This window comes from Protomyctophum parallelum, assembly GCF_964188405.1.
Source record: "Protomyctophum parallelum genome assembly, chromosome: 2".
Lineage (NCBI taxonomy): Eukaryota > Metazoa > Chordata > Actinopteri > Myctophiformes > Myctophidae > Protomyctophum > Protomyctophum parallelum.
Window position 1 is genome coordinate 18,601,331 of NC_139699.1, and position 62,294 is coordinate 18,663,624.

The 62,294-nt window shown below is 41.3% G+C and overlaps 4 protein-coding genes across 5 annotated transcripts in view; 2 read left to right on the plus strand and 2 right to left on the minus strand.

The window, feature by feature from the left end:
- The window catches only part of LOC310876759 (voltage-gated potassium channel regulatory subunit KCNG4-like), a gene marked incomplete at its 3' end in the record, with an annotated part of 12,468 nt that extends 1,836 nt beyond the window's left edge, over positions 1 to 10,632 (minus strand). The window contains exons 1-2 of the mRNA XM_083790403.1: positions 10,593 to 10,632; positions 4,503 to 5,377 (exon numbers count right to left, since the gene is read on the minus strand). Coding sequence (XP_083646529.1) covers positions 4,503 to 5,276 — 774 coding nt within the window. The 5' untranslated portion in view covers positions 5,277 to 5,377; positions 10,593 to 10,632. The remainder of the gene's footprint in view (positions 1 to 4,502; positions 5,378 to 10,592) is intronic.
- A 15,163-nt stretch (positions 10,633 to 25,795) lies between these two features.
- On the plus strand, positions 25,796 to 31,959 carry rpl12 (ribosomal protein L12). Its single transcript, XM_083760037.1, has 6 exons — positions 25,796 to 25,948; positions 29,661 to 29,734; positions 30,175 to 30,273; positions 30,461 to 30,542; positions 30,851 to 30,937; positions 31,806 to 31,959. The coding sequence occupies exons 1-6, from the start codon at positions 25,912 to 25,914 to the stop codon at positions 31,922 to 31,924; spliced, it is 498 nt and encodes a 165-aa protein (XP_083616163.1). The 5' UTR covers positions 25,796 to 25,911; the 3' UTR covers positions 31,925 to 31,959.
- Positions 31,960 to 33,464: 1,505 nt separating this feature from the next.
- On the minus strand, positions 33,465 to 38,680 carry pole3 (polymerase (DNA directed), epsilon 3 (p17 subunit)). Its single transcript, XM_083760038.1, has 5 exons — positions 38,629 to 38,680; positions 37,216 to 37,308; positions 35,961 to 36,046; positions 34,880 to 34,998; positions 33,465 to 34,503 (listed from the first exon to the last, which is right to left on the minus strand). Exons 2-5 carry the CDS (start codon positions 37,279 to 37,281, stop codon positions 34,331 to 34,333), a joined length of 444 nt encoding a protein of 147 aa, XP_083616164.1. The 5' UTR covers positions 37,282 to 37,308; positions 38,629 to 38,680; the 3' UTR covers positions 33,465 to 34,330.
- A 4,878-nt stretch (positions 38,681 to 43,558) lies between these two features.
- On the plus strand, positions 43,559 to 60,687 carry kmt5b (lysine methyltransferase 5B). Of its 2 annotated transcripts, XM_083760018.1 has the most exons (11): positions 43,559 to 44,007; positions 48,438 to 48,704; positions 49,224 to 49,274; positions 51,571 to 51,667; positions 52,418 to 52,583; positions 52,686 to 52,795; positions 53,490 to 53,656; positions 54,026 to 54,045; positions 54,136 to 54,272; positions 55,362 to 55,561; positions 55,763 to 60,687. In XM_083760018.1, exons 2-11 carry the CDS (start codon positions 48,536 to 48,538, stop codon positions 57,277 to 57,279), a joined length of 2,634 nt encoding a protein of 877 aa, XP_083616144.1. In that variant the 5' UTR covers positions 43,559 to 44,007; positions 48,438 to 48,535; the 3' UTR covers positions 57,280 to 60,687. The 2 variants fall into 2 exon arrangements, with proteins under 2 accessions (XP_083616144.1, XP_083616145.1); XM_083760019.1 differs by lacking the exon at positions 49,224 to 49,274.
- Positions 60,688 to 62,294: the final 1,607 nt, after the last annotated feature.

Here is a 62,294-nt window from a genome sequence, read left to right on the forward strand (position 1 = left end):
TAACACAACACTGCAATATGTATGTGTGTGTGTGACCCTTCCAGCTCCAATGTCCCTGTCTCCAATTGTGAACAGCTTCAATGTTCTGTGGAATCTGCAGACTACTGAAGGGACTTCCTGTCCATGACAGATGTGCTAATGCAGAATGTGCATGCAGTCCATATCTGCAACTGGGAATAGTCCACACTTTGCACCCTACAGTCAACCATGGCTGCCTCTGATGAGCCCATTGCGGACTTTATATCAGCCCATTCTGCAGGAGAGGACAAGTTGAACATCTTCTTGCGGGACCGCGTGTTCAGTAAGAATACATCTCTCCATGCACCTGTCAGTTTGAGAAAACATTTTACATTTTACATTTTCCAAGCATGCATGCATAGAGAAGCCCGGTGAGGAACTCAAGGCAAGAGCTGCTGAAATGGAAAGAAGCGCTCTCAAAGCAGTGATCAACCTGGTTGAAGACAGTCAACTTGTCAAGATCCCAGAGTTGTTGGAACATCGTGTTGTTGAGGATTGTGTGGCCTTATTCAACCCCAATGGTACTTAGGCTACAGGAAGACACAGAAGAGCAAGCTCATCCTGAAGTTCTCTCTCCAAACTATAGATATCAAAGAACCCTACAGTATGTCGCTCTCATTGACATAGGCATGATCTGGAGGATGGCAACTCCATCAGCGGAAGATCGGCAGACACAAGAAGGCAGCCTATGTCCAACCACACATGTCATCCATCCTGCCATTGTGATGCTCACTGTTTCATCTGTGTGAATGACTCATATGATGCAGCATACTCAACTAAAGATGATGAGTGACACCTGCATTTACAGGGTGAGACACATGTACCCGGAGCGGTTGCAGCTACCTCACAGACCTGGCACAGAATGTGAATGCAGAGATTACTCTGTTGGCCCACATTGCACCAATACACAACACAACAACAACCAATGGAGGACAACAGCATTGATTGATTGAATTGATTGATTGAAATATTTATTAACAGTTTGTAGAATTTACAGTACATTTTAAGCACAAACTCAATACAAAGACTGTCAACTGTGAGTGGACGACCCAATTAAGCATTACACTTGTTTACAACAGGGTCCACATTGTTCAATTCATCAAAAGCATTGAGCAGTCTGAAGCTGACACCATCTTCTTCACTGTTTATGCAGGCTGTGATGACAACTCGGGTTTCTATGGCAAAAGAAAATCATCAGTGTATGACAAGGTGGCACGGCAGCAGCTCTCACAGTGTAGAGATAGCCTTGACCTGGCTTGAGAAGGAGGTAGAACAAGGGTTCTTTGCATATACGAGACAGGTGATCTATGGAGACAAGAAGCCTGTGCTGCCAAGTCTCCCTCCAGATACAGATGCCTACGCCAATACTGCCTCCGCGCCAACTACTTGGCGTACATCTAGTGTGCCACCCCACACTGAGAGCTGTATTTTGCGTGTCTTAAGTACCAGGTCTTATTACTTAACTTAAGACCTGGAGGCGTGGTCAATGGTCTTTGGACACTCAGAATAGCCAAATGGCATTGATCATGCCTCCAGGTCTTAAGTTAAGTAATAAGACCTGGTATTTAAGACACGCAAAATACAGCCCTGAAGCACCACCCCTCGCCACTCGGACGTGGTTGGGAACTGTAGCTTTGTTATACTATGCTCTGATGAAGGCACCTGCCAAAAGTTACAGACCCATAAGGGTCCATTTGGCTTCAAACTATATAATTTAGCCGGGGACCCCTTGGAACTCCCTCAAGGACTGTCACTACTACCGTAGTTTCATGCAAGGGATCCTAACTTTGATCAGAGGTGAGCAAACTAAGCTGGAGGTCTGATGGTGGAGTGTGGACGCCCCAGGCTGTGGAATGTGGATCAAGGGTTTCCACAGATTATGATCGTGGAGTGTTATTATAGTTATATGTCGTTATATTTGGACACTTTGAAACACTTTCTCTCAACAGTGAAAATCGTTTTCAACCAGCTTTACTTGGCCAGTTCTGCCCTCCTTTTGATGTTGTAGCAAATAGATCCAAGTTATAGTGCCACCATGAGGCTGAGTTGAAAATGTTCAAGTGGCATTTCTTCCTCGGCCTAGTGGGAATGTGCGTGTATAATTTCACAGAAATCACACAATGTGTTCATGATTCGCAGCATTTTGTTTGAAACCGAGCACTCCTGCGAACTTTGGAAGCCAATCTTAGCCAATCAGGATGGAGTCTGAAAAATCTGAGACCCGTTTCATTGAATGGCTCTAGAGCAGGGGTTTTCAACAGGTGGTCCGTGAAGGTATTGCGTGTGGTCCCTGACCATGCATTTAGTAATGTAGCAAAGTGAAGATTTTGTATTTTCTTCCACGGAACAGTGCACTAAACCTTTTGTGCACTGTTCCGTGGAAGTGTGTCAATGTTTTTTTTTTTTTTTTTTTTCTTTTGCGGCTTACGCCTTTTATTGATTTTTGAAGGGACAGACAGTAGGCTGACAGGAAACGGGAGAGAGATGGGGGGATGACATGCAGTAAAGGCCGTGTCGGGTCCGGGAGTCGAACCCGCGGCACACTGCGACTGGATTACCAGTCCGGTGCCCAGACCGTTACGCTACGGCCTGGGCCGAAGTGTGTCAATGTTGTCAGAATTACTGGGAAGTCTGAGGTTAAGAAATTCCACAGAAAAGGGTAAGTGTACCAGTTACCTCATTGAGTCATCATTATTAGGAAACAGTATTCCATAGCAAGTGTTACGAAAGCACTAATCTTAGCCCACATCCCATTGCAACACAACAGTGGTCCCCAGGTTGATTCTTAGTCAAGGTGGTGGTCCCTGGTTCACAATCAGTTGAAAACCCCTGCTCTAGAGAGACTGTGTACCAATTTGCGTGATGTTTAAACAAAATCTGTAGGTGTACTGTCAAATCGGCCTCCTGGTGGCGCTATAAGAGGCCAATGTGAAAACCGTGGGGCAGAGGTTTAACTGTGGCAGGGAGTGTGTGTGCAGAGTATGGCTGCGATCAAGCCAACGGTGCCAGAGATTAGTTATCCACAGACGGACGGACACACACGGACGGACAGACGGAGTGCAAAACATACTCTCTCCCCATGCCTTCGGCCTGGTGGAGACAATAAAGCGCCTTGATATGAAAATGGTTGAAAACCACTGCACTGCACTGCACTGCACCCGACGACCTTACAGGCGTATGCAAAGGCTCAACTTATGTAACTTCGATAGCATTTTGTGTAGACATAGCACTATAGTATGCATAGTTTCATTATATAGATATTTCACTGTTACGTACTGTACTGTACTGTACTGTACTGTACCCATTGACAATAAATGGAGACATGTTATGTCATGATGATGTACGATGATAAGAGCGCCCCTCGCCCCCTCATGTTGTAGTAGAATCAAGTAGACAGTCTAATGTCCACATAGGGAAAATGATAATGTATTGCTTATTTCACTGCACAAAATATGTGGTAGGTCCTCCTGGACCAAACATACTGTACATCCACAGGTGGCTGTGAACCTGTTCTAAGGTAGGATATCCTCTCATCTGCCTCAGGGGAGTTGACTTTGTCGGTGTCTAATGTTACTGAAAGAAGATATCATAATTAGTGTGCAACCACAGTATTGTGTTGCCCCCATTTATATCCACAAAGGTACTCCTCCCACAGTTTTTGCAGAACACACACATTGTCTAGATTCACCGGGGAATCATGGGCTTGTATTTTGCTAAGCAATGTGCTTTTTCTTTCCTTTCTTTTTTTTTGTATTGAATTAAAGTGAATGAATACAATTTTACAATGCATGTCTATTGAATATTCAGGTATTTGTCTCTCAGAGGTTTACAGTCCAATGCCCATGTAGGGGTCAAATAAACACACCAATTCACCTCATGGTGGTGCCATAACAGCCCAATTTACATACTCCTATAAGTCCTACAAATTATTTTGTACTCACGCACGTATAGGCAAATTTTGGCTCTCCTAGCAGGATATATATATATTTTTGTCTTAGGGGTACCAAGACATGCAAGACAAGTACGTATTTTTCTAGACACTGTATGATTTATTTACTCATGTCGCATTGCGGCGCATTGCGAGCTTGTAGATCTGCTATTTTCAAATGGCCGAAATGTATAGGACTGAAGTGTTTAATGCATGTTTCGTAATAATAATAATCAAAGTAACTAACGTTTTGAAATAATTGTAGTGGAGTAAAAGTACACACTTTTGACCTGAAATGTAGTGGAGTAGAAGTAAAAGTATTGGAAATTGGATATACTCAAGTAGTACAAATACCTCAAAATTGTACTTAAGTACAGTACATAAGTAAATATACTTAGTTACTTTCCACCACTGTACTTGTGCAGTGAGGGGTCTTATCATCATACATCATTTGGCTAATCACTTTTGGCGACTTTTTTTATCCTCAATACATACATTGTTCAGCCAATCAAATCATCGGTATGGGGTCGCTCAGCCAACCATGCTTCATACACACCTTCCGTTCTTCTTCTCTGAGGTCTGGCATGCTGCTGATGCACAGGCTGACCACGGTGACCACCACCATGACCACGGAGAGGCAGGCGAACGCCTTGCCCGCCAGGCCCGACTCGGGGTTCTCCATCACCTCCCGGAGCGTGGCGAGCAGACTGCGGCGTCCCACCTCGGCCTTCTCGACGGAGGCTCTCTTCAGGGCCATCCTCCTCTGCCTCCACTCCTCCTCCTGGCGCTCGCGCTCGCCCACCTCCTCCACGCGGGTGATCATGCGGCGCCGGCAGCATCGCTCCATGTGACCCGGGTCCACGCCCCAGTAGTCCAGCTCGTCGTGCAGCGACACGGCGCACAGCTCCCGCAGCAGGCGGAGTTTGCCCGCCGCCAGGAAGTTGAGGATCACCCGGAAGGCCCGAGGGTTGCGGTCGAAGAAGAACTCCTGGCAGACTTCGTCGTAGTCGTCGCACAGCCGCGCCTTCTCCTCGGCGGTGGTGCAAAGGCGCAGGCGTCCCAGCCGGCTCTGGGGGAACTGCTCCAGCGTGCTCCAGGGGAACGCGTAGCGGTTGCCCCCCACGTTGACGAGAGCCTGCAGGGTGTGGTCGATGGCCACGCGTGAGGAGGAGGCCTCGACGTCAGGCGGGAGCAGCCGAGCGCGCAGGAAGTACACGCCCTTGATGGTCTCGGTCTCCGGGATCTCCGTGAAGAAGCGGTCGAGGCTGCTGTCTTCGCTCGCCGAGTAGTTGCCGAAGTCGTGGGTGTTGGCATTGCTGATGATGGGCATGGCTGCTGCTGGCAGTCCCACGGGGGTTGAGTACTGGTCTCTCTATGTCAACTTGAAAAGGACATCAGGATGAGAAGAATCCATAGGAAAGACAGAGAAGTCTGCTGAATCAAAAATGGACAGTTGATTCTGTTTAACACGTAAATAAAGTAAATAAACATGACACAATATTACAAATGTAATTACAAATGTTGGGTTAGTATTAGATACGCACATATTGATATTATACATAACTATAGGTATGTTTCTCACATGAATATATAACTATGCCTAACTATATAACTATCGTTTTTGTACCATAAGGTTCATGAATCCTGATTCAGGATCCGGTTGGCCTTTTTTACATTTACAATTCAATTCAAAGGGTTTTATTGGCATGAGAAAACATACGCTTATTGCCAAAGCAAAAATCATAATACAACAATACAATCAAAACAAAAATGATGAAATGATTGAAAGTCAGAATCTTCAATAAACCAATTTCTACTGTATGTACCAAGATCACTCGATGCAGATAGTGAAGGAATACACACAATGATTAGTCTTTAGGGTGGTTCCATTTGATATCCTTCTCCTATCACAGCAGTGCACTCTTGCTGCTGTGTTTTTGCGCATTGTTGTACTTCGCCCAGCAGATATGGGAGTTTTTTGTCATTAGTCATGTTTTCAAAATCTCTGTGGGTGATTATAATAAGTGGGAAGTATGTGTCTCTGATGTCTTGGTACAATGGGCAGATGCAGGGGCGGAGCTACCGGGGGTGTAGGGGGGGTGGTCACACCCCGGCCCGGACCTCCTGAGGGCCCGGGCTGTCAGATGATCGATGGACGATTTTTTTAAATAAAAATAAAAATGTAAAATAAAACCAGCGGGCCCCCGGCCCCTGCCAATCCCGCATAGGCTCCCGCAATTAACTAACTAACTCCTCTTGATTCTGAAGAAGTCGCCGGTCGCTTTCTTCTTTTTCTTTTTTTCTCTGATGTAAAGAGAAGTTTGTGGCAGCGCGAGCTGCGCGCGACCCATGCTGCTGCGGCCCGTGCACTCAGCACATCGCAATTTCGTTTTTTTCTGCTGCTGCGCAGTTGGAATTAAATAATGACAAATAAAGCAATCTTGAATTAACCAGATACAGAGCCTATATAGCCTATAATAGCCTACACTTTAACAAAATATCATGTCTGTCTGATGAGAATGTACTGCGCTGCCGAGAGAGAGTCGCTGTAAGCGGTCCAGCCAGGGCTACAAAAGTGGCAAGACCTGTCACTCATTAGTAGGCTAATCACTCTGTGTGATTCCACAACGGACTGTTTCGATTCTAAACCCCTTCTTGTTGCTTTTCCCTGTGTGCGATCACTCAGCAAAGGGGAAACAGAACACAAAGATGAGTAGTAGTACTAGTAGCCTATTTTTTTTTTAAACACGCAGCACCTCTCTCTCTCTACGTCTCTCTCCCTCTCTCTCTCTCTCTCTCTCTCTACGTCTCTCTCTACGTCTCTCTCTCTCTCTCTCTCTCTCTCTCTCTCTACGTCTCTCTCTACGTCTCTCTCTCTCTCGTGTGTGTGCACTGCTGCGCAATGTCACAGACACAGACGCGATCAATAATATATAGCATAAATAACAGGCAAAATATAACACTTTCCCTCTATCTGTGACTGTGATCATCTCCTCACACACACAACTCCTCTCTCGTTCATGCACGCCTGCTCAAATTAGCAGCGACTGTTAGCGTAAAAAAAAAAATCCCCGATCGGGGGGAGGGGGGGGGGGGATGTGCTGTTGCGAGTCATGTTCGGTGAGGCCAGGTCGTGCTGTCTCACACCCCGGCCCAGCCCAATGTTGTTCCGCCAGTGGGCAGATGGTTAGGAAGTGTAGCTCGGTTTCCACTTCATTTAGTGTGCAGTGGGTGCATAGTCTGTCTTCTCTCGGGATACAGGTCTGCCTATGATGGCCTTTCTCCATCGCAAGACTGTGCTCAGTGAGTCTGTACCTAGTTAATATTTGTCTTTGTTTTGGGTCGGTTACGGTGCTCAGGTATTCTGCCACTGTGTATTATCTGTTTAGGGCCATTATTTGGTGTTTTTCGCTGGGTCCGGAGAATGGATTTGCAGAATGCTGTGTGTAGGGTCTCGGTTTGGTGTTTATCACATTTTTCAAGGTCATGGTCCTCACTAAAAATCATGAAAATATGGCACGATCTTTTTCTACTCAGTCTGTGTCTCATAGGACGGCTATGGGCAGTTTAGAAACCGTCTTCCAGTGACATCATCATTAGGCAGTTTTTTTTAAACAATATTTTTTTTACAAAAATGTTTAGATTTTCATTATCGTTAGAACGATGGCTTCGATTTTCGCATAGCAACATTTCAGGACTAGAAAGCCTGCAGTTTTTATTAGCTTGTATTCCCCATCGATGATGTCACTGGAAGACGGTTTCTGAAGTGCCCACAGCCCTCCTATGAGACACAGACCGAGTAGAAAACAATTGCGCCATTTTTTCATGATTATTAGTGAGGACCTATTATATGAAGATAGGTTGAAAAGTGGTGAAGTGGTCCTTTAAGACAAAGAAATTGAATTATCCTAGATCTGCATTTAGTATGGATGTAACAATACATTTTAACAGCGATATGATACTATCACGATACATGCTTGACGATACGATACATGGACGATATTCATGGCGATACGATTCAATGATCTAAAATCGATAAGGTAACTATTTATTCAATAAATTAAATCAGTGCAAAACGTGTGGATAGTGCAGTTTGTTGTTTTTTTTAAACAGTGGTAGGTAAATACATTAACATTCTTGAACACCTATGGACAAACCTGCACCTTGTCCTTGACATGAACACAGACAATACATACGCACATTTATCGATACACACCGTCGCCTCAGAGTGCAGATCCATTCACAGCCAAACCAATAATAAATGTTGGCCATGGGCGCTATACAGGCCTATACTGCCCATTTTATGTTCATTAAAAATAGTTTAATCCATTCATGAGTTGTCCTGACTCCTGACTGAAGTGGTTGTGTAAGAGCCATTTCTTCATACACTTCTTTTCTATACATTTCATTTCTATAACGTCACGGTCAAGGTCAAGGTGTTGGCCTTGTCTATATGAGGAAGTGGGCAACACGGCACAGACTGTGTTGCTGAGGTAAAGGAGGAGGCAAACAGTTTGTTGACTGAATTGTGAGAGCAAAGACTGTCGATTTACGCTAAATGTTGTACGTTTAACCTGCTGAAGTGATGGTAAATAAATACCCTTTCATTTAAAACGAAGTCAACGTTTCGACATCAGTTTTAGTTTTGTATTATACATGTCTAAACTAGATCTCGGGTTCAGCAACCAGCCAGTGGTGTCAAGTTCAGGGCTGACACTATGTGAGTTTCAGGTCACAAGGTTGTGGCCTAGAATTAGATTGTTTTCACAATATCCAGGCACAGTATCACTAATATAATATAATGGTGTAGTCTATACTTTGTCAATATTTGCAACCCATGTTGTATTTGTTGCAGGATAACTGTATAACTGTAAAACGTTTTTATTTATTTAACCAGTAAAAACACATTGAGACTGAGTCTCTTTTTCAGGTGGGAACTGGCCAAGAGGCAGAAACATAATGACACTTCAATACTACATTGTCACATTGCACAACAGCCAATAATAAATACCTCAAGAAACATATACAATATATACAACAATTCTCCAAAATGGTACACTAACAGTAGCCGGGCGCAAGAAATTGTGCACAGAGCAAATACTACTACTAGGACTACATTATAAACAGCAAAAATATATGGGCCAGTACAAAGGCTAGTACACATCCGAACATGTGCAAGTGTTGGACTGTACATTTAAGATGATCCTTTTGAAACTTCTCAAAGGAACTTGTCAAGACCAATGGTCTAGACTCTAGCTGGACTGCAGGTCATTCCACTACTCGTGGCCAAAGAAAGTGAGACACCAGATCAGATTTGAAGGCTGGTACTACACACTGTAGCCAGACATTTGATCTGAGGTTTAGACCATTTTTTACCAAATTAAATTTGGAGGAAATGAAAGGAGGTGTAACTACTTTACTGTTACTGGCTATCAACATTAACATGCCTATTTATGCTCACCTTCTACTCTAAGCGCCTACTGGGCACAGTATGCACAACTATACCACCCCCTGCTGGTTGAAGATAGTAGGCCAGTCAATGAAATCTAATAAGGTTTGACCCAAAAGAAAATGCAATAGTAATCGTTCAAGGATTTGTATGATCCTTATAGGGTCATCCAAAATAACATCATGATCACACTCGTGTGAACTGAGGCATCTCTTATCTTATCATCATACATCATGATGTATGATGTAGGTACACACACATAATGGTAAATTCAGGGGTTGAAAGTTGGGGTACCATTTATCTATAGCCTATAAGGCAAAACATGTCAAAATGTCATTATTATGCTTTAAGTAGCATTGACATGTGACATGTCAAACTAGGGGTTTTTCATGATTCTGATTACATTGCAAGCATTAGTTTTGCACACAGAACACTCCTTGGGCTAAAAACGGCCATAGCCATCACTATGGAAAGCCTGGTGACAGTTTGGGCAAGTGGCTATAATCGACCGACCTCACGCCCCTTTTTTTTAGCTTAGATTGACTGGCCTATAGAGATTGATTGATTGATTGATTGATTGATTGATTGATTGAAGTGTTTATATCAGTTTGCAGAATTACAGTACATTTCAAGCACAACTCATCAATACAAAGACTGTTAACTGTGAGTGGACGACACCATAAAGAATTACACTTAATAACATTTAGAGACGTAGGCCTATAGGCTATCTTTAGACCATATCGGTGGTGGGGGATTATTAACCACATCCCCGATGTCCGCATTTTTTGCATATGTTGTCATTATATGAATATTTTATAAATGATGACAAATATATTTTTGAAAGTATATACGATAATAATAATATTTTCGCTATTTTTGAAATAGTCTAATAATAAATAATTGTTGCATGTATAAACTCTTATGATTATAGACTCATAAACTAGGCCAAATAACGTCCTTTTCGTTCAAATTCAAAACTTCAGAGGCTTTGAGTCACTAAAGGTAAAGGAGGATTGATTTCACACGGAAGTATCACTTGTTTTAATTAAGGGTAGCTGGCCTACTGAATATTAAGTGTTTTGTATCAAATTCCCTATCGGAGATGTAAGTTAAAATAGGTCTGCTAGCTGCTTGTTGTAATTACAATATTTTATTTGAACACAACCTCGAATTATTCTCGCAGGGTTTTTGACTCACCTTAATTTGACCAGGCGGTTATTATGTGTTTGTTGTTTTGTCATCTTTCTAGCCGCTTAATTGTCATTTCTTGCTCTGCAATAGGCTGGATAGATAGGCTATACAATATATCCCCTTGATTCATTGGTTCAAAAGGACTGAGTTATCCCTAAAATTATTTTGTAAAAAGGAAAAAACTTCGCAGAAAAAGATGCCAAGTTTCCGTGTTGTCAATCAGGTATGTTCGCATATTGTCCGTTTGCAGAGTTGTGCATCCATCAAGTTAATGTCCAGTTAGTTTCCATTGGTTCGCGTCAGGCGGCGCCGTGCCCGTGCCGTGCGGGCGCGCCCCTCACATGAAGGCAATACATTGGATTATCTAACGGTGTTGTCTTGCTCTTGTCTGAGTTTTCTCCCTCCATGCAGTAGTCATTCTCTCTCTCTCCCTCTCTCTCTCTCTCTCTCTCTCTCTCTCTCTCTCTCTCTCTCTCTCTCTCTCTCTCTCTCTCTCAGATGAGATGAAAGTCCTTCACTGCTCAACCGCGTCGTCCAAAGGCTGCTAACAATAAAGTCCTGGGTCTCTCTGTCTGTCTGTCTGTCTAGATTGTCTGTCTGATGAATTGAAAATGGAGGACCCTGATGTAAACAAGTCTTAGTACTTTATTTTGAACTGTATAGGCTACCTATTCTACAAACTGAATACAAATTTGAATCAATCAATCAATCAATCAATCAATCAATCAATCAATCAATCAATCAATCAATCAATCAATCAATCAGTCAATCACACCCGTGTGAAGTGAGGAGCACTCTTATCATTGTACATTATCATGACGTAACATGTCGATTTGCTCGTCCACATATGGCGTAAATTCTTCATTCATTGTTATTGGGAATATTGACGAAAATTGACACTAATAGCGAATTAGCGAACGAATATAAGAGGGGCTAGCGCGCTTAAAAAATCAAACCTGTGTGAAGTGATCATACATCATCTCATTCCGGCCAATCACAATTTGCGTCCTCAGACTGAATCCTCACCTTCGTCTTCAATGTTTGTGTTTACACAAACATTCAAATCTGGCCATTCATTACAAACCCTCAAAGCTGGACATAGATGGGGCTAGCGCCCCTCATAAATGTAATGTTGGAGTTATGGAGTAGTTGGAGTAGTTAAGGAGTAGTTTACAGAATGCGACAGGGAGTTCAAACTAAGGACAGCAACTGTTTCACACCATCTTAACCGTGCCGTCGGCATGGAACAAGCTCCCACTGTACCTTCGTCAGGCAGCCTCTGTAGACATTTTTAAAGCTCAGCTCAAGACCCACTTCTACAACATTGCTTTTAATTGATCATTTATTTTTTATTTTTTTGTTATTCATGCCCTCACTGTATTGCATTACTGCTTGTTTTTTAATGTCGTTGCCTTGCTTTTCTTTTATTCTCCATTGTTCTGTAAAGCACTTTGAGCTGCATTTCATGTCATGAAAGGTGCTATACAAATAAAGTTTTATTATTATTATTATTATTATTATTATTATTAAATGACAATTAGATCAAAACATGACAGGTTTGTCAACCTGTAGATATTTAGAACGAAATAATATATTTCTAATATTCAAAAACAATAAGTGGCCTGTTCTTCCATCTAATACAACTCTGCCGACGTTATCTATACCTGGAAATATTTTTTTGTCTGTCGTGATGTCATGCTGATTCGGGCCTATACTGTAGTGTAAACCAGGGGTCTGCAACCCTTTTTACATGAAGTGCCATGTTTTCATTTGTGTGATAGTCAGTGTGCCATATATAATTATGACTGTCCATATAGGATACATATAACAGGTTTAGGAATATTTTCAGGATGTAATGATCATTAAACTCAGAGCAATAACCCACCTAATCCCTCCCCAGTCATGAGTTAGAAGTTTGAATGAATGTACAATTATGTGCAGGATGTAAATTATCATGTCGTTTGTAGATGTGAATGGACTTAATTTAACTGACTACACTTTTTTGGAATATTTAATTTTAAAATAAAAACTTTCTCTCTCTCACCCTTATGCCAGTGTGCCAGTGATCACCCTCCCCTGTGCCAATGTTGGCACCCGTGCCTAAGGTTGCCTACCCCTGGTGTAAACCACAGACATTTTGTACTCGACACCATCTCTGCACTGAACTCCTTGTTGCATGACGTTGTTAACACCATATCTCACCTGCATGTATAAAGTGTGGGGTAACACCTATAAAAGCAACCTTCAGCCAATAAACTTACTGCATAAAAACGCAATAAGAATAGTCAATAAGGTAGGATATTATATGAACACACAAATGCACTGTTTCTGGATTCGCACACATTAATTTTTTTTGATTTAGTAGATTTTAAAACAGCACAAATATTATATAAAGCAAGACATAAACTGCTTCCTGGCAATATTAAAAAAAAAGTTTAGGGATAGGGATGGTGGGTATGAGTTGAGAGGGGAATTATTACTTTAAACAATTGGAACTACCTTGAAGAGCATTTGTGCTTCTTCTGTTCATGGAGTTAAGCTGTGGAACAGCTTGCCCGAGCCTATAAAGCAAAGCAGGAATTATTGGACAAATGTAACCTGGAATGAGTGGGGGGTTGAGTTACTGTATCTGTTATGCTATGTAGTGTTGGATTGAAGTAGTACATTTTAGCTTTTTGTCTTTTTTCTATCCTTGTTTGTCTTTGTCTGTGGTTTTCTGTTTTTATTGTTTTGTTCTGTTCTCTGTGGGAGTTTTTTTAGTTTGTAAATGTTTTTGTTCTGTTTCTCTTTTTTAATGTTATTTTGTTTGTTTTGTTTATGATGTTTGTTATGTACAGTTGTATATTAGTATTTTGTAATATATTGTGATAAGGATAGGCACTAATAAACTATAAGCTTCCGCCTATGCCTTTTCGATCGCCTTAAAATAACTGTTTAATTTGTAATGTCTCTCTGTCTAAATAAACTATTCATTGTGCAGGGCATCGCTGTGCTCAGACCAGAACAAACCATTTCATTTAGATCAGATGAGGGTGTAGTGGGTGATTGGCTTGGCTGATGGATATCAGGGATTAAGTGTCAGTGATAATCCACAGACAGGAAGGAAATGATCAGGACCTAACCAACATGCCGACGTTACTCAAGTCCAGCCAATTCTATTTAGTGCCACTACATATCAGTGTTGTTTTCGTCGACTAAAACTATGATGAAAAATGCTCATCGACTACCTTTTTTCACTGGCGAAAACTAAATGAAAACTAAGCTATGGTGACTAAAACGATTTAGTTTTTATTTTCGTCAACAAATAAAAACTAGACTAAAATGTTAGGAAGGGAGTAGTGCAGGGGTTCTCAACGTTTTTGGCTGGGGACCCCCGGAAATGCATTGGCCATGTCATTGTCTGAATGCAAAAATAACTTAATAATAGAGAAAATATATCATAAATTAATACTGAAACCAGATATAATCATTAAGGAAGGTTTATGCATGCACCACGTACTATGTCAACTATTAATTTCCACTTCCCAGCCATTTAGTTGCAAAAAAAGGGAAAACAAAGAAAAACGTCTTTTCTTTTTTTTTTTGAAAATAATTTGGGGACCCCCCAAAATAATTTGAGAACCCTGGAGTAGTGGACAAGAGATCCAGTAATAAACTATAGGAAGTTTACTGGTCTCCACCAGGAGGTCTCTCCCCATTTCCTATCAGCCTACTGTCTGTCCCTCCATAAATAATATAAAATAAAGGCGAGAAAAAAACCCACCATTTAGGATGGATTATGATAAATCAAACAAACGTGTCTTGATCACATGACTATAGAGATCAGATCATGTGTACCGATTTGCGTGAAAGTAATATTAGAAAATGTGTTTTACATATGTCGGCCTCCTGGTGGCGCCATAAAGAGCAGATTGAGGGAGTGCACATACAAAGTTTTACACAGATCGGTGCAGTTGGAGGTAAAAACACTAATCGGCCAGTTATAGCGCCACCATGAGGCTGAGTTGGAAATGTTCAAGTTCTTCCTCGGCCTAGTGGGAATGTGCGTGCAAAATGTCACGGAAATCACATGATGTGTTCGTGATTTGCAGCATTTTGTTTGAAACTGAGCACTCCTACAAACTTTGGAAGAGTCTGAAAAATCGTTTAGTTGAATGGCTCTAGAGAGACTGTGTACCAATTTGCGTGATGTTTGGACAAAAAAGTGTTTAGCACAAAGCTGTCTCCTGGTGGCGCTATAAGAGGCCGATGTGAAAACCTTGGGGCAGAGGTTCAACTGTGGCATTCAGGGAGTATGTGTGCAGAGTATGGCTGTGAGCAAGCCAATGGTGCCAGAGATTAGCTGTCCACACACACACACACACACACACACACACACACACACACACACACACACACACACACACACACACACACACACACACACACACACACACACACACGGAGTGCAAAACATACTCTCTCCCCAATCCCCATGCCTTCAGCCTGGTGGAGAAAATAAAAGACAAGTCATTGTCACACTTGGTTTCATGCTGAAAATAGCAGATCTACAAGCTCACAACGCGTCGCAGCGCAACACATTGTGAGCTTGTAGATCGGCTATTTTCAGCAAGTGTAAAATCAGTCATTACGACAGCATCAAGGCCTGCCAAAATGCATTTTAGTCGACTAAATGAACTGTAGATTTAGTCGACTAAAATCTTATGATATTTAGTCGACTAAAACTAGACACTACATTCCAGGTGACTAAAATGTGACTAAAACTAAATGAAGTTTCATTCCAAAGACTATGACTAAACTAAAATAGACATGTACTGCCAAAAACAACACTGCTACATATAGAGCAAGAGATTCTATAGAGATGCTATATTATTATTAGCTCATGCATAGGGACCCCCTATAGCTGTCTGGAACACCCCATCAAGGATCCCTGCATGGACCTGGGGGTCCACGGACCACCACTTTGAGAACCACTGCTTGTAGAGAAGATCGAGACCAGTTAACAGTTCACCTGCATGAGCAACTTGGTATAACCACGGCAAGAAAACACCCCCTGTAAACAGGAAGAAACCTTGAACAGTACCAGACTCCATAGGTGGGCGACCATCTGCCATCTGGGGGGGGGGGGGGGGGGGGGTGTAGAGAGATGCATGAACAACAAACAACTCAGCTCAAAATCTGCAGAAATGGGGTCCGTGTGCCTACGATGTAAAAATTGTGGTATCTGATGTAATCATTGCTTTATTTGTTCCAAATTGCCTTGGAAGACGTATACCGTATATACCACAGGCACCCTACTAAACAACATGTCTGTTGCATTTCCCTCCCAGACGTATATATTGACGCACAAGACTGCATTCCCTTTGCAAATGCAAACGTTCTACTCAAATTATACATTATCATCATTCATCATACATCATATCATCTTGATAAATGTCACCGCTTTACACGAGTGTGATGATTTCTTTTCCACTTAGACTGTGAGTATGGTATTGGTAGCTTTAATGCTCATGAAGCATTCATTCCCTCCATTTCATGTTATCTGTGTGTGGGTCTCGTGTTTCCAGTAATAGGATGAAGCTTCATGTTCCAGGAATTGGAACACAATGGAGGAAGCCCTAGCTGCTGCACGCCACGGCCGTCTCAGATGGTGAGGTCATGGCTCCATTTACAGCACAGAGCTGCTGCAGAGATGCTCTCCTTACAGGAGGGAATATCCTGAGGGAAGATCCCTTATCTGTGATCATAACTATAGGTATTCAGTACCACCCGCTTTCACACTTCAGGCGAAGGGAGGGGGGGGGGGGGGGGGTGGAAGGGGAGAGGGGGAAAAGGGGGAAGAAGAAAAAAAGAGGAGAGAGGGAGAAAGAAGAAAAACACTAATGTGGAAAGGATGAAAAACACAAAAGGCCTTTGTTTTTGTGCATCTCCCCAGTGATTCATCCATCCATCCATTCTTTATAGTATACACGATAGATTAATAAAAAATTGTGACTTTGTCAATTTTAGGTATGCTCGCTGAGATCCAAAGGTCAGGGCTGGTCGTGGGTTCGATTCCCACTTATGCATTGGAAAAAAAATATTTTATATTACAATGTAGGGCAGGCCTACATTGTCAAACTTTGACAGATGCCTGTTAAGCATAACCCTTGAGACTGTACTTCATTCATACTTATTAATGTGCACATCTACAAGCTCAACATGTGAGCTTCCATTTTTGGTGAAGAGACTTGGTGTACTATACACTGAAAAAGAACACAAGTACATTTTAACCTAGAGGGTAGTTAAACTGATGTGACATTGATCAATTCCAAATATTATCAAAGTATTCTGAGGCACCCCTAGACTTGTGTCAAGGCACCTTGGGTGTCACACTGTCACAGCATCCACTTTGAGAAGCACTGATAGACTATTGTCACTGTTGGTTGGAAACCCTGTGACAGGCTTGGAAAACAGCAACTTAGGCTTTGGGAGAAAGCTTTTAAGCACATCAGGTGGATGATGATATAGGAGGAAGAGTGGGTGGACATTAGACAGTCTTTGATGGACAGCAAGTGATGATGATATAGGAGGAAGAGTGGGGTGGACATTAGACAGTCTTTGATGGACAGCAGGTGATGATGATATAGGAGGAAGAGTGGGGTGGACATTAGACAGTCTTTGATGGACAGCAGGTGATGATGATATACTAACTATTAACTACAGCTAGCTCCGGAGAGACCCATAACCACCTTTGAGCACTCATCGTGGGCATGGAATTGAGAAAAATGACCCATGGGTACAACCAGGAAGGACCTCTAGAGAGACTGAGGGCTCCATTAAGCAGTTCAAATAATATTACTAATCATATTACAGTTTTATGAGCTGGGGGCGTGTGGTATGTCATATTGCAATTTTGGGCATGTTAAGAAGCTCTTTCGACACCCCGTGGATTGCGCAAAACGGCCTTGAATTAGTCATGGGTGTGTTTAAGGAGTGTTTGAGACGTACCCAATCAACATGTCCGTACTATTCTCTTTACCAGTCAGCTGATGTCACATACGGAATGCGCACTTTGGGGATCGTGGTATTACATTTCTTCAGGCTGGCACCATAGAAGACATGACATGACTTGGTCACATTTGGGTTAATTATTCCTATTGCACTGCATGCTGTCACCTTTATGCCTCAAAATAATTTGTTTCTATTGAAAAACACCAGTAATATAACGTTTATTATATTTTATTTCATTCAAGTCATGATGAAGGAATGAGTTGAATGCTGCTGCTTAATGCTGTGCCTGTGGCCCCGATGGTATATGGACATATGGTCTTCGCTCTTAGCATTTTATTGAAGAAGACTTGAATCGGGTGTGATACAGCATATGAAAGCAAACTTCCCACGGATTATGGAGATGTTTTTATTTATTTTTAAGGTTGAGAAATGAAAGAATTATGGCCGTTTCTAATCTCAACATTTTACAAAAAAAAGACCAAGAGGCTGTTGCCATGTCTCATAAAAACAAGTAAATAGGTCTATAAAAATAAGCGCATATAACAGGGGTCTGTAACCTATTTTAAATGAAGTGCCATGTTTTTATTTTCTAGATAGTGAGTCTGCCATATCCAGATTAATTTTAATGACACCACATTAAAATAAAAAAACATATTTTGATTGTCCACAAATATAAAGTTCTTCCTTCTTTTTAAATATGTTCTTGCACTTTGTTATAATGATCATTATATATATCCCCCTGCAGTCAGAGTTCATAGTTTTAATGAATGAATGTGATGCATTGTAATCTTGGAAAATTTTAATTTAATTTTTGGATTAGCCGTCCTTAGTTGGGCAAATGCATTCATCTGGGGATCCTTGACATGGGAATGTGCTGTGTGAGGATCACTGGTTTAAACAACATTAGGAGAAAAGCCCAAATAACCACTTTTGAAACAAGAAAAGCAACCACAACTAGTAGGCTACAACTACCAATATTTACAAGCAACTTTACAGAAAAAGAAGCCGCTTATAATAAACAGACATGGCAACACTCCAGCAGCCTCCCAGAGTGTAAAATCAAACAGTGCTTTTTGCGTTTATGAGGTGGTCAGACCCACGTCTAATCGTTATGCGCTGAGTGTTTTTAGGTCAAGGGGCTTAATAGCAAATTGCGCAAAGCGAAAATAATTAACATATGGACACTCCCACAATGCTAAAATATTCAGGAACGCCGTATGCCATATGTGTGTGCGTTCAACACGGGCCGATATGCCTTTCATTATACGATTGTGCGCAGAGCGAGGGCAATTTATGTATTACCCCATTGTAAAACGGATCTTCAAAATGGCACCCTGAGTCTGCTCACTAACCCTACCTGCCTATGAGCACTCATTGTGGGCATAGATTTGGGCGAAACAATTATATCTATAAATCATCTACAAATCATGGTTAACTAATGACGATTCATGATGATTTATCATCATCATGAATCATTAAGAATTAATGATGAATTCACCATGAATTCATGATGAATCGTTCATGATTAACTAATGCTTAACTAATGTATTAGTTAATCATTAATTATTCATTATTTCAGAACCTTATCTGCAAGTGTTACCAATTAGGTAGTGAGTATATTATTCACCTTTGATATGATAGTGATTTTAATGATTTGGATGAAGCTATGATATCAATAAGTGCACATAATTATCACTCATACATTCCAAAAAACGAAATTAATTATCCATACCTATAACCTTAACGTTATAGGCCTATACCATAGCACCCTAATCCTAAACATTACTATATAACCTATTGATAAGTGAAGAAATGTTTGAAGTAGTACAAGAAAGAGCGCACACACACACACACAGACAAGACACAGCTCACAGACATGCAGGCTTGAGAGGAGAAGGTCATGTGATGATGGAACAATGTCGCTGTCATGGGAATCTGATTGACAGGAGAGGATTTGACCCTGAATGCAATGTAAGGTCCCTGGCAACATAGTGGCAGCACATTCCTGGAACAAATCAAACGGTTCATAGTTACAAAAGAGGGCTAGATATACAGTACAATGACCCGTTCACACTTCACACCAAGCACTATAACTAAACATACTGTATATCAAAATATGTTGTAATATATTGTCGAAATGCAATACTGGAAGGTTTTCTATTGTGTTGCATCTATAATACTATACCAAAGTGAAGACAAGGTTAATGTCCACATTTGGACATCAGTTTCCATTCTATAGACTAAGAGGGTATGCACATGCATAAAGTGAATGGCAAATCGAGTGACAAAGTTAGTTTAATGTTGTTTATCGTCGCTTAAAGGACAACTTTAGTTTTTTTCAACCAAGGTTCATGTTTTAGGTTGTTATTAGAGAAACTAAAAGGTGAGTGTTCATTTTCTTTCATTTGCTGCTTTCTTTCGTTTTAGGGATTTTAGCTCTTTTTGACAGGGGGGCGGGGGCATTCGAGCATGGGGCTAAATATGTATTTTCTTACCAAATTTGATGGTGATTTATTTATTTATTATTTACTATAGTCCTAATAAACCCCAGGAAATTACATCTGGCCACAGAAGATCACATGATCTACTGAATGTGAAGGTATAGCCTACTGGGGGATGGCTTATACTGTGTGTATAGGCTCAATGTCAGTTTGTCACATTCAATAGATCCTGTGATCTTTTGTGGCCAGATGTAATTTCTTGGGGTTTATTAGGACTATAGTCAATAATAAAAAAAAAAATCGCCATAATATTTTGTAAAAAAATACATATTTAGCCCCATGCTCGAATGCCCCCGCCCCCCTGTCAAAAACTGCTAAAATCCCCAAAACGAAAGAAAGCAGCAAATGAAAGAAAATTAACACTCACCTTTTAGTTTCTCTAATAACAACCTAAAACATGAACCTTGGTTGAAAAAAACTAAAGTTGTCCAAATTCAAGTTTTCTGTTTGGATATATGGGCTGTCAAGGCCAGAAAGTAGTTTTTTGACACTCAGTAGACGTTCCTACATAACTTCCAGGTTTGATGATCACGCGCATACCCTCTATTGTATTCTTATTATAGAGCTTATTATAGAGTTCAGGTGGATCACCACCCATCACCACCCACCAGGCAAGCCAGGCATACTTAATGAACTGGTGGGCGTGTCCACATAAAAGCATGAATTTAACAAATACTGTACACTTTTTGGAAAAAGTTCTTCCTCCTTATATTATAATAATACCTGAGTAGTGAGTCCCCATCACTATGATGCGTAAACCAGGAGTTGGTGAGGACATGTATGACGATCCTTGACAAGTTGTCCGTGCGACGTGCGTGCCGTGCTCTGACCAACTTGGGTCTCAGTGTAAGTGTGGTTCTGGAACTGATGATGAGTAACCTGTTTTTTTGTAAACAGTACCATTCTGTATAGTTACAGTAGACATTCTATATTATATGTTCCAGTTTTGTAAATGTACCTTATTTTCGAATAGGACAGTACCTTCAACATGTGACATTGACTGAGTTGAGTTGTTTTTACAGAAAATTATTTTGTATTCAGGAGGCGTTCTAGTCTTGTGATTTCATGCAATGCGAATAGAACCGCATTCTTTCATCTTTACCATGCACAGGCCTGTGCTGATGATGGCTCTTGTTTTACATGCCAAAAGATGGTCAAAATGCAGCGCTTTCATTCAATGTAAATACATCCACATTGCACATGACCTGCTTAATGGCCCATCCAAGCATGGCTGGTCACATGTGGCAAGTGACAAATGTAATGACACAGTACACAAAGTTAATACTCAGCTGAATTATTAAAATGATTGTTTACATTGTAATATGTAGAATATTGCACAAAGCAGTGTTGATTTTCACAGCACATTTTAGTTTTATTCAGTCTTTAAAGGACAACTTTAGTATTTTTCAACCAAGGTTCATGTTTTAGGTTGTTATTAGAGAAAGTAAAAGATGCGTGTTACATTTTTTTCATTTGCTGCTTTCTTTCGTTTTAGGGATTTTAGCTGTTTTTGACAGGGGGCGGGGGCATTCGAGCATGGGGCTAAATATGTATTATTTTACATAATTTTATAGCGATTTATTTTTTTATTATTTACTATAGACCTACTAGACCCCAAGAAATTACATCTGGCCACAAAAGTTCACAGGATCTACTCAATGTGAAGGTAGCCTATACTGGGGGGAAGCCGCACTTATATGTCAGTTTGACACATTCAGTAGATCCCGTGATCTTTTGTGGCCAGATGTAATTTCTTGGGGTCTAGTAGGACTATAGTAAATAATAAAAAAAGAAATCGCTGTAAAATTTTGTAAAGAAATACATATTTAGCCCCATGCTCGAATGCCCCCGTCCCCCTGTCAAAAACAGCTAAAATCCCTAAAACAAAAGAAAGCAGCAAATTAAAAACAAATTTCACTCATCTTTTAGTTTCTCTAATAACAACCTAAAACATGAACCTTGGTTGAAAAAAACTAAAGTTGTCCTTTAAAATAAAATTGCATTTAGTTTTATTATTAGTCTAGTTTTAGTTGACTTAATATCATTAGATTTTAGAGCCAAATGGAGATATGACTGGTTTTTGCTTGGTTGCATGCTAAAAAATCACACCGTGTGAAATAAGTCGTGCAACTCCGTGTGGGGTCAGCTAGCAGGGTGAGAGGGTTCAGCCATCACCATCTGTGACTCTTGCATCTGATTATATGATACGTGACGGATACAGTAAAGGAGACAGAAGGAAGGTCACCGCCAATGATCTTAGACGCTGTGTGTGCAACTCTTTCCAACGGCCCCCCTCTTGAGGGCGCTTGTGTTGTCATACCACCTGACCGGGGACGTGCAGAAAGTGTTCGAGAGGCAGGTAAGGGGCTGAAATCCCATAAGAGCAAAGCAATTCTCCTGAATGGTGCTTCCGGCATGGCATGGAAAGGAGTGTGGCATTTGCATTTCTTTCACCATGTAGTAAACGCTGCATTCCTGGTCTGGAGAGGGCAGTTGTTTTACAAATGCGTAAAAGTGTGGGGGCTGAAGCCCCCTTTGATGTCTATGTGTGCACGTCCCTGCACCTGACACTGTGACACTGTGACAGAGTACACAACACTGTCTGACTGTGACAGAGTGACACACTATCACTGTGACAGCTGAGTGAGAGTATAAACAACACTTCAGATGGGTTCCCACTGTGCCATTTTTGACTTTTGACTTTTGACTTCATCTAAAAAAATGTATGCTTGGAAAGATATATGTTTTGATGTCTCAGTGAGTTTATATCTGCAGTGTCTCTGATATTGAAATTGACATAGAAACATCTGGAACAAAGTTTTTTATTTGTTCATCTCATATACAGTATATGCCATAAAAGCAGCAAATGAGTTGAAAGTAGACTAAACACAAGTGTGTCTATAGGTGCGTGCATGCATGCCTGCATGCCTGCATGTGTGGATGGCGCGCACAACATTTTATTTCCGTGTATGTCCCTGTCCTGCCAATTTCTTGACCCATCCTACATGAGATTGTCAGATCAATTGACACATCAATTAAAACGCAAACATCATAATTCCACCCAGCCAGCAACTCATAATCCTAATTTGGACACACAATGTATACGTACAATGTATAAAGTGTATAAAGGGGGGGACAGACAGACAGACAGACAGACAGACAGACAGACAGACAGACAGACAGACAGACAGACAGAGAGGCATCTCTTTATTGACACAGACAGGACGTGGTAAAGAGAATGGAAATGTAATGACATCACAATTCTGCCCTGCCCCTCCTTTAAACAAGTGAAACATAATGCCCTTGTGTCCGTGTGCTGTAGTGTAACATGATGTGGCTGAACAAACCTGTGTTGGGAATGGATATTAAACAAGACAATATAAGATAAGAGTCCAGAACCAAAAATAGTGAGCTGTTGGCCCAAGGTCACTGGAATGAAGTCTATGAGGAAAATGAACGGAGAATCATTTCCTGGGCCCTGGTAGGAGGCGGGACTGTGACGCTCTCTAAGGATGTACATTAAGTGATAAAAGGAAAGAATATAGTGCTTGGGTGAGTTTTCAGACTGCAGTGGAAAATAGGCAGTGCAGTTCTGACTGGGGGGAAATCAGAGGTCATTCCAATCCACAGCCTGGGAGCCAGGAGGGAGAAGAGTCTAGAGCGCACTTTAAGTATGTGATGCCCTCGGTGTCATTCATGATGAAATATTCATTATTCTACATTGGATTGAAAAGCCAGTGTGTGTGGGATCATGGGATGTGGGTGGGGGACCATGTGTGAGGGAAACAAGAGAGCATGCATGTCAAACAGCAAAACAGACCCTCGCGAGGAGAGAGGTGTAGGATCTCACAAAGTCACATTTAGAAGGTCATGAAGGCAGAAAGAATGTCATGTAAAGGACCCCCAAATTGACCTATATTTGGCAGCGGACCCCCATGATCTTTTTTGTGCCAGCGACGGTGAGGCACCGTGGGGAACCACCCTGAAGAGTAAGATTTATGTAAAAAATAATAAACAGATGCTCTGATCACAGTGCGTTCCTTTGAGCCGTGCTGTTGTCGGGGACCAGGGGTCCTTGAGGGGGTTCCAAGGGAGCCCCCATGCAGCTAAATTATTGATAGGAACCAAATGGACCCTTAGGGCCGATTCAAACTCCTATTTTACCGCTGTAGTGCCAAAATGATTTCGGCTCGTCAGAACTTTTCGGTAGCACCTTAGGACGGTATAGGCTACCCGCCCCCCCGAACCTCAAATGACGTCACATTGTAGTATACAGAGCCGAAACTGACTTTTATTCTGCTCTAAAATAGGAGTATGAATCGGCCCTTACAGGTATGTAACTCTGAGAGTATATAGATTTGTGTATTGAAGTATAGCTGAATATGTCAGCCAGGCATCATAGGCTACAGTTGGAAAATATAGCCTATATGTGGCTGAACATTATATGAGGGAAATGGATTATTTTGGTGTTTTTGACTTGTCATATTGTGATTATTCTGTGACGTGTCTTGTCTTATGTGCTGACTGTCATATTAGTGCTGTTTAGTGCTATTAAAAAAAAAAACTCTCTAGAGTGTAGTTGTTTATTGTCTCCACCAGGCCGAAGGCATGTGGGGAGAGTATGTTTTGCACTCCGTCCGTCCGTTTGTGTGTCCGTTTGTGTGTCCGTCCGTGTGTCCGTGAACAGCTAATCTCGGCCACCGTTAACCCGGTCGATGCCATATTTTGCACACACACTCCCTGGATGCCAACGATGAACCTCTGCCCCAAACTTTCCAGAACGGCCTGTTATAGCGCCACCAGGAGGCCGCTTTGTGCAAAACAAGTTTTTGCACAGTACACCTACAGATTTTGTCCAAACATCACGCAAATTGGTACACAGTCTCTCTAGAGCCATTCAACGAAACGGGTCTTTCAGATTTATCAGACTCCATCCTGATTGGTTAAGATTGGCTTCCAAAGTTCACAGGAGTGCTCAGTTTCAAACAAAATGCTGCAAATCATGAACACATCGCGTGATTTCCGTGAAATTGTGCACCCACATTCCCACTAGGCCGAGGACGAAATGCCACATGAACAATTTCAACTCAGCCTCAAGGTGGCGCTATAACTGGCCAAAAAGTGTTTTTACCTCTAACTGCACGGATCTGTGGATAACCTGGTGGAGACCTGTGCCCGGAAGGGCACTTTTTCTAGTTTAGGCATGTTTCCTAATGTTTTTTTAAACCAGTGATTCTCACACATTTTCATGTCAAGGACCCCCTGATTAATGTAAACAAGTGTAATGCTTAATTGGCTCGTCCACTCACAGTTAAAAGTCTTTGTATTGAGTTTGTGCTTGAAATGTACTGTAATTCTGCAAACTGTTAATACATATTTCAATCAATCAATGTATTTGTCCTGCCGCCAAATGAAATAAAGACCCTCTACATCAAAAAAAGATTTTGCCAGCCAGGAACCCCCATACAAGATTTGTGTTCTTGTTATAATGTTTCAAAGAATATTCAACATTTTGTCACATTTTATGTTTTCCATGATTGTTTTGAAAATAGGCTAGTTATATTAAGTAGTCAGGCTTCTTTTGGGATAACCTGGTCGGTTATCCCCCCCCCCCCCCCCCCCCAGTGTACAGTGTTGGCAACACTGTACAAGTCTCGCGTTACTTGGTGGTGGTATATAAAGACGTGTGGCCTCTCTGCTCGCTCTTTCCTTTCTTCTCTTAGCGGTGAAGGTGCAACAGTGATCGGTCGTCCCTTATCTGGGTTCATCCGACACCCTCACCATTTAACAACCAGTGACAACCTGCAGAACCAAGCGTCAACTGAATCAACATGCCTCCCAAATTCGACCCCCTTGAGATTAAAGTTGGTATGTTTGTTAGAGATTTTTGTTTTTAGAGGTATTTTTCTAAAGTCAAGATGGCGGCGTCTGGTCTGCGCTCAGTACGCCCACCGCACATGATGGTTACACCACCAGAACGTGGAAAGGGATGGTGTTTTAAGGTTTATTTGATTAATAAAACATTATGTTTTATGTACTGACGGCCACGGTAATGAGACGTTTTATATGCCGTTGTACAGGAGCTGTTGGGTAAGTAAAGCTGCGGACCACGTGGGGTCTGTCTGAGCGTGAGCAGCTCGGGACTCAGTCACGTTAGCATTAGCATCCTAGCTCAGTAGCTTTTCAACCTGTTTTATATCAAGGTCTATTATTTATTGGGCTTTTGAGCCACGGACCACCATCTGATGACATTTATCCTCTCAGACACAATATAAGATTTTGTCCATAATTCCATGCTTTGGGCAAACTTTATCAAAAATAACAATTCTTCCACATTCTCTAATTGTGTAGACTTCTTGTAAATTAAGTAATGCCAGATGTTTAACAATAATTTAACACTTGAGAGCGTGAAATATGTTTATGTTACCAAGAGTTAAAAATCTTTAAGGGATTTGATTACCAACCCCATCATTTAGCTGGGCAGAGTGTAGCCATGGTTCATGACTCTTATTCATACGAGAGTCATGAAGAAACTTTACCCTGTTTTTGGCGAACGCTGCATTTACAAGATTTCCGTATATATAAACATTCAGATTTCAAATATAAAGTACTCACAATTTGTCCCACGGGTGTTGGTTAGTAGCAGCTCCAGCGATTAGAATTTCTGCATCCCGCGTTGTTTAATAAAAAGCATTTTTATCCGAGGTGTTATTTTGCCATTGGCTTTCAACTACGCGCCCCTATCGGTCGGGAGGAGGGTGGCACTCGGTGTGTTCGGTATAGGTACGCTGACCGCCCTGCCAATACAGACTAATAGGCGAGTGCGCTCCCGGTGTGCAACTGTGGATTTCCTAAACGAGCCCCGTTTGAAAAAAGTAGCCGGGGCGCTCGGACAAAAATGCTTTTTATTAAACAACGCGGGATGCAGCAATTCTAATCGCTGGCGCTGCTACTAACTAACACCCGTGGGACAAATTGTGAGTACTTTATATTTGAAATCTGAATGTTTATATATACGGAAATCTTGTAAATGCAGCGAGCGCCAGAAACGGGGCTAAGTTTCTGCAGGGCTAGGCAGAGTGCACCACCTGGAACCCCCTCAATGACCACTGGTTTTGAAAACCACTAAGGTGTAATTTTTCCTTTCACATTTACTAGAGATAATTATAAACCGTATGAACATGTCGTTACGTTCACATTTGATGAGTGTGGAATCGCACTAGGTCAACACGCCTTTATTAGACCATGTATTTATTATAACCATTTTGACTGAGCCTAGAGTTACTACAGCGACGCACATTTCTGAGCAGCGAGCGACACCTCGTGGTTGTCATGCAACATGAGTACTGTTAAATAGTGTCATACTAGCGTCCCAACGCTTACTAGAAATCCAGATGCGTTATTTTTATGCACATTTATGATTGGGGGGGGGGGGTCAACTTAAGTGTGTTAAATGTGTTTTTGCTTGAAGGTGCATGGTTAAAATGGCAAAGTTAAAATGAGCAGAATGTGGCTGAAGCTCTGTCAAAAGAACTAAATTCACATTTCACAAGACAGGCATGGCAAAGGCTATGAATCAACTTTACCTTTGAGGGGCATCCACTTGGTTTTTGTTTTGGGAATCTTTGTATTTAAAAACCTTGTTAAATTCATTTAGCGAATTAGTAATGTGAATATGATTATCAAAATGGGTTTGAAGCACTTATTTTAATTTCACTGCCAGAACAGTACATGCAAAACTAAATTTCCACAAGACAAATCTCATCCTGCTCTGCCATGAATTACAAATATAATCTTTTATTCCCAACGCAAAACAAACCATTCATGTACTAGAAAACTGGGGAGGATTGAGAAATGGGCTTTTCTGTGACTTTGGTCTACTACCCTTTTCATAATCAAGGCCCATTTATTCAGCATTTGATACGATTTAGCCTTGCATACTTAAGATTTTGTCCACACTTCAATGCTTTATTGATGTGATTAAAACAGGCAAACGTTGACGAAAATAACAATTCTACATTCTCTAATTGTCTAGGCTTCTTGTAAATTAAGTAATGCAGATGTTTAACGAAGCATAATAATGAAACCAAATGTGGTTACTCCATTTAGCTGGGGACCACCTGGAAGTGGAACCCCCTACAAGCTCATGGCGCAAGCTTGTACATTGCTATTTTTGAAAAATGTGCCGCAAATCTTAATGTATGCATTCTTTAACTCAAATCTATGCTTCTTGGGGGGTCCCGGGAACAACATATTTCCAGATGGTCTGCGGCCAAATGCAGATAATTTTAGTCAACAGGGAAAAGGTTGAGCCACTGAAGGAAACAGGTTTTTCAGAAAACTTTTAGGAGTTAGAAGCCTTTTTCTTTTAATCTGTGTCTGGTCTAAAAGGGTAAAACCATCAGATGCAGTCATGAGTGCATAGATATGCTGTAGTTTACCAATACTATATTGTGTGGATCATGACTTGGGATGCTTGCACACTTTAGCATGGGCTTTTTTGGCATTAAGGCTTACAATTTAGGCATTTAGCAGACGCTCTTGATCCAGAGCGACTTACATTTAAGCGAAAACAGCATGTCATACATCACATATATAAAAAGTAGTTATCATGAATCGTGTATAAGCTAAGAACGTAACAGTGGAGTATCTATGTCAACTATACATACTATACTATATTATATATTATACAATATACATGTGTACTATAAAGTGCTATGACTACATGAATGCAATTCTAGTGCTGTCTATCTAAGGGGCTAGGCTAGGGCAAGTGCTACGGCTTGAACATAAGTGAATAATGGAACAATCTGGTAATTTATGAAAATGACATGGACTTGACTGCACTATAGCCCTTTAAAACCATGATATTGTGATGTCCGAAATCCCTAGTTTCATATCTCATATATTGCCCAGTTCTAATGTTTAAAGGTCATGCAAGTGATTTTCTTTAGTTAAATTAACTTTTAAAAAGCTCTATAGTGAGAGTACTCATTGCTTTTAGAGTTTGTTCAGTAACAGGAGTCTGTCCAGATAAAAAATAAAAATAAACAAACTGAAACTTGGATACCAATTTTATCCAATCAGGGTAGAGAATGCAGTCAGGATACAGTAAACGAGTGGAATTGTAAGTGATTACAAAGAAATTGGCAAACAAAATTGGAACTGCAACACTAAATATTAAGCTAATTGGCTGAAATATGTCCTAATATTTTCTGTTTAAAGAGTTTTGAGAGATGGGGAGACCACTGTTGCTGAAAAACACTATAGCATCAGAATATAGTGGTTTAACCTTTGAGAGTTTTTTACAAAAAAATAGGATGAGGGGAACCTAATTATTAACCTATCAAACTTGTAGGTGGACATTTAAGTTTGGCTTCCTGAATGAATGCAATTTCTTGTATGTGGAAAATGTATTTAGTCTGTTAGCTTGAGGAACTGTTGAGTGGACAGTACAGTAATTATTTTATAAAGCTCATTTCAAAGCGGTTGCTGTACACTAAATACAGCACCATCTTGTGAGGGGTTTCATGTACTATCAATGGTATGTAATCTGGCAATTGTATATTTTTTCCAACAGTGTACATGAGGTGCACAGGAGGAGAGGTTGGAGCTACATCAGCCCTGGCCCCCAAAATTGGACCACTGGGTCTGGTGAGTTGCACTTAACATAATTTTATATGAAACCGATAGCCTCCCGCCACTATGCCTGTCTGTCAGAGTGACTGAGTATAATCCAGTGGAGGCTTAGATAGACCCAGCTCTAGGAAGCAGGGCTGCCTACATCAATGGGCAACTCTGTGCCGAAAGGCCTGGAACATTTTGGTGTTTTACGCATGATGTTATACTTTAGCTATTGAAAAATAGCAGATCTACAAGCTCGTAGCACGGCACCAAGCTTGTAGGTCTGCTATTTTTGAGAAAATCGTGAAATGTGGTGCAAATCTTTGAATATATAAAACACTGGAGATAAAGGTCTCTAGACTACATGTGGGGGTGGCTTTAAGGACAATTTAGTCTTTTATCTTAACGCATTTGGGGGATTTATGTGAACAGTTTGAAAACGAGGCCCTCGCTCCTGTGCTGTTTTTCAGTCTCCCAAGAAAGTTGGTGATGACATCGCCAAGGCCACCGGTGACTGGAAGGGTCTGAGGATCACGGTCAAGCTGACCATCCAGAACAGGCAGGCAGCGGTACGTAGAAACATGGATGCTTAGTTCTCACATCTTCTGAGCTCTTCCACTCTTCCATTATGCATCCATCCATATAGGTATTCTTGGTTCAGAGTGAATGAAGAATCTTTCTGGAATGATGGTGACTTTTATGGAGCTTGACTAGTTTCCAGCATGATGCCAATTTTTGTTTTGTTTTCTTTGTTAGATTGAGGTGGTTCCATCTGCCTCGGCACTGATCATCAAGGCCCTGAAGGAGCCTCCTCGTGACAGGAAGAAGGTCAAGAACAGTAAGTTCAACACTAGCACTTGAGATCATTAATAATTGTATTGTATGGCAGCCTCCCGCCACTATGCCTGTCTGTCAGAGTGACTGAGTATAATCCAGTGGAGGCTCAGATAGACCCAGCTCTAGGAAGCAGGACTGCCTACATCAATGGGCAACTCTGTGCCGAAAGGCCTGGAACACCCATTGTTTCACACTTTGTGCCTCTATGTGGGGATAGGGAGCTAAAACGTTTCGAATTAAAGTAAGCACATGCAATTTCTCTTTGAATATGACACGTTGAAGTTTTAACACATTTTTCTTTGCTTACAGTCAAGCACAGTGGGAGTGTGACCTTTGACGAGATTGTGACCGTTGCTCGTACCATGAGGCATCGCTCCATTGCCAGGGAGCTCTCTGGTACGTAAAATGCTCTTATTCATATATAATTTTAACTTTTAATGAACAAGCAGACAAGTAAATATAAAATACACAAACGGAACTTCAATTTATGAGCTACTTAAGCTATATTCATAAACACAGCCTATCTACAAGCTGTTGGCATAGCGATGCATTGCAAGCTTGTTGGATCTGCTATTGTGAACATTTTGAATCTTGGAAAACCTCAGCTATGATGATCGGGAAACCGGCTGCATAATTTACAATAAAAATCAAAAAGTCGTAATGAATCCCTTCTGGGCGGGAACCCCTTTTGCTGTTTTAAGCATTATGTTATACTTTATATATACTAAATAGCAGATCTACAAGCTCAGTGTGGCACAGAGTGCCACGCTACGAGCTTGTAGGTCTGCTATTTTAGAATTTGGCGCAAATCTTTATATTTCAGAAGATTTCAACTATAATCTTTGCTTCTGGGAGGTCACTGGAACAACATATTTTCAGATGGGTCAGCCAATTTCATATTTTTGAGGGTCCTTGACATGTAAAGGTTTGAAAACCACTGGCATAGAAACATGAGGTTTTTCAGAAAACCTTTCTACAAAAAAGACATTTGTAGAATCGAGCTCGGGTCTAAATGGGTTAATCAGGCTCTAGTATTTTGAGGATCATATGGCTGAGCCTCCCGCCACTATACCTGTCTGTCAGAGTGACTGAGTATAATCCAGTGGAGGCTGAAATTGACCCAGCTCTAGGAAGCATGGCTGCCTACATTAATGGGCAACTCTGTGCCGAAAGGCCTGGAACATGAGTTTCTCAGAAACAAAAACAAACTGCAGGTAGTTTGGTTTAAAAGTCTAATCTTGTCTTAAATCTTCTCATCCTTCAGGAACCATCAAGGAGATTCTTGGTACCGCCCAGTCTGTGGGCTGCACCATTGATGGCCGTCCTCCTCATGATGTCATTGATGACATCAATGCTGGCAAGGTTGAGTGCCCATCGGAGTAAATGGGAGCAAAAATAAATTTGTTTACAAAACATGACCATCCTGTGTTAAAGGCTTTTTATTCATTTTTATACCAGTGACATCAAGTGAACATTTTACGGCTGGACATTCTTGTTCATATTGGGGTTTAATTTAAAGCCAGTGATATCAAATGAACATTTTATAGAGCACCGGAGTCTGACGTAAATATCAGATGGTGCCAATTCCTAAGTATTTGCATTGTAATCCTCGTAGGGGTATTTTAGATCACCTCGTATAAGTGCGTTTGAAAAATGAGAATCATTCTTAGTCGTAACACACAGAACACTAATATTACTGCTGTTGAATTAGTTAAATTTTAGAAACCGACTATCATATGAGTGACTGACTATCAAACGATACAGACACCTCCCCGACAACATCGCAGAGACAGTTTGTTTATTTTTTTTCTTGAGACGATTGAATGTTATTCTCCATAGAGTACTTCCGTGAACCTGTGGATGACATCATTCTTGTTCATATTGGGTTAGTATATGATCTGACATGGTGACTTGGTCAGGAATGTTGTGGCTGCTGTACCAACAAATATGCCAAATATTGCTATGGGAGTTGCTACTACAGATCATCCTGAGTAGAACTTCAAACCTGTGATGGCCATTGAGTCCAATTATTGAACAACTTACTGGGGAAACATTGATAAAAGTTGAATGAGCACGTCATGGTTTGCTTTATCCCCAGCTTATTCTGTTGCTTTCAAGAAACCATTTGATTGGTGGCAAAAATCTGCATGACCATAAAGTGATTGAGACTGGCCATAATCCAACCAGATGCAGCTAACTGGGACATGCTTCAATAATTTGTTCACTTTCTTGTACAAAATCTTTATTGAAAAAGTATTTCAGTTCTACAAAAGTACAAATGTTATTGGCTCTGCAAACGTAAGAAACTTTGCCATAGCAAATTACCTCATGGTCAACACATGAGGTCGAAATAACTGATTTGTTTCTTTCCCCAGAAGAATTGGTTTACAAAGATATTGTCACCAATCCAGCATCTCACTGCTCTTCATACCGTTATTACATTTTGTCAGGAACTCCAAGTATACAGGACAGTCATGTGAGCTTTTAATTGCTATATTTTGGGTGTGCAACACAGTAAATTGGGCATAAATGACTAGGTTAATTAACTTCAGTGCTGCTTGTTTACCTCTGAATGACTACAGTGCATACACTTAAGATATCAACCAGCTTATGCACAAAGTATTAGTGTAGACAGAAGATAAACACATGAGTCAGGTGAAGGTAGTCTTTAACAAACCTTGACCTTGCAATTAGATAGTTGCCCAACCAACAATTTTCTTAATCAAATGTAATATGCATCTTCAAAGTACAAAAGAAAAACAAACCATAACGAACATGATACAAGCTGGGAATTGTGAAACCTTATTGGACAAAGCAAAACGCTGTGCTTCATTTGAGAACTATTTTACAGCAAGATCAGCTAAAATGAAACGGTGACTAATTGTAACCTAAATTCTGCAGGTGAGAATCGAAAATAACTTCCAAATACATTGTCTCGAGGTGCTCGCACTCTTGGTGCCACATAAAATGCAGGGTTGTACATCCTCACAATACAATGTAATTTCAGGAGGTTACCCTTCAAGTGAAGAACAAACCCTAAACCATCCGTGTAGAGTAATCTGTTTAATTGTAGCATTGATGCAGTATTACCGATAAGTCATGTCTTTAACCACTTTAAACCCTAAATCATTTGTTGACCAGGGTACCCCGGGCATCTATACGTGGCTACCTAATTTCTTCCCTCTACACCAAATCTCAATGTCTGACATGCCTAGAAAAGGGACACTAAGGTTCCACAGAGAAGGTGGTAACGTTACATTTCAGAAACATTGTAGTGTAGACGGAGATCCAGGTCGTCACTGCTGTGAAACCTAATTGTACACTCCCTAAACTAAACACAATGAATATTATCACCATTTTATTTCATTGTGTCAACTAAATCCTCATTTACGCAAACTAGATTCAACATACTCAACCCTGCACACATTCAAAAATTTCCCCCCGAAATATTGTACTGAGCAAATGGACTGTTACCACCTTCAATAATAATGATAATAGTATTTGTCTCCACATATATTTTCTTTGTCATACAGAACATTATTAATTCTACTCGAGTTGGAAGCATTGTAATGGCTTCCTTTCTGAAAAATACCGTCATTGAAAAAAGACTCACGCGTTTAGATATTCTATTTACAATGGACGGGAGATGGTGCCACTTGGACCCGGACGTAACATAGGACTTACAAAATGACGTCGGACTTAAAATACCAAATTGAAATGGAACCAAATGGACCCGTCCGTATTTGAATACTCCCAGAGTTATGAGAGTCCAGAAGCAGCAGCCTGTCCCTAGTTGTCCACTTCCTCTTCCTCTGCTTCATTCTCCCCCTCCGGCTCCTCGTCCATGCGCTCCTCCTCTTCCTCCTCCCTGCTCTTATCGTGCTCTGCGTCATTCTTCTTCTCCTTGTCTTTGCGCTTCTGCTCGGACACCTCTTTCTTCCCCTTCTGGCCCTTCTTGTATACTGTTAGGGAACAAAACAAATATTAGCAATTAGTTACGGTGTACATTAGTGATCTACAGGATTAAACACTTTTTCACTAAAATGTATCAATTAAAGCCTAAATTCAGGGTGCCCAAATACTAGTTGTACGACCGGTCAATAAGCTCACAACGTGATACATCCATGACACGTTGTGAACTTGTAGATGGGCTATTTTCAGTCTCGGACCATACATTTAGCATCAGAAAGGTTGCAGAGAAAATGTGTAGTGGTCTAATGGCCCCTGAGGGTTTCAAATCTAGATATTTGCCATTGTCATAAACACAGGGATGTTTAAAAGAAGTTGCACAGCTCCTAGCAATGATGCAAATATATATATATATATATATACCGTTACCTTCCAAGGCTTCTCTTAGAGGCTCCAGGAATCGCTCAAACTCCATCTCCTCCATCGCTGCCAAGACATCTCCTGCATTCAGTGTTTTCCGTTTGGCTTTCATGGCAAAGTTGTTGGCGCTATCGGAGGGGGAAATTGAGTCAAGTTAATGCCATTGATTATAGCCCAATATCACAAAACATGTCCCAAAAGGGCTGTACACAAAAGTACTGCAAATACGGTACATCCACATTCTACAAATCGCACATAAAAACGACGTTGGCCATTTCAAATAAAAAGCAATGAGCTGGATAATGTAGTGCTTGGTTCAGACTAGATGATGTCAAAGGCTGATGCAAAAAAGTTGTGTTTTTTTTTTAGCTTATTCTTGAATGTGTTGACTGAGCTGGACTGTTGGATGTGGGCAGGGAGATGATTACATATAGACAAGCGGCTTAATCACATACTGTCGTTTTTAACAGACCGGCATTGCTTGATCGTAGGGAACTAACTCGAGTTGAGTCAAGTATAATGTTTAATGGTGCTAGGTTGTGTAACATTTTGTAGGTTAGGAGGAAACTTAAACTCAGATCTGGCATTTATAGGGGAGCCAGTGATCTTCGTCACGGCACTGTAGTTTGGCGCCTGCCGGTTACACACCGGCAGGGAGAGGGTTAGAGAGGCAGGGGCTGAAATCCCATAAGAGGGCACTTTTGGACAAAAATAGCGAAAATAGCGTGGGCTCACTGACAACCCACAATGTAAATGATGTACAGAAAATGTATTAAAGCTAAGAAAAAGTAAAACTAAATATCACAACAAAAATGGACCATTGACCCTGTGCCGTGATGATGGATGCTGACATATTCACTGCAACTAGCAACCACAGAGAGCACCTCTGTGAACCTAAAAGATCTGACCCTTCCTCATGCAAAAGCATTTACAAAATACAAACACAATCAACTGCATAAAGCTGAACATGTTGAAGTTTGAACTAGATTTCTAGTACAAAGTATGTGGAAGTAGTTAGATGCAAAGAACTAAATGGCTGTAGAGTCGCTGGAGCGAGCCCACAATAATTATGACACTGCGATTTTCTTACCATGATGTTGCGTACAACACAAACACACTGGCAGCTTGGGAAATGGCTCGCCTAGCTTCTTTTGAAACATTCACTCCATCTGGTAGCTGTTAAAACAAATAAGGTTTCGAACTTTAGACAATTAATGCTCAATTTGTACTCCCGTCAAACAAGGGTATTGCTTGCCAAAAACAACTGACTGACCTAAGCTTGTTAGCTTTGCAGGGGTTCTCAACCTGGGGTCGCCAAATTATTTTGGGGTGTCCCCAAATTATATATAAAAAAGTTTTTTTTTTGCAAGACCTGACCAAAGCATTTCTGGGGGTCCCCAGCCAAAAACATTGAGAACCCCTGGCTTATCCCACGCCCTCAGGGAGTGCAGTCCCCAGCGTTGAGGCGGTCAGATAGATCAGTGGTTTTCAACCCTTTTCACATCAATGACCATTATTTATTCTGAATTTGCGCCACGGACCATCATTTGATGATGTTTAACCTCACAGATCCAAGACAGAATATTTTGTTGTTGTTGGATAAGATGTTGTCCACAATTCCATGCTGCATTAATGTTGATACCATTAGGAGAGATAACAGGCAAACTGGACAAAATAACAATTCTTATTATATAATTGTATACATTTCTTGTAGATTAAATAATGCAGATATTTAACAATGATTTAACTCTTGAGAGCGCAACATGAAACCAAATGGATCCGTACGGGTCCATTTGGTTTCATTTTACGCTCTCAAGAGTTAAAGATATATAAGGGTCCAATCCATTACCGACTCTCCCATCATTTAGCTGGGGACCACCTGGAACTCCCTCAAGGACCACGGGTGGTCCCCGGACCACTGGTTGTCAACTGCCAATCAGACCGATATGGCCATATCGGAATAAATATGGAGATACCGGTTGTTCAAAAGCACCAATCCAACCGATATGCCCCTCTATGTCGGCACAAAGGCACTCCGACAACAGGTACAATGGCACTGCATAACTGGGTCAGTGCATGTGCATGCATTTCCAACTTGCAGCCTTCTGCACCGGTCTATTAGTAGTAATAATAATAATAGAACAAATATATAATAGTCAATCCACAGTATCATCATACTACAGATTATGTATCGACTGTGATTCTGCTTCAATGCCACACAACACATCTCTCTGTTTTTACTAACCACCTTTCGGTGGTCACCTCTTCACTGAAAACTGGACTAAGAATAGGCCCTTAAGACATTAGGAATTCATGTATTTTAACCCTCTATGATTTTAACTCACCGCTTCTTTGATAATGCGAGTGATGACCGCGTTGGGAAGATTAAGGTCCTCTGGCCTCTCTGCCATCTTGGTTTTCCAGTGATTTCACGTCGTCTATAGCCAATAATCACACAGTCAGACAGAGAGAAAAAGACCCTTATTGATCCTGGACGGGACAATTCAGGTGTCATAAACGCAAAAGCCGTAAGAATGATTATGAAACACAGATAAGAATACAATAGAATAAATACGTAAGTCTGTCAGTACCCTATGGACCCTAATGGGTTCATTTGGTTCCATTAAATGGGGGGTCCGTACCCTAATGCATGTCAAACTGTGGGGGTCCTTGAAATTAAACAGGTTGAGAATCACTGCTAGAGCTGTAAAAAAGAAATCTTCTCTTGTGTGGGGTCCCTGGCATATCTCTTCAAATGGGGGTCCACAGGCCTAATAGCCTAATACATGTCACTTTTGGGGGTCCTTGACATGAAAGTCAAGAGTTTGGGAAGCACTGCTTTAGTAGACATCTGCACTTGGTCTAACGGAGTTAATATAAATTAATGCATATTATATCAATAATTATGTACAGTCACTCTATCACGATAGATAGATAGATAGATAGATAGATAGATAGATAGATAGATAGATAGATAGGACAGTGTGCAGAAAAAAGCACATGAAAGGACAGTTCACTTTTTTCCATTGGGGGTCCTTCATACTCGTACATACATTGATTGAAAGCACAACTCAATACAAAGAGACTTAACTGTGAGTGGACGACCCAATAAAGCATTACACTTGTTTACAAGGGTCCACCTTGTTCAATTAATCAAAAAAGACATACATGTTGATGTATCACAGATGAATTACTATTACACACTTAACAGTGAATATGAGACTAATATGTGTACAGTGTCACTGTGTCAGCCAGCCTACACACACACACACACACACACACACACACACACACACACACACACACACACACACACACACACACACACACACAGTCTTGACAACAGTGACTATAGGAACGAGTTAGCATAACTTAGCATTGCAGACACACACACACACACACACACACACACACACACACACACACACACACAGTAGCTAAAGGCTAATTCAATCCATGTTTCGGCAGTAAAGACTATCATTCAAACACGTCGTCATTATTCTTTAAAACTTTACATAGTGACGTGTTTTCAACAAAATGTCGCATTAATGTCGGCTATTAATGAACGCTGAAGAGACGTGCATGGTAATTTTATTTATTAAATGAGGATTATATCTCAAGCTGTTCACTTCACATGCAGTATTAAAGTCTTTAGCGCAATGTATCTTAGTCTGCTTGTTCTTAGTGACGTTCATATTCTAACGGTATATTTAGTAAAAGTGGTTAAAAGTATCAAATAAATCAAATAAAAATATTACTTCAAGAATCCCGCGAAGCTTCCACTGCAACCCACGTGACTGCCTGTCAACTTTCAACTCTGACCTCCTCAACTCTGACGTCATTAAATGACCTACTTTTTTTCTTTTTACCTACACGTTTATTTTAAAATCAATAAAATGTACTGTAACTCAACTGTTAAAATAACGTTAGATTATCATTTCAATATAGCCGTTATAAATACAATGTCCACAACGTGAAACAGTGCAGTGGAGAATAAAGGGCCCTTATTCCTTAATCGTGTTCAGATTCTCTCATAGGGTATCTATAACTCTTGCCAACTGTGTTTATGTTTAAATGTTTACATTACATTCCACGTCATGTTTTTTAATTCGGTTTGCTCCAAATGTGTAACATAATGAAAAATGAAATGTACTCTTACTCAATGAGCCCCCTGGTGGATAGTCGTGGGTACCCATTTAGACCTGAGGACGATTCTACAATGTCTTCTAAATCTGAAAAACCTCATGTTTCTATGTCAGTCGTTCTTAAACATTTTCATGTCAAGGACCCCCAAAAATATTATGTAATTGGCCGCCGAACCCCATCTGAAAATATGTTGTTCCAGCGACCCCCAGAAGCAAATATTTGAGTTAAAAACGTTCGCTGTGAAAGAATATAATATATTCAAAGATTTGTGCCACATTTTCACGATTTTTCAGAAATAGCAGATCCACAAGCTCGTAGTGCAATGAGCTTGTAGATCTGCTTCAATAGCTAAAGCCTATAACTATTTGGGTTCCGTAAGAGAAGGATGGGGATGATGGGTAGAAAATAGAAATTATAATAGAAAGTATGTGTCTTCACTATTCAGGGTCATTCAACGCTTTACACAGTTATTATATCACTGCAAGTACAGCGTTTTGGTGGGAAAGGGGCCTGTATAGTGTACAGACAGACAGGCCCTTTCCACCAAAAAAACAAACAAACAAATAAACATTGGTTCTAGAACTGGTTCGTTTCTAGATTCTTGGAACCATTGGCGCTTTCACGGAACCGGCAGCTTTTTGTTTTTAATTGGTTCCCGTTTTGGTTACAGTTCTGAGTAACTATTCTTTATAGAGATCGACTATACAATCAAATAAATCTGTATACAAGATCATTTCAGAGAGGGAGGGAAATACTAAATTAATTAACTGTTAACTACATTAAAAAAAATCGCAAGTTGGTAAAGGGGCGAGTCGTTTGGTATTCGTTTGGATTCCCCATCGATGTCACTGGATGGGTTTCTGAACTGCCCCCCAGCCGACAGAGTAGAAAGAAATGTGTTTTATTATGATCATTAGGGAGGACCAATTTATATGAAGATGGGTTGATAGTGGTGAAGTGGTCCTTTAACTCCACACATCATAAACAGGATGTGTGCATTTGTGCACCCCCAACTCGAGATGGCCTGAAAACAACGTCACTAGCTGTGTCCGACCTAGCATTACATGTGATACCCCAAGTAGGGCCGGATTTACCCTCCCAAGAGCCCCCGGGCTACACATTTTCAGGGCCCTCCTGGGCTGCGTGTGCGTTTCGCGAAATAAATTTGGGGTATTTTGTTTTCATTTCGCTGTAATTTTGGGGTACCCAGCCCCCCCAAAAGAGAGAGAGAGGAAGGCAGACAGACAGACTAGTCGCTGAGGGTAAAAATGGGTAACAAGACAACTCACCCTTTTTCCACCTCTGACGAAAAAGTGCGGACGTGAGTTGTCTCGGGGTGAGTTGAGTGTTTGCACAGAGTGTGTGTGCATACATTTGATTACCCTTTGAGCTCTTTTTTTATAGTTTACTGAATATACCTTTTGAGCTCTTTTTTTATTTTTATAGTTTACTGAACATTTCGCAATAATATAACACGGATAATAATATAACACGGGCAGACCAAGGCGCAGTTGGAGGAAACATATCGACTCACTGGCCTTGGAACGTCTTGGAATCCCCCAGGAGGAAGTCACTAATGTTGCTCTGGAGAGGGAAGTCTGGAGCACTCTAGTGGAGCTGTTGCCCCCGCGACCGACTACGGATAAGCGGTTGAAGATGGATGGATGGATGGATAACACGGATAAGTGTTGCCAGTTTCATACAATACACAGATAAGTGTATGCAGCAGGACAACTGTGGATACTACAGACTAAAACAATACAAATATAATCATTGTTATTTATGAACTACTATTTTACAACGGTATGCAATTTGTTCTGTTAGCACCCTCACCCATCACCCTCTAGCTGTCTGTATTGAACAATAGCATGTACAGGGGAGTATGCTAGATTGCAATTTGTTTTAATTACCAAACAAATAGTAGTCTACGATTGATGTACCAATCTGATGGGTCTGTTAGCATCATCCCTCACCCATCACCCTCCTTGAGCTGTCTGTATATTGAACAATAGCTAATGAACCTTCTTCAGACAGCAAAAGGCAATAACAGCTTATTTAACAATGTCTTATGTGGTCGGGAAATACTAACTCTTGTGCTGGCTATTAAAAGAAGGTTTAGAAGGCATGGTTTCAGAATGGCAGCAGAAGTTAGGCTATATAGTCCGGCAGCCGACAGGCTTCTTTTGTTTAAAGTGGGACATTTGGTATAGGCCTAAAATATTGTCAATATACAACATACATTCAGGAATCCACTTGCAGACCGGCTGTGGGTATTGGGCTTTTTTAATAGCGGTTTCTTGTGACCCTATCATTAACATCCTATGGCAGGGCAGGCACAAATGTCAAACTTTCCTTTTGCTTTAAGTAGCATGTGACAAGTCAAACTAGGGGGTTTTCATGATTCTAAATCCATTCCAAGCATTAGTTTTGCACAGAATACACAAAATACGCCTTATACAGGATAGTAGGGTCACAAGAAACCCCTATTAAATAAAAAAACCCAATACCCCTACCCACAGCCGGCCAGCAAGTGGATTCATGAATGTATGTATACTATATAGACAATATTTTAGGCCAATAAAAAAGACTACGTATATAACACATTTCCCACCCGCCAACCCCGGCTGCCGGACTACTTTGTTGGGGATAAAGGTACAGCATTTAAGTGGTTTCCATGGTAGCTAGATTCCTAACTATAATGCTGCAGCAGGAATGCAGCCCACACATGTATACACACACAAGACAATCTTCTGAACACCCACCAAATTCAATTCTAAAAGCATGCCTGTGCAGTGCTCACGAGTATAAAAAAACAAACTCAGCTTTCTGTCAGGCTGTGTCGTTGCAAAATTCCCTACTGCATATTTCTCCTTTTCGTTTAGCTTTCAGGCTAAAACAAACTGCCTTTTCCACTAACTGGTATTGCTCAACAATATACAGTACATCATGTATTCAGTAACATATTCCCACTATGCCACTTTAGCCATGCACATGGGACTGTGATTCTTATGTAGCAGGTTTTCCACCTGCACAAGATAAGCATTACTGGCACTGCCTTCCGTAGTGCCATCCAGCTGTGCCAACTATGTGGGTGCATGGGTTGGTGCTTGAGCACACCCATGAACAAAATAGGAACACACAAATTAGCACCCCTGAGCTTCCCTCCCCCATGACTTTCTTTTTGTCACATAGTCACACTTTTGCGGGGCTGGGGCCACTGGGGGGGGGGGGGGGGCTGTCCCCTTTTACGCATCTTTACCCGGGAGCAGAGTGGCATTCCGAAGCACTGCCATTCCGACTACATGGCTTCGGCGTGCGGTTAGGGTTAGAGACAGGGTTATTATAAGAAGTATTCGCCTCTGGTGCCATCTATCCTGTAACGTCTGCTTGTGGCCATGCAGCTTATGCATACTGGACTTTGTATATTTGATTTGACTGTGCCTTCCGGTTATTTGACTTGTTCTGTGTTCCTTTCTTCTCTGTTCTCTTTTTTCTCCGACTGTAACTCTTGCTGTAACCGCAATGTTGAAAACACTGTAGGCCTACCCACCTAATCGTGTGATGTGACAATAAAGGATTCGGATTATGAATATGCGACAAAGGAGACTTTCAAAATTCAGAAATAATCAAGAGATGTATTTGTCATGCTCACTAGACCTACAATATGCGTGTGAAATGTTGGTGTTATATGCTCTGACAGTGTGTAGACTGTGCTAGCAGCCACATAATAAAAATGTTTACTATTTACTATAAAAGTGTGTGGCGCTGACTGGAACTTGCGTGGTGTGGTGTCAAGGGCAAATGTAATCCTAAACTTTATACACATTTGCTCAAAACTGATGAACAACAAGGTGAAGAGATTTGGTGTAGAGGGAAAAGGGAGGGGGCCAAGAATAGACAGACCTGGCTCAACTAAGTATGTAGGGTAGGGTTTAAGTTGTTAGACATTATCACCTGTTTCATCTCTTGTCAGATTCAGCATATTAAAGTATGCTTTCGTGTTTTGTAAGCAATGAGAAGCAGTGAGAACCATAGGTGGTCAGGGTGCATGCATGACCCCCGCTAGTGCAGTGGAGGTGGGGTCCAGGAGCAGGGACCCCCGGGGGTGTCCGGGGTTGACACCCCTGGGGGGCTGCATTACTTGCAGCAAAATGTGTTTGGTCAAACTTAGTCAAATATAATAATAGCTGATCTACAAGCTCCACAAGGTGTTGCATCAATTTTGGAAAAATCTTCAAAGATCTTGACAAAATGTTGAATCATTTTTTAAACACTGTACAACAACACAAGTCTTCTCTTGTGTTCTGGCCTTCTGGGGGGTCCCTGGCCTGGCATCTCAAAATGTTTGAGAAACAACGTACCGCACCGCGTGTTCAGAAGGAGGAGAACCCTGAGCAGAACCCATATCGTTAGTAGTAGTGAGTGTGCGTGTGTGTGATAGGGCGCGCGCGCACGCGGAGAGAACCTGAACCGAGCGTTCTACCACTAGATTCTGCTCAGCCTCGGAAGCGTCGTGAAGAGGTTTGTTTATGCAGCACTACTTTCTGTGTGTTCATCCGAGAATGTTTTCTACCAACTGTGAGAGCGGGGCCGGGGCGCGACTGCTGCTTTCCGAGGAAGACACTCGTTCTTCTCGCCTAAAATACGGGAACAATAAAGTCGTTTTCACCCCGATGCCCTGAAGTATCGATCCGGATCTGAGCAACAAACGAACAACAAACAAGGCCGAGAATCGATCCGTAGGTGCCGATCGGGGATCTATTTCTCGTAGAAGGCGGTGCTGCGGCTTTCTCTCTCGCTCGCCTCTTCTGCTGCTCGCCGCCATCTTGGATTTTAATGTTAATTTCTGAGATAAAAATGTGTTTCCTGTGATATTTTCGGGGTTTAAGGGGACGTTTCGTGACAAATGTGGACTTTTTTGTGTTTTCTGAGAACGAAGCGTTGTTCGGCCGCCGCGTGGCCCCGTTGTGGCGTCGAGAGGAGACAGTGCAGTGAGTATTTATTGTGTTTATTTGTTTTGTTTGTGTTGTCGAGCCCTAAACATTTTTAAACAACGCCTCAAAATACCACTCCAGTGTGCTGATTAAAAAACACCACACGCTGCTCCTATGCCAACGAGTCCTTCACACAGAAACACGTTACAAATGCATGGCTGATAAATGCATCGTAGCGCCATATAGTTGTTTGAGGAGATCAATTATCCCGATTTGCTTTTATCGCTCAAATAGCCAGTTAGCATGCCGAAAATAGCCGATCTTCAAGCTCACGATCCGTCGCGGACACGACCTTATGTGGGCTTGTAGATTGGCAGTTTTGTCGAGCCCGAATAGCACTGCCTGTTAGCAAGCGCGTTAGCCTGTTAGCTTTCTTCCCCGAACATAGCCGATCTACAAGCTCACGGTGCGTCGCGTGCGTGACGCGCGGTGAGTTTGTAGATTGGCTATTTTCGAGCCAATAGCCCTGTTAGCACGTTAGCTTCCTCCTCCTGCCCCATCACAGCGTTAAGGCAGCTATGATGGTCGAAGCTAACATACTATTTATTACATGCGAACGAGACCTATTTTTATATTTAAAACACGCAATATAGTATTATTATTCGTTTTATGTGTATATATTATTACCCTGTCGGTTGCTGTTGATAAAGTGGTTCAGTGAATGTGGAGGTTTAGGCGTTAGCATCTTGCTAGCAGGTCAATGTTTAATCCCAATAATCGTGTGTACGGTATATTAAATATACCTGTAACAGCTTGAGATTTCAATTAAATGGTTAAGATTGTTTGTTGTTGAGAAATCCTGAAATTTGTTTTTGTTCTGCGTAATGTGTTTTTGACGGCACGGTGTTGGAACCAAGCTAGTAGCTTTGTGCCAAGTTATAATTATAAGTTATTGTTATTATAAGTTGTATTTTATTATCGTTCTTGTGAATTGTAGTTGCTAATCAACCACAGTATCGACTGGCATACAAACATATTTTCAACTAGGGGGGAAAAAGTGGCGTATTTTCTCCAGAAGAAAATTACGTATTTCCAAATGAGAGGAAAAAGTAATCGGAACCGTTTACTTGTAAAATTCATTTCATTATTTTTGGTCTGTGTGTTAAATGGCGTGTGTTTGTTCCAAAGTACAAGTAATTGAACATGATGATGCTTCAGTGACGTTCTAAGCCTTCGCAGCACGTTGTTAGCTGTAGATGTGTTGATGATCTTTATGACAAGAAGAGACACCGTGTCGAGGTGAAGCCTGTTTAAATGCTGCCTTCAGAGTCTCGCCGACACCGGTGACAAAGCGTGTCGGCCACTCATCTGAACTAAAAACCTCGCCTTTCTGTTTACTGTGCGGTGCTTATATCCGGTTCTACTCCATCCGGTGATGTCCACACACACAGGCCGTTTCCGTATCCGCTCTGTAACATGACTGCAAAACAAATTAATCCTAGCCTACTCTGTCTGAAGTTCAGAGTACAGCATTAGTCTGAACATAATAATAATCTCTCAAACCAGACTCGCTTCTTCCACTATCTTAGAATGCCACAGCCCACTGTCTGTCTGTCTGTCTGTCTGTAATTTCACCCACTTAGAAGTTGAGAAAAGGAAGCAAGCCTGAAGCCGCCCTTCACCTGCTCTTCTTAAGTTTAGACCGAGTAATTCGGCCATTACGACAGTGTTTTGAATTTGCTATTTATGCTAAAATAACAAACTTGGGGTTTCATTTATTAGTGTTATTAGGCTGTTAGTTGGTGGAAGCATTTGGAAGATTGTGTGAGCAACACATCTGTCTTGAGAGAATAAATCTGATTCTGAACACAGCATTAGTTTGGCTCATCTGGGGAAGTTTAACTGGGGTGTGGGTGCATTGCATGCATGCATGGATGGATGGAGAGAGAGAGAGAAGAGCACAGTTGTTGGCAAACCCTGAGGCTAACACGAGAGCCAGCTGCTCTTATCAGTGTTGTTTTTGGCAACACATTTAGATTTTAGTTTTAGTTTTTTAGTCTTTTGAATAGTTTTAATTTAGTTTTTAGTCTAATTTTAGTCACCTGGAATGTTTTAGTTTTAGTCGACTAAATATCATAAGATTTTAGTCGACTAAATCTATAGTTGATTTAATCGAACAAAATGTATTTTGGCGGGCCTTGATGTCGTCGTAATGATGTAATATTTTTTTCTACTCATCTACAAGCCCACAACGTGTTGCAGTGGGACGAGTTGTGGGCTTGTAGATCGTCTATTTTCAGCATGCAACTAATTGTAAAAATACTTTTTATTTTACGAAATTGCCAGTATATTTAGTCTTCATTGCTTAGTTTTCATTTAGTTTCCATTTAGTTTTCGTCTGTGATAAAAGGTAGTCGAACAAACATTTTTCGGCTTGGTTTTAGTCGACGAAAACAACACTGGCTCTTCGTATTTTGTCGTGGCCTTTCTTTCAGGCTTCCTTCTGCAGAATGTCACATGTCAATGCATATAATTACATTGTAAATGTAACACGTTTTGTGTGGTGAAGAATCACCTGGCGGCATTCTTGTCAATGTATAAACATAAGTTACATAACCTGTGGTGCAGTTATAATGAACTTAGCAAATGAACAGGCTTCAGTTTGCTATTTAGTTGTTTTGAGGGTATTTGTTACTTGTTGTACGTATACTTTGGAGCTCAGGCAAGATTCTGAATGCACCTGTAAACGTGCAAAGATGGACAAGTGCAAGGATTTTAATGTCTCTACCTTTCATGCTGTGTTGAGGGATTTCAAAATCCATGCACAGATTTATTTGGGCTAATTGATTTGAGGAATGTAAGCCTAATCATAATGGCTTTGTTGGTCCTACATTAAGTCACACACAGTATTCACTGTCTTTTAAAAACATTGTTGTAATAATAATAATATTTCGAATCTTTCTGTATTTTGTGTCCTTGTACTGTAGTCGGGTGTCGTTTCCTTGTATCCGTTGTAGAGGACCCATGTGCCTAATTCATTATAAAAGTTAAATTATAACTGTAGACATGAAGTATGCTCCATAAATCAATTAACCAATGATCATTAGGCATGGATGATGGCACACACTCGATATGATCAAGCTTGACAGCCAAACGCATAATTGCATGTTTCCACTAATTGGTGCTACAAGACTAGTGCAATGGTCTGTGCAGGCCTTTTGTTGGTTTTCTTTGTCAGAACTATCCAGGGCATAAAATGAAGGATGCCAATTGCCAAATAATTCAAGGTGTTGCACCTCCACTGGTGAATTTAATCAACCATTAATTTGGGTGACTGTTGTTCAATAACATTATATATAATTATATATATATATATATATATATATATATATATATATATATATATATATATATATATAATGGGTGTGTGTTATGCACACATTCATACCTAGCAGTTCTCCCATAAAACCAGTCTTTTACTGTTGACCACTGTGTACATTCTCTATTTGATTTGAGCTGAAATGTCTTGACCAGGACACATCAACAGGAAATACTGAGGGAGTTGAATGAGAACATTCGTTTTTTAAAATTATTTACCCAGATTATGAAGGTTTTGAAGAACGCTCCTTCTCAAACCTCTACTGCATTCATTGATTCTTGGATATTGTATTGTATTGCATATGCCCATTCACAAACCTATTAATCCAACATTCGTAATTATATTTTTGTGTCTTCTGTTAAATCATCATTGCAATGTTAAATTCAGTTTACCCTGCTGTAGTATAGTATCACAGATGGGTGTTGAGCATTCTTCACAGAGCTATCACCACCAGAGGGCAGCATAGCTTAAAAAGTAAAATCAGTCACAAAGTGTTGGCACTAGGCCTGGCATGTAACAAGATTTCCAAGCTGGCTGTATTTTGTGTCCACAGTCCACACTAAGATAAGTGGTCACGTCCACACTAAGATAAGTGGTCGGTCACATAATCAGTTTCACACTAACAGCCCTGGTGTGATTTAAGCGGCTGCAGTGGTTTGAATGTTTCCTACCGGTCTGCTGGAGGAAAAAACAACCACAGATTAGTTGAAATTAGTTGTGTATTGAATTGTTTGAACAGAACGTCGATGTTACTGTACGGTTCATTACTAAATTGTTGCTACCTATGCAGCGGCAGGGAAGTGAATGGTGGCAGTCAATGAGTTCAACTATTTATTTTTTGTATTTTTTTTGATGAGCAATAGTACCAAAAAGAAAATTATAAAAACAAATCTGAAAAAAACAATATCTATGTATATTCAAAATATATATTAATACTGTGAAATACCATGGTATACAGTACTGATACTATACCTTACTGTAAAATCTCATACCGTTACATGCCTAGTAGTTGGCAGTGGCACAATCCATACCAACATTTCGCTGCTTGTTTGAGTGAGTAACAAACGGAACCCTTCTTGATTCTATTCTTTCTACTTCCTCCACACAGGTTTAAAATCCTAGACCCCCGTCCCCCCCGTCTTCCCCACCCAGGCACGTTCCTTCAACTCGGAGGCTAAATGCAACTGGACCAGGGGGCTTGTGGTTATGAAGTGGCTGGGCGAATCCAAGAACATGGTATTGAATGGCAGACGACATGGAAGCAGGTTTTCCAGTGAGCAGCCAGTGAGCCAGAGCCAGACCCGCTCTCAGCACGCACAGCGGACGTCGCTGCGCCCCGGCAAGAGCCACCCCAGCAACAGGAGATGTAGTCGCAGTAAGTGAGGAGGATGTTTCAATGCTTCTAAAACCAGTGGTTCCCAAACCTTTTTGTGCCAAGGACCCCCAAATCAACATTTATTAGGCCCCCGACCCCCCATATGCCAGTGACCCCGATAAGGGAGGATCTTTACGGCTCTTGCAGTGATTCCGAAATGTATTAATTTCATGGACCCCCTAGCTTCACACGCATTATGCTACGGACCCCCGATTTAATGGCATTTCTATCTCTGAGACCCCAATTTATATTGTAAAACCACTGTTATTTTAACTCTGTGTACAAATGGAACCAAATGGTGGTTCCGTGGCTCAAATGCAGAATAAATAATGGGCCTTGATATGAAAAAGGGTTGAAAACCACTCTTCTAAACTGTAAAACAGTATGTCCTGAGTATGTATAATCCATTTGCCAGCTAATATTCAACTCCACCAGGCCTGGGGAATATAACCGTATCATATGGTGATATGAGACTGGTGTTTTTTATTATTATTATTATTATTATTATTGTTCTCTCAGGGTTTGCTACGGCCAGCCTGGAGGCAGAGAGGCGCTATGTGCCGTCTTCAGGTAAACGCAGTTTCCACCTCCGCTCCATAGCCAAAATTAAACCATTCCTCTCCATTCCTAGCCTGGGCACCATTCCATTTCGGGTTCATGAACCGGTCGGTAGCAGATGATATTGCTACGTCATGTTGTAGTATTGTTTTGTAGTCGGCAATCTTCCGGAACTTCCTTTTCCCTCAAACGATTTTTCGCAATAAAAGCTACAGGCTACGAGAGCTTTTATTGTTATTCTTCCGGTTTGAGGGAAGGAAGGAAGTTCCGTTTGATGGTTCCTGCCTGATGACTACAAAACAATACTACAACATGACGTAGCGATATCATCCACTCCTGACCGGATCATACGGCACTTTTGGAACAGAGACCAGGCTTTCTTCCGAGGTGGAAAGCCTGGTGAGGAAAGCCTGGTGAGGCGAGGTTACTCCACTCCCAAATGTTATGAGCATTCACGCCCTCACAACATCTCGTTTAGATTTACTGCAATTCCCTTTTCATTGGCATCAGTCAGTCAGCCCTAAACCGTCTCCAATAGACCGTGCGGTAAGCCCCGCCCGCTCGCTCAGCTGCCTCGATACCGTTGTTAAGCAGGACAAACATCAGCGATCCTCCATTGAGGACCGTGTTATGTCGGCGTTTTTCCGAAGAGGAATAGAAGCATTCATATCAACAACATTCATACTATAATAACGCCATGGTGAAACGTTCCTGTTGGGCGTCCTGCAACAGTGCTTCATTGGCACCCAGAACGTTTGGGGCATTTTCTTTTATATTCCTTTCCCGTGGGTGCGCACAATGTTTACATTCTAGATGAGGAAGCGGCGGTGGCGTCACTCGTTCACCCTCCCTGCTACTATCATACTAGTATTAACGTCAACTTTTACTAAACAATGGTTAAATCAATCGTCTAATAAACAACAAACAACTTACCTTGGAGCAAATGGTGTGCTTTGTAACTTTCTAGTTGCTTGTGTTGGACGGCAGCCACATAACTTCAACCACAGGCTCCAGTCACGTCCCCTCCCACTGCGGTTCAGAAAAAAAAGAACGCTGTTTACCCCCTTCTGCATCCAAAAAGTGAAGGTCCGCTAATGGTCTAAACTATTTTTTTTGCCGTTCCTAAATTCAAAATAGTTTAGACCATTAGCGGACCTTTACTTTTTGGATACAATGTGCAGAAAATGGTAAGCAGCGTTCTTTTTCTGAACCGCAGTGGGAGGGAACGTGACTGGAGGCTGGAGCCTGTGGGTGAAGTTATGTGGCTGCTGTCTGACCAACACAAGCAACTGAGCGTGGAGATTAGAAAGTTACAAAGCACACCATTTGCTCCAAGGTAAGTTGTTCGTAGTTTATTAGACGATTGATTTAAACATTGTTTAGTAAAAGTTGACGTTAATAGCATGATTTAGTAGCAGGGAGGGTGACTGAGTGACCGCCGCGTCCTCCACCTCCAGAACGTAAACATTGACATGTGAATGTGCGCACCCACGGGAAAAGGAATAAAAAGAAATGCCCCAAACGTTCTGGGTACTTATTAAGCACTGTTGCAGGACGCCCAACAGCAACGTTTCACCATGGCGTTATTATAGTATGAATGTTGGTGATATGAATGCTTCTATTCCTCTTCAGAAAAATGCCGAAATAACACGGTCCTCAATGGAGGATCGCTGATGTTTGTCCTGCTTAACAACGGTATCGAGGCAGCTGAGCGAGCGGGCGGGGCTTACCGCACGGTCTATTAGTCCAAAATTCAGCAGCCAGGCTCCTAACCGGCACCAAGAGGAGAGACCACGTCACCCCCGTCCTGGCTTCCCTCCGCTGGTTACCAGTGAAATTCAGAATTCATTTTAAGTCTCTTTTATTTATTTATAAAGCTCTGAATGGCATCACAGACCTGGTAAAATACCCCCCCACCACTAGACACCTCAGATCTACGGACCTTGAGCTTCTAGATGTCCCGACAACAAAGTAGAGGCTTAGAGGCGACCGTGCCTTCTCGGTTGCAGCCCCTAGGCTGTGGAACACCATCCATCAGAACCTCCCCCTCCATTGACGTTTTTAAATCCAGACTTAAAACCCTGTTTTACTCCCAAGCATTTGATTGCCTGTGACTTTGTTCTTGTTTTGAAACCAGTATATCATTTGATTTTTATGATAACCTTAGTTTGCTTATAATTGTGCTTTTATTGTCTGTAATTTTCTTTTTTGCTGTGTTCTCACTATATGTCGTGTTGATGAAATGTCTGTACAGCACTTTGGTACAATGGAAATTGTTTTTAAATGTGGTGATTTGATTTGATTTCAGGTATGACCGCCAAAGAGCTGTGTGAGAATGATGACCTCACCACCAGCCTCATCCTGGATCCATATCTGGGCTTTCAGACTCACAAGATGAACACCAGGTTAGTTGACTCGCCCATATAGCATTATATGGTTTCAATTATCCCTCATATGACAATGGCATTTAGCCCTTCGATTTTATTTGGAGAAATCCCGTCATTTAACATGCAAGTCTATGGGGGAGAAGGACAGCTTGACCCGTCTCCTCTCTGCTAACTTGCCTATTGGACAAGGACGGGTTGGGGAGGGACTTAGCGAATGGCTAATTGACAAAAAGAGCAGGTCTTAAAAGGATCCCTGGCTAATAAGACAAATATGCCTGAACATTATACTTGCCCTCTATAACAAAAAAATGAAAATAAAAGCACCTTAAATATTTTATTTCTTTCATAAATAGAGAATCTTTCACTCAATAGGGACTGCTCCTGTCGCAAGTTGATGATATCATATGCCCATGTGTGGTCCAGCCCTATGGAATTATGGAATGCACGTGCTAATAACAAATATCAAAAATATTGCTTTGATGCTCATATTAACTTTAGAAAGTATTATGTTTTTTATTAGCACATGCATTCCATAATTTTAAAGCTAGCATTGGCTTAAGATCTATTATTTTTGGCACAGGACCACCGTGCGATGGGAGTGTAACCTGAGCTTAATAGAAGTTTTGAGAACCAGTGCATATATAGACATGATGGGTAAATAAATAACTCATCAAAGCATCACTGTGCAGCATTTATTTTCTGCATTCATCACAGAACAGTGACAGAACAGGTTGCAATGAATTTAATTTTGACGTTTTGTCGTTGCAGATTTCGACCCATCAAGGGAAGGAATGAGGAACTGAAGGACATCATTGAGCGCTTCAAGAAACACGACAACTTGGACAAGGCCTTCAGAGCGTTGACCTCAGGAGACTGGTCTCGACACCATTTTCTCCACAAGACGAAAGCCCAGGAGAAGCTCTTCAAACAACATGTTAGATATCATCATCACTATGAAAATGAGAGATGGTTCTTGGCTGTTGTTTTCAGAATCTCAATACAAGTTTGAATCTAATCTTTATATTTATTTGCACAGGTGTTCGTCTATCTCCGAATGTTTGCCACAGACAGCGGGTTTGAAATTCTCCCTTGTAATCGCTATTCGTCGGAGCAAAATGGAGCAAAAATTGTGGCAACAAAAGAGTGGTGAGAAATCCTTATAAATCTCTGATTTGTTTTTATTTCACTTTCAGCCCTTAACCCCACCTTCAACTTCTCTCTACACACCAAGTTCTTACCCCACCGCCATGTCCCCACTACACCTCCAGGTGTTATTACCCCACTTTAACCCATTCAGAACGGGAACCCCTTTTGGTGTTTTAAGCATTGTTATAATTTAGCTATCGAAAAAAAGCCGATCTACAAGCCAGATCTACAACATAGATCTGCTATTTTTTAATGTGGTGCAAATCTTTGAATATATATATTCTTTCAGAGCAAATTTTTTTAACTCGAATCTTTGCTTCTGGGGGGGGTCCTTGACATGAAATGGTTTGAGAACCACTGATCCAGAAACATAGGTTGTCAGAAAACCGTCATGATTTAGAAGACATTTGTAGAATCTGGTCTCAGGTCTAAATGGGTTAAGTTCCCCTATAACACCTCCAAGACTTACACCATCTTCATGTCAACCTTCATGGTTCCATTCAAACTGTCACTTTCTAACCTCACCTTTCTGTATCCGTACACGTCTAAGTCAAGCAATAAAAGAAAAGAAAAAACCTAAAATATACAATATGTGAATACGAAGACGTTTTGATGCAGGGTTAATGTGCTTACTGTATGATTATACTTTCACATACACTTCACTTAATTATTTTTTCTCCTTGACGGATTGCAGGAAGAGAAATGATAAGATTGAGTACTTGGTGGGATGCATTGCAGAACTGTCAGAGAGTGAGGAAAACATGTTGCTTCGCCACGGGGAGAATGACTTCAGTGTCATGTATTCCACTCGCAAGAACTGTGCTCAGCTATGGTTGGGGCCCGCCGCCTTCATCAATCATGGTATCTGTTTTTGTAGTCTGTAGTGGATAGTTTACATGACATTATGAATAACTGATAAACGCGAGTGAAGTCTTAATTAATGAATAAGGATTTTAACCACTTAAACGCTCTCTCTATATATATACTTCATTAACCCGGGGTGCCACTTCACTCCCAAAAATCTCTTTGACGAAAATAGCCCGATCTGCTAGCTCACAATGCGTCTAAACACGGCGTGAGCTTGTAAATCAGGTATTTCTGCCATTATGACATGCAAGAATAGGGATGCTAAGAGTTCAAGTGGTTAAATTTGAATTTGAACTCATACCCACACATGTGTGTCCCTGGTTTGTGATGTTTTTACTTACAAGATCTGTCCTTTATTTTCAGACTGCCGGCCAAATTGCAAGGTAGGAGCTTTAAAAAAACATCATCCTTTTGTTGGTAGCATGCCGAGTTACCGCTTGATTGTAATGTAAGTGTTTTTTATTTTATTTCAGTTCGTATCGACTGGACGAGACACGGCATGTGTCAAGGTTTTGAGGGACATTGAACCAGGAGAGGAAATTTCCTGTTACTATGGAGATGGTTTCTTTGGAGAAAGCAATGAATTTTGTGAATGCTATACATGCGAACGGTAGGTGCTACACTTTTGTTCATGTTTTAAATCATTATGTGTAATCAGAAGAGCCCATCAACAGAGCCCATTTAAACAGTATAATGGGGCCACGGTGGCACAGTTGGTAGTGCTGTCGCCTCACAGCTAGAAGGTCCTGGGTTTGATTCCCGCTCGGGACGCTGTGGGCGCTGGCGGCGTGTCTCCTCCACGTCATTGGTGCCCATACCCGAGGCGGGGTTGGCGAAAGGGCCTTTGTGTGGAGTTTGCATGTTCTCCCCGTGTCCCCTAGGGTAGGTACCCTCACAAAAACATGCAGTAATAATGGTCTCTAAACTGCCTCCCCCTGGCCAGTCAACTGGTTGGAATAACATGTTCCTTCCACATGCTACGTCCAACCAGGGTAACTCCCCCTGTCAGGTGTAAAGGAGCAACTTGGACACTCAGGCATGAAGGAAGCATGAGTTCAAGTCCGTTGCTCTCCCCATGTCCCCCATATATGGGGACTATGTTGACGGAGGGTGTGTAGAGCCCAGGATCACATTAGATAATTGACACAGGGGTGAAAAATGGGTTACAAAATCGTGGGATAAAAACAATATTATATTTAAACAGTATAATGTTTGTGTGTGTGTGTGTGTGTGTGTGTGTGTGAGTCACTGATATTAAACAAGTATGAGAACCACTGGACTACCCCCCCACCCTACCCCAAGTGGCTGTAAGCTTGATGTAACATAACATCAGTGTTGTTAAATCTACAATTTTATTTAGTTTACTAAAATGTAATTTGGCGGACCTTGATGTCGTCGTAATGGCTGATTGTACTTGTAGATCTGCTATTTTCAGCATGCACCCAAGTGTAAAATGACTTTTTACTGGATCTCTTGTTCACTAGTTCCTTCCTAACATTTTAGTCTAGTTTTTATTTGTTGACAAAATTGTCAGTATATTTAGTCTTGGTTTAACTCACCATAGCTTAGTTATCATTCAGGTTCCATTTAGCTTTCGTCGGTGAAACAAAAAATAGTCAACATTTTTCGTCTTTGCATTAGTCGACGAAATCGACACTGCATAACATTTTATTTTATTTTATTTTTTATTTTTTTACAGTCGAGGAACTGGCGCTTTCAAATCTAAAGCTGGGTTGCCAGTGGAGGTGCCGGTCATCAACAGCAAATACGGGTTGCGGGAGACGGACAAGCGTCTGAACAGGCTGAAGAAGCTCGGAGAAGGGAGCAGGAGCTCGGACAGTCACTCTGTCGGCTCCCACACCGACGGAGACTCTCAGGAAATGCCAAAAACACATCCATGTAAGAGCTCTCATTATACTACAGACCCAATGGATGCACACCATTCTTATAAATGTGCAATAATACCCCGCCAATGTTATTTTACATAGTGGTCTATTAGATTGTTCCATGCAGCTTACGTTTCTAATCTTTCCTTGTTGGTCGGCTGACTGATTGAAAATGTATGCCCTATAATAAACAATGGTTTATTTTCCTTTGTAGCTGTAAGGAAAAGAACTTCTCCTGGCATGAAGTTCAGCAAAACCAGGACTCAAACCAGACAGACTCTTTCAAGAGCTCTTAATTCTACCTCACCTTCTAAACAAGGTCACACAAACAATAACAGGGTACCAAAGAGACTCAAATCCGAATCCAAGCCTTCAGTCCAGTTGCGTAGTCGCAGGAGAGGGGCAGAGGCCAAGGCGTTGGATACAAAGGGGACGCAGACGCTGTGTAAAGGTCTCGTCATCAAGAAGGAAAAAGATCCACAGGGAACGACGCAACAGACTCTGGGCCAGCGGGGCTGCCTGACCCGTCACGCCGCCAAGGAGAATAACAATCCGCCAGGAGCACCGGGCTGCGAGGGGAGCCAGTCTTGCACTTACAGAACTCGCAGGTCCACTCGGACCCTCGTAAAAGCCCAAGAATCTGCAGGCGGAGTTAAGCTGGAGCCTAGTGCTTTGGATGGCTTGAGTCCAGTCCCTGGCGGGGTGGTCATTAAAACTGAGCCGGCTGACATGGAGGAATATCTCCACCACGGGTTAGGGCTGGAGCAGACGGGACTAGAGGCTAACTATGGCAGACGAGGATCCTGCACCAGGCGCAAGCGTGTGTCACGGCTCAGGCCCGAGAGGACGGTTAAATGCGAAGACACGTATGGTGAGTCATTTGTGCCGGTAACGCCGACCACTCACACCGGCAACTTCTCCGACTGTAGTAACATGCTCCTGGGCTTCAGTGACCGGCACCACCGGGACTACAAGGGGATCGCGAATGGCAGCAAGAGCCTCCGCAGGGACAAGGGCAGCAAGAGCACCTGCCGGTCACAAGACAAGGGGAAGAAGAAGCGCCGAATCACCCGCTACGACGCACAGCTGATCGTGGAGAACAGCACCGGCATCCCTAAGCTGACGCTCCGCCGGCGGAGGGACAGCAGCAGTAGCAAGAACGACCCCAGTGAAACCATCGGCTCCTCGAGCGTGTCGTCGGCCTCCGCGGCCACCCCGACGTCCACCTCCTCGAGCAAGATCAGCATCAAGTTCAGCAAGGACCACGACAAGGACAAGGGCAGCTCGTACGTTGCCAAGCTGAACAATGGCTATTCCCCCGTGAGCCACAACAACAACAGCAGCAGCGGCTCCACCAAGCTAAAGATCCAGCTGAAGAGAGAGGACGACGCTCTGAGAATAGCCCAGGTAAAGTCGGAACAGCAGATCTCCTACAACGGAGACTCAGGGGGTCATCAGAGTATGGAGTCCAGGAACGGTGCACATCGGACCCAAGGCGCCCTGACTGAGTCGACGTCGGAAGAGGACAACGATGAAGAGGACGACGAGGAGGACGAGGATGACGAGGAGGACGAGGATGACGAGGACGACTACTTTGACAATGAGTTTGAAGACGATTTCATTCCACTCCCACCGGCCAAGCGCCTCCGACTCATAGTGGGCAAAGACTCCATAGACATCGATATCTCCTCCAGGAGGAGAGAGGATCAGTCGCTGAGGCTCAATGCATAAAGGAGATGCAGAACACCGGTGTCTGCTGCCTCTAATTGCCTCCTTTGGCTGCGGGTGCTCGGCTATATAGTCAAGAACTTGTAACGACAACAAAAGAAAAAAAACACAGAATTGGTGGAAATGGCAGAACGCCAGGAATAAAGTAAAAATGCGGCTTATATTTCAGTTTCAATTTTTTATTGTGTACTAAATCAGACTAAGCACTTTTTTCTGCATTGTGCCTTTGTCAGAGCAACGTCAAAACATGATGGTACTAGCTTATTCAAAAAGATACACAGCTACCGATTTATTTATATATATATATATATATATAAATAAATGTGTATTTTGTCACCAACACTTAAGAGTACTCCGACCTAATGTTTCTTGATTGCATCACTACTACTCTTACTTGATTCCCATTAATTATTTTTCATAAAGTTCACAAAGATTTTGAAAAGAAAAAAGGTACACACATGTTTTGATGTAGCTCTGATGGAGGCACAGTACTGAAACTCGCCCGATGTAGTCCACAATACAAATATGAAATGAGACAAAAGTCTTAATTATTTTATTTTAATCTTGAGTGCCTACTAGTTTCACTTATTTATCTTTTTTTTGTTTTGTTTTTTGGTTACAAGCTTCGACGCATAAGCTCTGGAGGTTATCACTCCTACTGTACAATGTAAATATAGATAACGACGACTCACTAATCAACTGTTGTTGATGTAAAACAAGTACAGTAATTTAAAGACAAATGTGGCTGAAAATCTAAAAAATGATCATTATTAAATTTAAAGGAGCTGTTAACCTAAAACAAATCTCTGTTCACTTAAGTTGTGTTCGCCTTCATCGGCTTCCTAGCATCATTTGAGTTCCTACTAATGCAGATGACTTTACCTTGCATGGGCACAATGACTTTGCTCATTTGTTAGGTGATTGATAGCTGGAAGTTGTTGGTTATGTTTCATATTTTCATTTGTCTTTTATTACTCTGGTAGAACCATGTCAAGTAAAAAAAAAGAAAAAGTAAGAGAATTTGTTTTTCTTTAACTGTTCCTTTAAGCGAATGCACTTGTTATATTCATAATGGACATGGATATTGTAGAAAGTGTACAGTATGGTGACTATCCCCTCTGTCTCATAGGCAGATTTTTTTTTATTGAGCTTTTTTTTGTTTGTTTTTGTCTCATAGCTTGTAATTTGTGTGGCAAACCCATACGTGATGTATGGAATGGTTGGTCCAGAAGCATCCTGAAAACATGCGGCAGTTTTAGTCTGAAATCTGGTGCCATGTTCTCATTATCCAGTGGTTTCCTCGCGAAGCAACGCTGGAGTTCCAGTGGCTCAGTGATCAGAGTTGTTTCTGTGCAAGTTTGAATGTGTTTGTCTGTTTGACAATGACACTAAATCCGAAAGACAATGTGCTAATTATGAACTGAGTCCCCCTGTACCAACACAGAAGGGCATTGAAAAGTAACCATATTAAGTTGAGATTGATCATTGAATTACAACAGTAATGCATGTAATGACAGTTGTAATCGAACAGTTGTAGGTGAATAAACTCCAGTTGCTCATTCACTGTAAACAAATCGGATTCTTCCTGTTTGAATTCCATCATGTTAAAAACAGTACGATATAGTGGAGAGATGACGCTGTACAACGGACCAATTTTCTTGGGTTATTGGAGTTTTGAAACCACTGCATAATGTTTACCTGGTACAAATGATTGTTCAAGCCTCTTAACCCTAATCATTCTGATTTGGTAGCTCAAAATCAATACTCCATAGCCTTATGTTTTGTTTAAATCTGTTATGAATTCATAAAAGTAATGTACAGAAAGACTGTTCCATTGTTGTCGTCCCCCCCCCCCCAAATCTGTGGTTTATTTTCTTTCCAATGACTCATTTATATAGATCACATTTCAGGAATTAAGTTGGCCTCCATTGACAGTAGAGTTATTGGTCATTTATTCATTAAAATGTACCAACTAGATCATTGGGATGTTCTCTTTTCGCTTTACTGCATCTGTGGTGCTACTTCACGTTGTCGCCCTCAAATACCTGCAGGCTTCTCGTTTCAAATCTGACCTCTAGTCTAGGCAGGGCTTAAAGTTCTCAGTCCTGGGGACTGATTTCAGTCCTGAGGATTTCATAGGTGTCATTTAATGATTATTTAATTATTTTTAGCTTTAAGCTAGGCCAGTGGTTCCCAAACGGTGTGCCGAGGCACGCTGGTGTGCGTGAGACAAGTCCAAGTGTGCCTTGGGATGTTTTTTGACAACTACACATTCCGATATGTACTAAAAAAAGAAACTATACAAAATAAATTTAATTTGCTATATATATATATTTGCCACTAATTTTGCTATACTGAGGCAAATGATAGTGGCCTGGTAAAACACCCCCGTCGTGGAATTCAATTTGAATTCCACGACCGGGATGATCTACCTCTACCAGGCTTAAACGATATGCCCTAAAAATATTTCAAACTGGGCATGTAATTCTATGTAAATGTTTCAATTTTATTTATAATTCCACAAATTCTCAAGAATAGCATCTACTCACTCAAAGCGGCACTACGTGCAGTGAGCTGATAGATCACTATTTTCTCTTGAGTAGCCTACAGGTGTGCCTTGAGATTTTGACTTGTCCATTAGTGTGTCTTGGGTACAGAAAGTCTGAAAACCACTGCACTAGATCCATCAATGGTGGCAGAATTGAACCTTTTAATCTAATTTATTTTAATTTAATTTGCCACAATATGTGAAAAATGTCCAAATAGCCTTAAAAAGCCGTGGTCAAATATAATACAAACTGGAATATGATCAAATTAAGTGAAGAGTGAAAACGTTGCGCTAGCTTTTTTGTTTTGTCCCCTTTTTCCAGTGTTTCCAACAGCCGCCATCCTCAGTCCTTTCTGTATATTATTTTATTCTATTATTTCTGTAGTGTGCAAGTCATGAACTGCCGTGTAGATCAAGGGATCAACAGATGAATGTCAAACCCACTTTTTTCCTCTTCATTATGTACTGTTCATATCACCAGCAGCTGAACCTTTCCATTCTGTTCCAGGTGTTGCGTCTGTCTGTGTGCTCTTTGTTCAATAGACCGCTGTCCACATTTCCAATTGATGACTTAAAAAAAAACAAATGTGAATAGTTTGCGGACCTTTTAGAGTGTTGCGTGGGTAGTGGGAAATATGTAAAGAGAATTAAAAATGGGCAGTGCTTATATTGTCCAGTATGTAAATCATGTGAACACATCTTGTACTTATTTAACAGTTTTGAATACTTGAAAACTATATAAAGTTTCTTTGTGACTCTTGTTTTCTGTGCCCTATTTTGAGGTGTATTGGACATGGGAGTAGACCCAAAATATCTAAAATATTTTTCTTGAGACAGTAAAAAATAAAAAAAATACAAAAATACTGTCAGCTTCAATACCTCTGTTAAGTTGAACTGAATCATACTTTTAATTACTGATTTAAGGGTGCAATGGTGATACTTCTGGTGAATTGTCCATTTCATTTTTGAATGACCAAATTACCATATCGACATTTTCATATTTGATTGGAATAGATGTGATATTGGACAATTGCATTATATGGCCCAGGCCAATGTCATAATTCAGTAGCCTATTCAGACACAGTGACAGTGTGTGTGTGTGTGTGTGTGCGTGCTCACAGTGCACGTGCACATGTTTCCTTGTTTTTCCATCAAGTGCAGAAACGGTAAACTCCTTCCAGAGGTCTCGGCAGGCAGAACTGTTTCTCCATCTAAGCGAGGCATTGAGTTTCCAATCATTCAAGGGAAATTGTAAATAGGTCCAAATTCTCCTGCTGGCAATGCACAGACTGGAAGGAGGGACATGTATATTATAATAAATCTATGGACAGAGGAACTGTTCTGCAGGAATGAGATGTTACTAATGCTAGTGGAATTACAGAGCAGATACTGTTAAATGGGATCACGGTTACAATTCCATTGTCAGATTGATAAACACTGATTAAGAGCTCACTTTTTTATGTCCCGGAACATGGCAGTCAGCGATGAAACTGGAAAAGACTTTTGTAAAGCCAGCAAATAAAGTACCAAATAGGCTACTGATAATTGATAAATAACGCTAGTATGAGGCTTGGATCATGGTTTACAATGAGTGAGGGTTGTGTTTCTTTGAATGCTTTAATATGCCCTAGTTTATTGTATTTTACTTCTTTTCTTTTTCAGTATAAAACCACATGAACTATCTAACCCAGTGCTATCCGAGCCAAAACATAAAAAATAATGTTCTTTAACAGTCACCTTTGATGTATTCAACAGGTCAAAGTGTGAAATACTTTATTTTTAATTTTTTAAGAGGACTAAATGTGCCACTCCAGACCAGGTCCATAATGTCTTTGGCAAAGAGAGTGTAAAGCACTCACATCAAGGACCATTATGTATTCGGAATTTGAGCCACGGACCACCATGAGATTTAACCTCACAGATCCAAGACAGAATATTTTGTTGTTGTTGGATAACATTTTGTCCACAATTCCATGCTGTATTGATGTTGGTACCATTAGGAGAGATAAGATAACAGGCGAGAAAATACACGAGAAAATAACAATTCTTATTATATAATTGTATCTAGAGACTTCTTGTAGATTAAGTAATGGCTGGGGACCACCTGGAACCCCCTCAAGGACCACTGAAAACCACTGGTGTAAAGGGGGGGGGGGGGGGGTAAAAAGCACAGACCAAGATCAGAGCCAACCTTCTTGGTCAACTAAGTATTAGTTTACTAAGTATAGAGGGTTTAGGTCACAAAGGGCCTGCAGTGAGTTGATTGTGTCATTCTTGGTGGTCCTAGCGGGTGCTCTCCAACTCTCCCAACGAAGCAGTGGGATGGATCGTCTGTCAAACGGAGGCGTTTTAAAAAGAAGCCTGCATTGTTCAGGGTCTGAACCTTTAAACCATGACATAGGAGATTACACCATTCCATTGTAAAGACGTTGGCCACAGTCTGTGTGATCATATCTCAACCCTTAATGCC

Excerpts from the sequence above, each read along its gene's own strand:
- rpl12 (XM_083760037.1), top strand. The coding sequence starts at position 25,912 with ATGCCTCCCAAATTCGACCCCCTTGAGATTAAAGTTG. Across the intron at positions 25,949-29,660 it reads CCCCCTTGAGATTAAAGTTG|TGTACATGAGGTGCACAGGA; the intron begins GTATGTTTGTTA and ends TTTTTCCAACAG. Across the intron at positions 30,543-30,850 it reads CAGGAAGAAGGTCAAGAACA|TCAAGCACAGTGGGAGTGTG; the intron begins GTAAGTTCAACA and ends CTTTGCTTACAG.
- pole3 (XM_083760038.1), bottom strand. The coding sequence starts at position 37,281 with ATGGCAGAGAGGCCAGAGGACCTTAATCTTCCCAACGCGGTCATCACT. Across the intron at positions 34,999-35,960 it reads GTGTTGTACGCAACATCATG|CGCCAACAACTTTGCCATGA; the intron begins GTAAGAAAATCG and ends CCCCTCCGATAG. Across the intron at positions 34,504-34,879 it reads TCTAAGAGAAGCCTTGGAAG|TATACAAGAAGGGCCAGAAG; the intron begins GTAACGGTATAT and ends GTTCCCTAACAG.
- kmt5b (XM_083760018.1), top strand. The coding sequence starts at position 48,536 with ATGAAGTGGCTGGGCGAATCCAAGAACATGGTATTGAATGGCAGACGA. Across the intron at positions 53,657-54,025 it reads CGCCGCCTTCATCAATCATG|ACTGCCGGCCAAATTGCAAG; the intron begins GTATCTGTTTTT and ends CTTTATTTTCAG. Across the intron at positions 54,273-55,361 it reads GAATGCTATACATGCGAACG|TCGAGGAACTGGCGCTTTCA; the intron begins GTAGGTGCTACA and ends ATTTTTTTACAG.